The 72,089-nt window shown below is 40.4% G+C and overlaps 2 protein-coding genes across 2 annotated transcripts; both read right to left on the bottom strand.

Annotated features, from left to right (window-relative positions):
• Window positions 1-18,747: 18,747 nt before the first annotated feature.
• Window positions 18,748-19,962, bottom strand: RBMXL2 (RBMX like 2). The gene has a single exon (XM_036323923.1). It carries the CDS (start codon window positions 19,960-19,962, stop codon window positions 18,748-18,750), a length of 1,215 nt encoding a protein of 404 aa, XP_036179816.1.
• A 4,211-nt stretch (window positions 19,963-24,173) lies between these two features.
• Window positions 24,174-54,553, bottom strand: NLRP14 (NLR family pyrin domain containing 14). The gene is made up of 11 exons (XM_036323941.1): window positions 54,262-54,553; window positions 53,177-53,248; window positions 48,682-50,272; window positions 46,042-46,197; window positions 43,289-43,456; window positions 37,278-37,448; window positions 36,316-36,486; window positions 34,691-34,861; window positions 32,204-32,374; window positions 24,983-25,153; window positions 24,174-24,309 (listed from the first exon to the last, which is right to left on the bottom strand). The coding sequence occupies exons 1-11, from the start codon at window positions 54,551-54,553 to the stop codon at window positions 24,174-24,176; spliced, it is 3,270 nt and encodes a 1,089-aa protein (XP_036179834.1).
• Window positions 54,554-72,089: the final 17,536 nt, after the last annotated feature.

Below are 72,089 nucleotides of genomic sequence, written 5' to 3'. Positions count from 1 at the left end.
TGGATATTGAATTTTAATTAATGCTTCATTGGAAATTATGGAGGCAGTTGTGACCTCTTTTTCTTTTGGTCTATTGTAGAAAAATTATATTAATAGATTTTATAAAACCACATTCCTATTTGTCATGGTGTATTATTCTTTAAATGTTGTGTGGTTCAATTTACCATTATTGAGAATATGTTTTTATATACACTTACAGGTGAAAGGTGCTAACAATGTTCATATTTTTGTCTGGTTTTGGTAGCAAAGTTACATTGGCTTATAAAATGAACTTAGACATTGTCCACCTATAAAACGGTTCTCGAACCTTGGTTCTAGAACTCAATTTGTTTCAGAAGGCTGTTCAAGAAATGATTTGTTGAGAACCAAGATGGCGGCATAGGTTAACGCCGGAGTTTGCTGCCTTGAACAACTACTTCAAAAGTGAAACTAAAAAATGGAACGGACATCACCCAGATCCACAGGAACGCTGGCTGAGTGGAAGTCCTACAACTAGGAGGAAAGAGAAACGCATACGGACACTCAGAGGAGGCACAGTGCTGAAGTCAAATTCTGAGGTGCGGAGTGCGCGGAGCGGGCTGGCGTTTTCAATCGGGAGGGAGTCGCAGACTCTGAGCTCCAGATACGGGCGAGTCTTTAGGGACCCAGACTCAAACGGGAGAAGCGGGACTGTCTGGCTTCGGTCAGAGCGAGTGCAGCTTTCTCTCCGAGCTTTGCAGCGGGTGCTGGGACTCAGAGAGGCAGAGCCCCTGGGGACAGGACTGAGAGCCGCCATAACTGCTCTCTCCGGCCCACCCTGTTGATCCTGTGCGACCCGCCCTGCCCAAGCCCTGCACAGAGGCATTTGCCGGATAGCCTCAGGCAAAGGCTAGATTAGCACCTCCCTAGAGGACAGAAGTTCTCTCACTGCAGACACAGCTGGTTCTCATAGCCACTTGGCCTGGAGGTCAAACCCTCCCTGGTATTAGCTACAACAATCAAGGCTTAACTACGAGACTGCGCACAAAGACCACTAGGGGGTGCACCAAGGAAGCATAACAAAATGCGGAGACAAAGAAACAGGACAAAATTGTCAATGGAAGATATAGAGTTCAGAACCACACTTTTAAGGTCTCTCAAGAACTGTTTAGAAGCCGCCGATAAACTTAATGAGATCTACAAGAAAACTAATGAGACCCTCGATGTTATATTGGGGAACCAACTAGAAATTAAGCATACACGGACTGAAATAATGAATATTATACAGACTCCCGACAGCAGACCAGAGGAGCGCAAGAATCAAGTCAATGATCTGAAATGCGAGGAAGCAAAAAACACCCAACCGGAAAAGCAAAATGAAAAAAGAATCCAAAAAATGCGAGGATAGTGTAAGGAGCCTCTGGGACAGCTTCAAGCGTACCAACATCAGAATTATAGGGGTGCCAGAAGATGAGAGAGAGCAAGATATTGAAAACCTATTTGAAGAAATAATGACAGAAAACTTCCCCCACCTGGTGAAAGAAATGGACTTACAGGTCCAAGAAGCGCGGAGAACCCCAAACAAAAGGAATCCAAAGAGGACCACACCAAGACACATCATAATTAAAATGCCAAGAGCAAAAGATAAAGAGAGAATCTTAAAAACAGCAAGAGAAAGAAACTCAGTTACCTACAAGGGAATACCCATACGACTGTCAGCTGATTTCTCAACAGAAACTTTGCAGGCCAGAAGGGAGTGGCAAGAAATATTCAAAGTGATGAATACCAAGAACCTAAAACCAAGATTACTTTATCCAGCAAAGCTATCATTCAGAATTGAAGGTCAGATAAAGAGCTTCACAGATAAGGAAAAGCTAAAGGAGTTCACCACCACCAAACCAGGATTATATGAAATGCTGAAAGGTATCCTTTAAGAAGAGGAAGAGGAAGAAAAAGGTAAAGATACAAATTATGAACAACAAATATGCATCTATCAACAAGTGAATCTAAGAATCAAGTGAATAAATAATCTGATGAACAGAATGAACTGGTGATTATAATAGAACCAGGGACATAGAAAGGGAATGGACTGACTATTCTTGGGGGGGAAAGGGGTGTGGGAGATGCGGGAAGAGACTGGACAAAAATCGTGCACCTATGGATGAGGACAGTGGGTGGGGAGTGAGGGCGGAGGGTGGGGCGGGAACTGGGAGGAGGGGAGTTATGGGAGGGAAAAAAGAGGAACAAATGTAATAATCTGAACAATAAAGATTTAATTAAAAAAAAAAAAGAAATGATTTGTTCAAAAACCAAATCACTTTTTCCCATTAAAAGTAATGTAAATTGAATGAATCCATTCCAGACCCCCAAATGATTCATTTTAAGCTTTCTTATATTCAGTACATGTCTAATGTACTGTTTAATCTAGAAATAAACAAGTCTTTTCTTAAATTTATCAAACCACCCCCTACTAGCCTTAAACGAATCACTTTCAGCACTCGTTCCAGGGGTGTCTTTCAGATCAGCATGCAGCATCCTTGTTTGTTCTCATATCACTGCCTCTGAAATGGCTGTCACTGGCTCACTGCTTTTCGTTTATCCAAATCAACAACAGTTGGAAAATATTATGCTCAGTGAAATAAACCAGTCAGAGAAAGACAAGTATTACATGATCTCACTCATATGTAGAATCTAATGAATAAAATAAACTGATGAACAAAATAAATCCAGAGATACAGAAGTATGGAACAAACTGTAGAATCTCAGAGGGAAGGCAGGGGTAGGTGGGTGGGTGAGAAGAGATCAACCAAATAACTTGTATGCATATATGCATAACCCATGGGAACAGACAATAGGGTGGAGAAGGCCTGGGATAGGGGGCAGGTGCTGGGGGAAAACAGGGGAAACATATGTAATACTTCAAAACAGAAGAGGTCAATGGGGGAAAACAGGGGACATATGTAATACTTTCAACAATAAAGATGTTAAAATATGTATATATACTAGAGGCCCAGTGCATGAAATTCGTGCACAGGTACAGTTTCTAAGCCTGCTGGTGATCGAAGTGCAAGAATCTGGCGTGGAAGGGCAGGTCCAAGCTGACCTCTGGGTCCTAGGCAGCACCTGGGTCCCCAGGCCTTCATGTGCAGCCCTGGGCCTGAGTCATGGCGCCCAAGTCCCCACATGAAGATGTGATGCGGCCCCTAGTGGTCAGTGCACGTCATAGCGAGCAGTTGAACTCCCAGTCGAAGGACTGCCCAAGGAGACAATTTGCATATTAGGCTTTTATTATATAGGATACACACACACACACACACACACACACACACACACACTAAATTTCAAAAACCAACAAAACAAAACAACAATTTTTCTACCTCTTCAATTATTTGTGATCAGTTTCTTTCACACCCTTAGTAACATTAGCACTCTTGATGGCCTTTTTATGTTTTACAATTGTGCTAACTGTTGAGTTTGCCAGCAACAAAACCATTCTCTCCTTTGTTGCCTGAGAGATGTTTTTTGTCATGCTGAGGTATTAGCTTGAAAGGGTTGTCAGTTTGAAAACCGAAATTTGGTTCCACAACCAAGACATTTTTTCTGTGAACAACTTAATCAAGAACTAAACTGTTTGAGATGGGAGATGTTCGAGAAACGACATTTGACTATACTTTTTAATGATTTATATAGCATGGGAATTATTTCTTTAAAATAGGAACAAAACAAGAGTGCTTTGAGAGCTCATTCTTTCACAGATTTTAAATTGCTTCCATGGTTATTATCTTATTTATATATTCTATGTATTCTGAATCTATTTCTGTATATTTTTCTAGTAAGATACCTATTTTACTGAGAGCAGTGAGAGAGAATCCAGGCAGAGCCTGGCCTTAACTAAGAAGCCCTTAGTTGAGGGTACAGAGACAAGAGTCCAGAGGGGAAACAAGGCCGCTCCATATGCAGGGCAGAGCAGCAGAAGTGTGTGACACGGAGAAAGAACTCTGAGCACCTGCAAAGGATCCATCTGGAGCATCCAGCCAAGTACTAATCAGTGCCTGCGTGTAAAGAAACTATCTGAGGCTGGGGAAGCACCATCTGAAAGGATGAGGAAGGAAAACTGTACCCGCCCTCATGCCAGGCCAGGAATAGTGCCTGTGGACTAGCCCTCGGCTGATTAAGAAGCCCTGTTCTTCTTACTTTTGTAGTTATTGCTGTGGTTAACCACCAGTTACACCCTAAGGAGCTGAGTCCTGGTTAGTTCACCTCTCCTGGGTATCATTTTGGGTCTATGAACATGGTTGTTTAGAAACATGTATAAAATCAGATGTTTCAAAAAAGCATATTCCTCCCCGAAAGTTCAAAAATCTAGCTTTGTTACTAATCCTTCCCAGAACAAATGAAGCACAGAGGAGTTAGTCCACATATATTAGTCATATGTAGTGTTTTCTCTACTGGAAATGGTGAAAATAAAGCAGTGTTATTACTGAGGCCATAAAACCCATTTGGTGAGAACTAATCTTCTTACTTTGCTATTTTTGTATCACCAAAATGTTCATAATATTTATGACTTCCTTATATCAGAGAAATGGCATTTCTTCAAAGCAATTTTTAAATTCACGGTTATGATGTATTTTCGGAGTTCTGCTGTTAAAAATATTTCACTGGACCTAAAAGAGGAAACACATAATGGCTTTATCTAGACCCTACTTCACTTCAGCCTTTTATTTAGTTCATTTCTGGTCTTTAATTACCCTTCCGTTCAGAAGCAAAAAGCTTGTTTTCCACTGCTAGTGTAAAGTATTCTCATTTTGTACTCCACACGTGGACAGATTGCAATAGCTGCTTTATGTTTTTCTTCTCCACTGGACTGAGAAATAAATACTGAGAGACAGAGACCATGACCCGTGACACACAGTAACATTCCCACCTTTCAGAAACAAGCCTGGCCAGGAGTATGTGTTGAGTTAATCTGTACCAAATGAGTGACAGGAAGGCTGAAGACACCACAAGTCCATAGGGGCTCCCTTTCACAGGCCCCGTGCGCTTCATTCCTCTCCAGTGGGTTGGACATTTCCTTGGAAACCACTGAGCATCTGAAAAGTGGAATTGCATTTTCAGGCTGTCTCAATGCCCAGAATTATTACTATTCCAAGATTACCACCCTCCCTAATTAAATATAATACAAATGGTTCTTTTCCCCAAGTCACTAATTTTGGTGGGAATACCCATCATAACCCAACTATAGGAGATAGGCTCACCCAAACACAGAATGAGGTCTGGAGAAAAAAGCCTATGACAAATTTCCGGACAAAAAGGAAGGCTAACACCATACACTACTATCATCAATACCTCAATAAAAATAAAACACAAATGAAAACAAAAACGTGATGGAACAAATTCAAGACTGGAGAAAGAATCCTATTATCTATCTTGATGTCATTGCAAAAACAGAAGCAGAGAGTAATCATAATGCAATGGGGGAAATTAGGCCATCTGGGAGTTTACAATGAGCTGCCGCCTCTGAGGTAGTAGGGGGATTTGGGTGAGGGCATGCTTGAGGTAAGGAATCAAATGCCGAGAAGGATTTATCTCAAGTTACATCCAGATAATTGCCACCAAAAATATGAAGATAGTGTGTGCCCCAAGATTCTGACAAAGCTGCACTTGACTCTGGATTTGATACAAAAATAACTACAGGGTTTTTAAAAAACATACATTATCAATTCTAATTCAATATTCATTGTGAAATTTCTTAGTTCAAAATAGCTGTCATGATTGAGGGATGTTTCTAATTAGTGAAGACATTAATGATTAAAAGTAATTAAGAATAGAAAGTAGAGAGCAGAGTGCCACAGCAGCCAACCAAGATGTTTTCCTGTTCCATCCTTGTTTTCCATGAAGGAAGAGTGATGTATGAGTTACAAAATGATATTGATAACTGGGTTAAACTAGGGATTGAATGGGGCCATCTTTGTTAAGTAATCTACATACTAATTTTTAATATATTTCTTCTCATTAAAATAGTTTCTATCATTCTGAAATATGAATGCTTATTCAGAAGCAAAAGCTTGTTTTCCACAGATTTTAAATGGTTATTATCCTATTTATATATTTTATGTATTCTGAATCATAGACTATGTAACATTCCCCATTTAGTAATTTTTCCTAAAACTTCAAGGTGAGAACTGAGCCCCTTACATGGACATCATAGAGACTTGGGCTCTTATGCTATGGCATGCTTGGCACAGGTGACTTTTTTCAGGCAGTATAACCTAGTAAATAAAGGCAACTTAACTGGATTAAAACATTATTCCATCAGATTTCTATTTCTGTAACCTTTGGCAAATTACTTACCTACTCTAAGGCCTCACTTTCTTCATCTGTAATCCTATATAATAAAAGGGTTATATGCAAACCAACTGAACAGGGAATGATTGGTCACTATGATGCGCACTGACCAATGAGGGCAGACGCTCAACGCAGGAGCTGCCCCCTGGTGATCAGTGCGCTCCCACAGGGGAGCACCACTCAGCCAGAAGCCAGCCTCTGTGGCAGCGCTAAGGATGTCTGACTGACAGCCCCCCAGGGCTCCCGGACCACGAGAGGGTGCAGGCCGAATTGAGGGACCACCGGGCCTCTACTATGAATATAAAAAAGGAATCTACTACTTCATAGGGTCATTGTGAAGACTAAATAAGGTAAATTAATTCAATGCCTGCTCACAGGAATACCTTGAAAATATTAAATATTTCTGTTACTATCATTAGAACCAGGTAGAAAACTTAGAAAACATATAGATCAAATTATCTTACCTCTTCCAACCACTTATTTTTTAATTTGAAGACTATTAGGCTAAACAAACTAAATGTTTACATAATTTCTACTAATACAGTGGGGCCTTGACTTACGAGTGTCCCGACTAACGGGTTTTTTGAGATACCAGCTGTCTCTCCGCCGATTTTTTGCTTTGAGTTCACAGAGTAATTTGAGTTAACGAGCTCCTTAATGAGCTCCTTAACGAGCTCGGTCTCGGAACGAATTAAACTCGTAAGTCAATGTCCCATTGTACTATATTTTCCCTAAGTATATTAAAACCATTTTAACTGTATTGTTTCTTTTTAGCTGTAAGTTCCAAATAAATAAAATGCAATTATAGTCTAATATATTACTTAACAAAGCCCCACAAACCCCTATTCTCATCCAATTTTTACTATCTTCGTAAAATTCATATTTCACGTTTCCTCCACCTAATAAACATACATGGGGGGAAACCTTGATTTTGTTTCATTATGTGGCAAAGGTGACGGGATGTCCCCTCCATGATTACAAATATGCTACAGAGATGCTATGTAAGACTAATATTCTGTTCATTGGTTATAAGAGTCTGCTCAAGCAGACTGGAGAGACTCTCTTGCAGGCTTTGAAAAAATAAGCTGCCATGATATGATACGGCCTCTGAAAGGTCATATGGCAAGGAATTGGGGGGGGGGGGGGAGTCCCTGGCTGAGAGCCAGCAAGGAAACAGGGACCCCAGTGGAATAGTTCTCTAACCATATGAAGACGAATTCTTCCAAGAGAATAAATAGATGTGTATATAAATATATGTGATAAATAAGTAAACTTATTTACCTAAGTAGAAAGAAAGTTTTAGTCTTTATGCGATCAAACGAATCAATATATAACTTCTGATACGTTTGCTGCTGGGCGTAGAAAAATCTTAACAAACTCAAAATTATATAAACAAACATACTTATGTCTTCTTCTAAGCTATTTGCAGTTTCTAATTTTTACATTTAAAAAGTTAGGCCACCATTTAACAAGATGAAAAGAGTTCTGCAAATAGATGGTGATGATCGTAAGACAACAGTGTGAATGTACTTAATGCCACTGAACTGTACTTTTAAAAATGGGTAACATGGTAAATGTTAAAATTGTATTTACCACAATTTTTAAAAGTTTTTAAAAACCTTACCTAAAAATGGAATATATTTTGAAATGTAATGATAAGACTATATATGTGTGTGTGTATAGATACTAGATATCTATAATAATAAAAGCATAATATACCAATTAGACTGGATGCCCTTCAAACAATCTTCCGGAGGAAGCTGGGGCTGCGAGGGAAGCCGGGATCCCAGGTGTCAGAGGGAAGCCAGTGGCAGGCAGCCAGGTGAAGGAAGGCCTACTCTTACACGAATTCCGTGCATTGGGCCTCTAGTGTGTGTGTGTGTGTGTGTGTGTGTATATATATATATACACATACACACATATATATAAGGTATATATATATATATTCACAGCCTTGGCTTTGTCCGGAAGGTCGTCCAGAAGGACGTCCAGAAGGTCGTTCGGCTGTCCAGTCTAATTAGCATATTATGCTTTTATTATTATAGATATCCACATATAGATTTTTTCCTCAAAGTCCTTAGCCAATTGAATCAACATTACTTATTAAATTATCCATCTTTTTCTATCAATTTGAATACTTGTACACACTTGGATATACTTACAGTCTTTTTTTTTATTGCTTAAAGTATTACAAAGGGTATTACATATGTGTCCTTTTTTCTTCCCCCCGCCCCCCTCCCTTGACAATCCCCTGGCCTCCCTTACCCCCCCAGTGTCTTATGTCCATTGGTTATGCTTATATGCATGCATACAAGTCCTTCGGTTGATCTCTTACATCCCTCCCTCCTACCCCCCAACCCTCCCTGGCCTTCCCGCTGCAGTTTGACAATCTGTTTGAGGCAGCTCTGCCTCTGTATCTATTATTGTTCAAAAGTTTATAATGGTCTCTATTATCCATGAATGAGTGAGATCATGTGGTATTTTTCCTTCATTGACTGGCTTATTTCACTTAGCATAATGCTCTCCAGTTCCATCCATGCCGTTGCAAATGGTAAGAGTTCCTTCTTTTTTACAGCAGCATAGTATTCCATGTGTAGATGTACCACAGTTTTCTAATCCAGTCATCTACTGATGGGCACTTAGGCTGTTTCCAGATCTTAGCTATGGTGAATTGTGTTGCTATGAACATATGGGTGCATATATCCTTTCTGATTGGTGTTTCTGGTTTCTTGGGATATATTCCTAGAAGTGGGATCACAGGGTCAAATGGGAGTTCCATTTTTAGTTTTTTGAGGAAACTCCATACTGTCTTCCATAGTGGCTGCACCAGTCTGCATTCCCACCAGCAGTGCACGAGTGTTCCTTTTTCTCCACATCCTCTCCAGCACTTGTCGTTTGTTGATTTGTTGATGATAGCCAGTCTTACAGGTGTGAGATGGTACCTCATTGTTGTTTTGTATACTTATAGTCTTTCCAAATATACACAATCCTCAGTATCTGATTATGTGAAGATTTCCACTTTCCTCTATTTCGTTTTCATCATATGCTGAAGGAATGCACAAGCACCACCCAGCCTTAAAACTCTGGCCCTGGAGCTTAAGATGTAGGTAGCATCTTAAGCTACCTACATGGAACCATGGAACTACAATCCTTAAGCTTTTGGTGCCATCTAGTGGACATTTTCATGAGTTAACCGCCTCTGTTCAGAGTCAGGAGATACTTTCCTCCACCCAGATTCTTAACTCACTAGGGCAATTTTGAAGGTAAAAAATGTAAGCCCTATCATGTATAGGATGGCTCTCTACCTCCAATATTTCTCTGCAGTCCATATTTTAGATGCCAGGGATATAATAGTCAAGATCAGCTCAGATCACCACGCCTATCTTCAGAAGTTTCAATGGTTTCCAATGGAATATAGTACAGGTAAATTTAACAGAGAGGGAAATAAAATCAACCAAGATGAAGAGACAATCCTAAAACTAACTACAAATATAAACAAAGGACCTATCTGTATTAAGATGGGTAACATACACACACTAAAAAGGAGCTTCCTTGTCTCAGGAAAAACCTTGAAATTCACATCCTCTGGAAAGCCTTCCTCTAATCAGAATTCATTTGTTCCCTTAGCACACTGCCCATGCCTCTCTCAGAGTACTTATTTCTCCTTGTTTTGCATTCTAGTCTGATGCAGAACAATCTGTCACCCACACTAGGTTTTGAGTGCCTTGAGGATAAAGACAGCATCTGGTTAACTTCAGATTCAAATATCCTGGACACCTTTAAGAAGAGTGACTCTGAAACTTTAAAGGGAGTAAGAACATTAATCCAGACAATCCATGCCTGTTTCCCAGTTTCTAAATTTTACCCATTTCACTTTTTATTAGTTTTAACCCAAACTGATTTTGTATTTCCTGTCTTTCTTATTTATTTCACTGATTCACATTTTGTTGTTACTCATTATTGCTCTCCTGATAATCAATCTCAGGATATGTCTTCTTAAATTAATATATTGATGATTCATCTGTGTTCCTTCACCCTTTTCTATATAGCTTAAACTTCCAGCAAAAAAACTATCTTGATGTCAAAATAGAATAGCAATAAAAAACACAGCCTCTATTTACTGAGCTTACTATGTGCTACATGCTTTAATATATTGTCTCATTTAATTTTCACAGCAATCAGTTCTTACTCATCCTTCACATCTTAACTCAATCATCACTTCCTTAAAAATGCATTCTCTGACATCCTAAACTACACCAAACCTTTTAATAGTATCTCATAGCACTATGCAACTCTTTCATGTTTGTAATAGCTAAAATCTCACATTTTCAACCAAAATCTAGCGTCCCTTTTGAAAATTGATCCCTTTAAGGATTAACAATGTCTACTTTTGTGCATCACAGTGTCTCCAATGCTTAACTAAGAGATAAGAATTAACTTGTCCAATACCAATTCCCAGTGGAACAAGTTCCAAAGTTCAGTGGAAACTGGTTAGGCCCTGTTTTTAAAGCCATCAATTGTGGCCAGCTGCACAGCCTAGACCACAGCTGCCCCTACAGCTATGATGTTAGGGCCAGTGCATCCCCAATCATGAATGCACATGCAATAAATCCTGCGATTAATTGCTATGCCACAGGGCTTCAACTGTAAGACTTCGATCCCAGCCCTCACAACATCTTAAAAGATGTGTTATTCACAGAAGCATCTCCACCAGCCCCATTTATATGTTACTGTCTCTGCCTTCTCCAGTTCTTGACAGCTGGGCTGGCCAAAAACCTCCACCAAGGAGTCTCAATGTCCCATTTTTGACAAGTGTGAAGTAACACAGATTTCACTATCAATGCCTTAACTCCTTCAAATCCCAATCATGAGCACTGAGTCACAAGAGGGTTAGAGCTAAGATTCTGCCATGACATAGCACTATTATATCCTAATCCCTAATTACTCGAGGCTGGGGCAGGCACTTCCCTGTATCAAAAGTCTGAGCTCACCCAAGAAACCAGAAACACCAATCAGAAAGAAAGGATATATGCATCCCTATGTTCATAGCAGCACAATTTACCATAGCTAAGATTTGGAAACAGCCTAAGTGCCCATCAGCAGATGAGTGGATTAGAAAACTATGATACATCTACACAATGGAATATTACGCAGCTGTAAAAAAGAAAGAATTCTTACCATTTGCAACCGCATGGATGGAACTGGAGAGCATTATGCTAAGTGAAATAAGCCATTCAATGAACCATTATAAACTGATGAACAAAAATAGATACAGAGGCAGAGCAGCATAAAACAGACTGTCAAACTATAGCGGGAAGGCCGGGGAGGGTGGGGTGGGGGGGTAAGAGATCAACGGAAGGACTTGTATGCATGCATATAAGCATAACCAATGGACACAAGACACTGGGGGGTAGGGGAGGCCGGGGGAAGGTCAAGGGGGGAAAAAAAGGAGACATATGTAATACTCTTTGTAATACTTTAAGCAATAAAACAAAATTTAAAAATAAATAAAATAAAAATAAAATTCACCCATCAGATGTACACTTAAATGAGAGCATTTTGATACAATTAAAGAGGATCTGGGGGTGGGGGGGGAAGCCTGAGCTCAAATGTAGGAGCTCTCTCCCAAAGCTGATGCTCGATCCTGCATCTCTGTGTATCCCCCTGGAATGCATCTGGGCAGCCACCAAGCACTACTTCTCTGTCTCTAAATGTGTCTTAAAGAACATGAACACAGCAGCCAAGTGTATGTGCTACCCTGCTGTGTGCCTTGCTGGCATGGCATTAGCATAGTGCTTGACATATTGTGGGTAGTACATAAGTATCTGTTCAACATTGGCTCTAATTAATAAACAGATGGACAAATCACCCCACCAGATACACATCCTTGTCTCTATTTTATAAGTAAGGGGAACAAAGCAGAGTGATTAAGTAACATGATCAAGACCACAAAGTTAGTGAATTGGTGGACTAAGATTTGAATTCAGGTCTACCAGATCCCATACAGCTCATTCCAGATCACTACACTCTACTGTAACTCAGGGACTTCCCTAGGTGCACCAGGCCCTGGCTCAATTGTAAATAACAATAAAACAGTAATAGCCACATTTTTAAAAATCCAGGCGCTTTACTAGGTATTTTATTTTTGGGGTAAAGTGAAGTCTAAGCCAATTATGCCAGGGAGCAGTAATTCTAAATCCTACAAGATTTGAAGGACTCAAGGTCTTGATAACATCTATCTACCTCACTTCAGACTGGTTAGAAAAGGGGCTCTGAGCCTGCTGGTGGGAATTTTGGGTCCCCCTAGTTGTCCAGAAGTAGAAAAGGCAGCAACAGCAGAATATAAATGAGGGCTATAAAGAGTCAAATATATCTCTAAGATTTTAAGCTGGGTGACCATAGCTTAAATAAATGCAATAAAACTCTCAAGTCCAACTTTTCTGAAGACTTCCAGTACATAAGCAATTTTACTGGTAAGTGGGAAAGATAAATTCCAAAGGAAAGTCTGGGCTATTGCTGTGTGCAGCATGCTGGGGTACTATCATTTAACAAATCCCATTGCAGTTCAGGTACTATGTTTGCTTCAAATGCATTATCTTATTTTAAACTTTCAAAATTTTTTATGAGATGATTGTTATCACCATTTGCACATGAAAGAAAATGAAGGTCAAAATTTTTAAGAATATTGCCCTAGCCACATAATAACAGAATGAGGATTCAAACACACGACTGAAAGATTACCTTTCTACTATAATAAGCAGCCTCCAAATATTATGGGGAAGCCTCAATATTTTTTCCTAAAAATTTCATAATACTCACATTTTTTATTCTCTTGGAGCATTTTAATAAATGATAGTGAAATACATTCAATTGGGTCATCATTGCTTTGTAGTTCCTCTAGAATTAGTTTCTTCTTTGCCCTTGATACTCATGTTTGATGTCAATCATAAAATATTTAGACTCAGAATCATTTTTTGAAAGAGTTCTTCAATGTGCTGCACTACAAGAAAAATTACCTTCAGAAGAAATGTCACCGCAAACAGAACTTAGAGATTCGGAAAGAAATTCCCACTACCATTGGATTTCATTTGTGCACAGCAAAAGCAATCGTCTGATTCTGCTTGGTGAGTTCTTAAATATGCCCAAAAGAGGAGAATATAGCAACTGTCCCCCAAAGGGAAATTTTGTGGAGGAAGAAGAGGAAAATCACATCACCTTTAAGGTAAAGGCTAAAAGAGAGGCACATAGACCCCACATAATCTAAAGGCTGAGAAATTAGGCTCCAGGTAGGGGGAATGCAGGCAGAAAAGCCTCCCCATATTACCTGGCCTGATGCAAAGGAAAAGGGGGAGTTAGGAAGGGGGAAAGAAGTCTACCTCCAGCTCTCAAGAGAGCCCAGGACCCACAGTAGGATTCAGGTTGCAGTCAGAGATGGAAGATGCTCAGGCCTCACCTGGTGGGAAAATACTCAGTAATGCTGTCAGTTGCTCCATGGACAGTTTGGATGCTCCTGGAACCGTTTTGGACAGAAGGAATATGAAGATGGGGGTCTCAGGCGTAAGCTGAGTAGGCAAGCTCAAGTTAGAGAACATAAAGGTTTTGGTTATGAGATGTACATTTCTTAAATTATACCCAGTGGATAAATCCTGCAAAACACCTGACTTGTTCCCCACCCCTCTTGCTCGTTATGAAAGCAATTATAAACAAGAGTTCTCAACTGACTAGATCTTTCATATTTCCCTATAAAGATAGTTTTAATACATTAATATTCAGTAAAGAAATACTGGGGCATATATATATATATGAAACAGCCTTTTATGCCATGATTTTTTGAACTCATCTAAGCTCTTGGCAAGTCTTTATTTCCAAATGTTTACACTTCAGTTAAAAAAATTAAGAATTTCACATCTACACAGTGCAATACGACACTGTTGTAAAAAGGAAAGAACTCCTACCATTTGCAACAGCATGGATGGAGCTGGAGAGCATTATGCTAAGTGAAATAAGCCAGTCAGAGAAAGATAAATATCACATGATCTCACTCATTTGTGGATTATAATGAGCAACATAAACTGATGAACAAAAACAGATCCAGAGACAGAGAAGCATTGATCAGGTGCTCAAACCTCAGAGGGATGGTAGGGGAGGGTGGGGGGAAGGGGGAGAGATCAACCAAAGGACTTGTATGCATGCATATAAGCCTAACCAATGGACACAGACACGAGAGGGGTGAGGGCATGAGTGGGGGGTGGGGTGGGGGCCAATGGGGGAATGAGGACACACATGTAATACCTTAATCAATAAAGAAAAAAAAATTAAGTTTCAATATTTAGGAGATTACTCTCCAGAAATAACTATTGTATTAAATGGAAAAAGTTTTTTGTCACTATTATGCTTCAAAAGAATGTCAAAGAGAAAAAGTACATTTTCCTAAGATTTGTTTTTCAGATTTGCAATTTCTACCCTTGAGGTTATGCTGAGCTAGCTATAAGAACAGTCTGGGATAGAAAGGTTCTCTTTACTGAGTCAAATAGAATACAGCATCACCCATATTGATAAAAGAATAAAGCTGGGAGAATCACTGTCAAGAACAGTTTTGCAACTGAGACAATGTCTGAATAACATTTTTTAAGTAGTCATTATATGTTGGTGATGTGTTAAGCTCTTTTTTCATATTAAAATCTGTGTTATGAAGTATTTTAAAATTATAGAGTAACAGTGAGATACCAATGTATACACCACATAAATTTAAGGTGGTATGATACTGTCATTTTTGCTAAAAATCATCTTTTTTTAAAAAAGTATTTTTATTGTTGAGCATATTATAGATGTCCTCCATTTCCCCCCTTTGTGCCCCTCCACCTGGCTCTTACCCCACTCCAGGCCTCTGCCACACTATTTTCCGTGTCCATGGGTGATACATTTATGCATACAAGTTTATTTGGCTAATCTCTTCCCACTCACCCCCTTCCTTCTGAGATCTGTGAGTCTATTCCATGCTTCCATGGCTCTGGACTTATTTTGTTCATCAGTTTATTTTGTTCATTAGATTCCACATATAAGTGAGATCATGTAATATTTATCTTTCTCTGACTGGTTTATTCTGCTTAGTATAATCCATGCTGTCTCAAAAGATAAGGTATCCTTTTTTACAGCTGCATAGTATTCAATTGTGTAAATGTACTACAGCCTTTTTATCCATTCATCTACCATCAATAAATCAACAAACAAGTGCTGGTGAGGATGTGGAGAAAAGGGAACCCTAGTACACTGCTGGTAGGAATGCAGACTGGTACAGCCATTGTGGAACACAGTATTAAGATTTCTCAAAAAATTAAAATGGAACTGCCATTTGACCCAGTGATCCCACTTCTGGGAATATACCCTAAGATTCCCAAAGCACCAATCAGAAAGAATATATGCACCCCTATGTTCATAGCAGCATTATTTACAAAGGCTAAGATCTGAAAAAAGCACCCCTTTTTAAGAAATAAAACATTATAGGATTCAGTTGAAACCGACTATTCATCCCATCTTCCTTTCCTTCTCAACATAATATCCTGACTTTTTAATTAATTATACCTATATTTATGCAACTTGCCTTTTTCCCCCCAAACAAATTATTTTTTATACTTACCTGTGTTGATGCATGTGGGTGAAGTTGATTCACATTTGCTTCTACATTGACCTTCATTATAATAAACCTCAGTTGATCCTCTCCAGGTAAGCTGTTTCTACTTTTTAAACATTCAAAGAACGCTGTAAGACCCACTCTTGTGTATAACTCCTTGTGTACACGTGAAAATCTCTCTAGATCCTCTCCTTGAAGTGAAATTTCTGGATCATAGGGTATGCACCCTCCAACATTACTAGGCATTGCCAAAACATTTTTTCTTGCTTTGTTTCTTAAATCATTTCTAAGCATTCTTTTAGAAGTTATTTCAATTCAAATAAATTCTTTAAATCTATGGTTTTATATTTCTCTTTTACAGGTTTTTATCATAAAAAATACCTTAATAATGTGGAAAATCACGCCAACATTTTTCTTCTAAGTTTGTGCTTTTTGTGTCTTAAAAAGGAATTCTCTACCCCAGCGTCACACATTTCTTCTTCATTTTCTTCTAAGTATTTAAAAAATTTCCTCTTCACATTTACATCTTCAAACCATCTAGGATATATTTTTGTGTATGCTGTTAAGTTAGGAAATCTCATTTTATCTTTTTGCAAAGAAATAAGCATAAAAAATCCATCCTTTTTTTTAACGCTATCTCTGTCATATATCATGTTTTTATATACAAGTGGGCCTGTTTCTAGGCTATTTTGGTTCACTGGTCTACCTTTGTTGATAACACATGCTTAAATTACCAAAACTGTAATAAGTCATAGGGTATGCACACTCCAACATTACTAAGCATTGCTAAAATTATCTTTCCATTGTTTTTTTTTTTTTTTTTTTTTTTTATTAAATTGACTTCTAAGCATTCTTTTGGAAGAATGAATAAGCAGAGTGAGTCCTTTCTAATTGTTTTTCAGTATTGCTTTGGCTCTTCTTGCTCTTTCACCATAAAAGTTTTAGGATTACCTAAATTTCCCATAAGTGTCATTTTTAAAAAACCTGTTTCTTAATAATTTGTTGATAGTGAAATTAAGCTATTTTTTTTTTTCAGTTTTGTGCTTGGTTGGCCAAATCTTTTATTTAGTATTCCATCGTTGATCAATATTAATAAATGTTATCAGGGAAGAGGGGAGGGGAGCTGTGTGGAAAAAAAAATCATGTTGTAATTTCATTTGAAGTTGTATTGATTTTCCAATTTGGTGAGGCTGAGATAAAAAGTGTTACTGACCATTTCATGATATGACTCCATTTATTTATTCTTCTATGTCCTTTAATAAAGATTAATAATTTTTCCATAAATGTCTTACCCATTTTTACTAGATTAATTCCTGGATTTTTAAATTTTATTCTTTTTTAGCTATTTCTTATATTTGGTCTTCTGGGCCACTAACGCAGCTTTTCCCGAAATTCATCTACTTTATTATTTTGTCAAAAAATCCTGTTTTTAAGAGTTGTGTATGTCAATGTGTTGCATTCAGATCTCTTAAGTACTTTGTTGTTCAGGTGTTGCTCTGATTCCTCCAGAGATTATTACGTTGAATATGATCCTAATATTTTAACCTAATCCTTTCTCGCTAGAGTCCCTTGACTGTACAATTACTTTCTCTCAGATAAATAGGGAAATTCCACAGGTGTTGAGTGGAAAAGGTGTTTTTTGCCCTGAGCTTGAGGTAAAAAAGGAGACTGAGATGTCCCTCCTGAGTCACCTTGGAGGAAGCCTCTCTGAACTTTGTCTGCGTGGCCCCCCATGCCCCCACCTTGAGATATGGTGCACTCACCCCATCCCCTTGCCTTTACCGACAGGAAGACCCAAGTCTCTTACACCAGGTTGAGATCCTCAGATGTTGAATTGCCAAGCTCACTCAGGGATTCTGAGTTTCTGATGCTGCTCACATGTAATTCCTCCACCCTTAGGGGCATAAACCTAGCTCTTTCCACGGGAGCCAAAGGCAAGTAGCTTGGATATAGGAATGGAAGCCATTAAGATCCCCAAATCCACCACTGGTATATTTTCTACCTGTTTCTTAATAATTTGGTGGTGGTGAAAATGTTATTAACTGAAGTTTTCTGGTTTTAGTTTTGCAGCTTTATGGTTGGTTGGCCAAATCTTTAATTTAGCATTCCATCCTTGCCCAACACATATGAATGGTATTTTGGGGGCAAGGGGACAAGAGATTCCGTAGATGCCCAAAGAAAAGGCAAAGAGCAAAATATGGCCAGCATTATCCACTTGCTTTTTCTGATTCATGAACAGAACTTGCTTTACATTAGCATCTGATTTAAGTGGTTTTTGTTGTTGCTGTTCGTTTGCTTTTCAATACTGGGAACACTGAGATTCATTTTCAAAGACCCCCTGAAATCTTAAGCGTGGCATACACCCATCCCGCCCCCTCTCCCCCCAAAAATCTAGTTGATTTGAATGGACAGAACGATCCATTTTTTCCATTTTAAGTGGGCAGATGTTTGTAAAATAAAATAAAAAAATGGTATGCCTCATTTACCAGGAAAAAAAATGAGAAGCAAGCCTTTGGCTGAATTTCTACTTGGAAATACATAAGAAGACCAGTACGCAGATTCAAGTCATGCTTTAAAACTGAGCTTGTTGCAAGAAACGTTAACAATTCCAAAACGAAATTAAACGAGTTTTAACTTTTTCCTCTCAAAAGAACCAAAATTATGGGCGAGGAAGTGAACAGGGGAATTCTCAAGAGGTGAACACAACTCTTCCCGGTACGAGTCCTCGGTAGTGACCAGAGAACAACAGCATCTTCTCTTCGCTGGCCCCTTGGAAGGCGGGCTTCGGGTTCTGGTCCCGAGTCTGTTCCAACTCAGTATCGGCTCCGGCCTCCCCCTCTCTCCGAGCGGCCTCCTGGGCGGCCTCCCCCGCGGGGAGCGCGGCGGCCCGACCGGCTGTAAGAATCGCGCGGCGGAGGGCACCCCCTTTCCAGGGACGCGGGAAGCCCGCGGTCGGCGCGGTCGACCCGGTCACGGCCCCGGGAGTATCGGTCGCTTCGGCCGCCGCCGCCGCCGCCGCCGTAACTGTCGCGGCCGCTGTAGGCGTCGGGCGAGCAGCCTCGGTACTCGTCGTAGCGGCCTCGGCCGCCGTATGAGGGCGGGGGCCCCCGCGCGGGGTTGCCGCTGCGCGGGTCCCCGTAGCTCTCGAAGGGATCTCGGTAGGAGCCTCCGCTCGGGTGGTCGGCGTAATCACGGCTGCGGCCGCCGTAGCCGTCGCGGTCGCCGTAGCCTCTGGACGGGAAGTCGTCCCGGGCACTGGAGTGGCCGTAGTCGCGGTAGGTGTACTCGCGGGGCGACGGGGCGAAATCCCGGGAGTCGCGGGCGCTCGCGTAGTCTCGGCTCGAGTAGCTGTCGCGGGGCGAGTAGCCCTCCTCCCAGGGGCCCAGGTAGGGGTCCCGGCGCGGGGGCGGCTCTCGGCGCGGCGGCCCCGCGTAGCCATCTCGCCCACGCGCGGCCGGGGCCCGCCCGCGCATCCCACCGCCGCCGCCGCCACCGCCTCCGCCACTGCGGGGCAGGCCCGACGGCGCGGCCCGCTTTGGGGGCGGCCCGGCCCTGCGCGGCGGCGGCGGCGGGCCGCGCTTCATGGGCATCGGGGCCCTGGAGGAGCGGAGGTCGAAATCCCCCGAGTAGCCGCCGTCGTCGGCGGACCCGCCCCGGGACGGGGAGCGCCGCGGCCCGACACCGCCCCCGCGGGCCCCGCGCAGGCCCCTCGGGCGCCCGCGGCTGCGGGACGGCGGCAGCGGGCCCCGACGGCCGCTCTCGAACGCCGGCTTGGTGGCCTGGGCCACTTTGATGGCCTTACCATCCAGGGACTTGCCGTTCATGTCGCGGACGGCGGCCTTGGCGTCGGCGGGGCTTTCGAAGGTGACGAACGCGAAGCCCCGGGACTTGCTGGTTTCGCGGTCCTTCATCAGGAGCACCTCAATGACGCGGCCATACTTGCCGAACTCGGCCTCGAGGGTTTTCTCGTCGATGTCGGGGCTGAGCCCGCCGATGAAGAGCTTCCCGGGGCGGTCCGCTTCCACCATGGCTGCGGGGCGAGGGGCCGGGGGCGGCGGGCGGCGAAGGGGCGGCAGCCCTCGGGGCCTCAGAGCCGGCTGGCCGAGGGCGGCTCCTACCGGTCGGGCGGCGCGTCTCGGGAAGCCCCGAACGCAGCCGGCGACCCCGCTGCGCAGGCCGAACGTGCGTCTGGATTGTGCCGCTGGCGCAGGTTCCGCAGCCCGTCAGGCGCCGGCCGCGCTGATTGGCTGGCTGGTTATCCGGGGCCCAGCCCAGGTCCCGCCTTCGGGGAAGCTTGGCAGTTTGGCCATTTTCTTTCCGCCATCACTCCGCTCCCCTGTATTAACCTGGTCCCGGTTTAAGGTTTTAAGGCCTTCCCGTGAACTTCCGCTGTGAAATTAAAACTATTCGATTAAAAATAATGTCTTTCCCCATTATTCTTAATGAGAACTGGTAATGCATTACAAAGTTACCGAAACCATTTTTTTGAACAGAAAAAAGTTCCTTGAACAACGAAATAATAGCACTTTAAAAGTTTAAGGATGTAGTTTATACGCAGAAGGTATGTGATTTTTTGCGAAAGGGGACGAGATGACTTGGTCGGTTGTTGGGACAGGAAGGAGAGGGCATCGCTCTTTGGGCGCAGTTTTCTTCGTTTTCCCACCTCCAAAGGGCTCCGATATGTAGCCTTGAAACTGCCCTTTCACATGCAGGTTATTGGACAGAAAGTCACATCAGGACAAAATGAAGGCGAAACAGGAGGACGCTTGGCCACGCGTCCAAGTAGCAGTTGAGCAATCATAACAACGAAAGGTTTCACCTCTCCGTCTTCAGTGAGGAACTCCTCAGCGAGAAAAAAATTTATTTTGGGTTTACTCAAATAAATTACACAATTAAAATTTATTCCTTACAATGTTTTCCAAAGTGAATAATAACTTGGTGAATGTATCTTTAAGGCTTTAACATTTAAAAAAACTATATTCAGTTTTTCTTGGGGCTTTTTTTTTAAAACGTAGTGTTTTTCCAAGGTTGCTTTGGTGAAAAGTTAATAGACGTGAGAAGTCTTTATGTGTATGTGTGTACGTGTTACGTTAGTTTATTGCAGTAGCTCTCCAATGATGAGATAGTGAAAGTAGGCATTTTGGTTTTTTTACTTCAATGGGGAGGATTTTAAGGTTTCAATGTTTATCACGCATGAACGGCAATTAAAGCTAAGTGCATCACATCAGTTCATGTGATGAATTGCAGTAACAGATTTTTATTATGAAATCATTGTATTTCTAGGCTATTTGAGATGTTATTGATTTTTAAATATAGTAATTATTTTTGTTTGCTCATACTTAGAAATTTTACATTTCTGAGCATAAAGCATCTTGACCTATGTAGGATTTTCTCCCTCATATTGAGCTGGGGAGATTTTTGCCTAAATTTCTTTTAGTTTTAAGTCTTCCAATTTCTAAAATTTTCTCCTTGGATTTGATTTTTGTAGGATATACTTTTCTAAGAGTTATCTATTTTTAATTTGAAATTTCATTTTAATAGCTGTTTTGCTTTTCTCTCTTTTTTATGATCATCTTGTCAGAAGTTTATTTTTTCAAAGAACCAGCTTTATTATTTGCTGCTCCTCTGTTTTGACTTTATTTGCTGCTATTGCCTTCCTTCTTCCTACATCCTTTGGATGAACAATTTGTATATTTTGTTCTAAATTTTTAGGTAAGACACAGTGCAGAGTTTTTTAAAGGTTTTTTTTTCTAATTTTTGTATCTAAGTTTAAAATTTATTCTATATGGACTAGTTAACAGCATGGTCTGAGGTGGCAAACATAGTAGGTTTTTATTTTCTTCAGTTTTAACTAACTTTATTTAGTAAATAGACAAGGCTTTATTTTGAATTGGTTCCATTTTAAATCACAGTTTAGCTATACACAAATCCAGAAACTAATATGTAGCTTAGAAGAGAAGCAACTTAGTGTGTTCTATTCTAATTTTTTAAAATTAATATCTCAGTTTAAATTCCTAGTTGTAACAAGACTTTTCTTCAGTCCACCTAGTTCCAGGTGTACAGCATAGGGGTTAGACTTTTATATAATTTGTGAAGTGATGCTCCTGATAAGTCTAGTGCCCACCTGGCACCATACATCGTTATAAAAATATTACAAGCCAGGTTCCCTATGCTGTACTTTACATCCCCCTATTTTGTAACTGCCAATTTGTACTTCTAAATCCCTTCACCTTTTTCACCACCTGCAACCCTCCCTCCCTCTACCACCCATTAGTCTGTTCCCTGTATTGATAAGTCTATATCTGCTTTGTCTATATTATTCTTTAGAGTCCACATATAAGCGAATTCATAAGGCATTTGTCTTTCCCTAATTTATTTCACTTAGTATAATACCCTGTAGGCCCATCTACACTGTTGCAAATAGTAAGATTTCATTCTTTTTTATGGTCAAGTAATATTCCATCGTGTACATGTACCACAGCTTTTTTATTTAATCATCTACTGATGGGCACGTGGGTTGCTTCCATATCTTGGCTATTATAAATAACACCGCAATGAACATAGGGGTGCATACATCTTTTTAAATTAGTGTTTTGGATTTCTTTGGATAAATACTCAGAAGTGAAATTGTGGGTCATAAGGCAGTACCATCCTCCCCAAGACACTAAACATGTGACTAAGGCAGTGATGGCGAACCTATGACACACGTGTCAGAGATGACACACGAACTCTTTTTTTTTGGTTGATTTTTCTTTGTTAAATGGCATTTAAATATATAAAATAAATATCAAAAATATAAATCTTTGTTTTACTATGGTTGCAAATATCAAAAATTTCTGTATGTGACACAGCGCCAGAGTTAAGTTTGGGTTTTTCAAAATGCTGACACGCCGAGCTCAAAAGGTTCGCCGTCACTGGACTAAGGTCATCTTGGGGCTTCCAGGGCAACCTGGCTGTCAGGTGACTACCACCAAGGGATGTTCATGCAGAGCATGAGAAATGCTTAGCTGAGCCCTTTCTGAATTCTAATCCACTAACTCATGACATAATGAAGTGGTTGCCATTGGAAGCCATTAAGTTTTCTGGTTGTTTGTTACACATAGCAATAAATTACCCAAGCATTCTTTTACAGAAAATTTCACTGTGCTTCCTTTCTAGCAAGTGGAGGAACCTGTTTTTCACTCTAGCCCCAATATATCTTTGTCTCCTTTTATCTTCACAACAGGCTACAGACAATGTTCACTGCAGAAGTGGACTCACATTTCTATTGACTCTAGACAGGGGTGGGCAAACTTTTTGACTCGAGGGCCACAATGGGTTCTTAAACTGGACCGGAGGGCAGGAACAAAAGTGTTTGTGTGAACTAATATAAATTCAAAGTAAACATCATTACATAAAAGGGTACGATCTTTTTTTTTTTAGTTTTATTCATTTCAAACGGAGCCGTAGTTTGCCCACGGCTGCTAGTAGCTTCTCAAATATTAACGTCCCAAAGATTTTCCTGGGAAATATTTCAAAGGCCAGTTCCTAGGGCCCTCACCCAGATACTCTGGTTCAGTAAACATAGTATGGGACTCAGGAATCTAAATTTTAAGAAACACCCAAGTGATTCTGACACGAGTGGTCCCAAGAACATACGCAGGAAAACATTCAATAAATCACACCAGAAACGGCGAGGCTTTGAACTGAGCCACTGCAGTGGGCACGGAGAGAAAGGAAGCCATGGTGCTCTTCCCTGGCGCCACCCTCCAAGCTCATTTCTAGCTTCTCACATCTGGATTCTTAAGCTCTGCATCCAATGTAAAACAGCACGGTGCCTGGCCAGCGTTGCTCAGTGGTTGAGCATCAACCTATGAACCCGGAGTTCGCGGTTTGATTCCCAGTCAGGGCACATGCCTGGGTTGCAGGCTTCATCTCCAGGAGGCAGCCGATCAATGATTCTTTCTCATCATTGATGTTTCTCTCTCTATCTCCCTCTCTAAAAATCAATAAAAAGATATTTCTTTTAAAAAAACCATCATGGTACACTTTGCACAGAGCATTTATGTTTTTCTTTTTATTTGAGCCTCTCAAACTCCTATGTGAAGTAGAACAACATTTGACAGAGAAGTGATTAACTACATGTAACCAACATCGAATGCACTATGTCTGGGCATAGAGTACCTAAAGCTCAGAGCCCAAGGCCTTGTCACTCTGAGGTCTTTCTTTTACTTTTTCAAAGAATGTCAAGTTCTTCACATCAGAAACACTTCCACCAGGAACCATCTTCTTCGTTCTGATCACTGCAGTCCTGCTTAATGACTAGGTGTGGATTGCTAACTCCCACAGCTTCCAGCAGCTCCTGGGCTTCCTCATCAAATGCCTCTGTGCACAACCTGAGAAAACAAGGGAACATCTCTTCTTGCACTCAATTTTCCCACAGCCCTTTACTTCCTCATGAAATTGTATTTCAATGGGGTGGGGGACTATTAAAGTAGAGAGAGAATATTAACATGGCTGGGGAATAGAAAAAGAAACTGAGGGACATGCTGAAGGAGATATTGCAGCTGAAGGAAAATGGAATATAGGAGAGAATAGATGAAACTTTAAAAGAATCCTTCAAGAGCCCTTGTTTTTTGTTGAGCAAAATAGTAATACTAATGATGATGAAAACAGCTAACATGTACGTTGTTTATTACATGTTAGGCACTGTTTTAAAGACCACCTATATTGACTCAGATGAATAAGCCTATACGTAGATATTATCATTTCATATTATCATGTTACAGATAAGGTAACTGAAACACAGAGAGACTGGGGACTAGAACAAGTTCAAATATCTATTAAGTGGCAATAAATTCAGGTAGTTTGGCTCTAGAGTTCGTGGCTCTAACCACTACGCAGCATTGTCTCTCAAAATTCAGTGTTCTATGGGAGGAAAAACAAATAAGGGCCTAGAAAATGCCCAGGGATCCACAATCAGGTTGATCTCAGGGCCTGCAATAATGAGTGGCTCCCCTGTCCCTCATTCCAGAAAACTTTCTTCCTAAGAAGCCAATGAAGACTTACCCTAGAACTTGTAGTTTACATTCAGGAGACCTCAAGACTTCACATAACTTCTTAATTCCTTCACAACCGAAGGTATTCTGTACCAGGTTCATTTTTATCAGTCTTTGGTTGCTGCTAAGAGTAGAGGAGAGATCCTGACAACAGAGAGAAGTCAAACCACAGTATTCCAGCCTGCAGGGAAGAGAGACTACAGATAAAATGAACTTTATCCCATGAAAGTCAGCAAGCACGAGAGATCTGGGAGTGTAGGATAACTCTCAAAGCATAAAAAAATGAGTACGATTAGGGGAAATTCAAAGACTATAAGTACTTGTAATATTCATTATTCTAAAGATTTGTAGGCTGAATATATCCCTTTCAATATGAATTGGAAATTCATAATTATAATCCAGGGCATAAATAAAATATAGAAACACACTAAGGAAAACTATAATGCAGTTGAATCCTTAAATGGCATTAAAAATATAACAACGTAAGTAGATTTCAGAAATAAGGTATTGTTAAAAAAGCAAGGTATCTCTAGCACTGTGCCATTTATGCAAATACAAATGCATGCACCGAAAAACAGTATCTTTTACAAGGATACACACAATTCTATGGCAAATTTTAAACACATTAGGTCAGGTGCCGATAGGTGGAAAGGACAGTGGTTAGTGGAGATAAATTAACCAACTATCCAATCAACGACCAATGGGTCCTTGCACAAACCACTGATAATACAATAGCATGAACTAGGGAAATACGTTAAACTCAATCTTCAATACCTGATGATTCCTCCCAAACCAACAATTATATTTAATGTTCACCTTAATATTTACCTACTCATTCAACAATTGAGTGCCTATATAGACACCGAGTATACAAAATGTTTTTCTTAAGTTGCTGCCCACATGGAACACACATTAACGTAGTGGAGCAATAGTCACACCACTAAACATGACAAAGTACACAAATATCACACAAAATAAACCTTATGGTAAAAGACATAAAAGATTATCAGGAGTTCATCAGGCAACAATCATTGTAAATCTGTAGTCACTAATAACAATAAAAAAAAGCTGTGGTACATTTACCCAATGGAATACTATGCAACCATAAAAAAGGAGATCGTGTCTTTGCGACAGCATGAATGTACGTGGAGATTATTATGCTAAGCAAAATAAGCCAGCCATGGAAAGACAAATACCATATGATCTCACTTATATGTGGAATCTAATGAACAAAATAAACTAATGAACAAAACAGAAACAGAGACTTGGATACATGAAACACAGATTGACAGCTGTCAGAGGGGAAGGGGGTTGGAGGACTGGATGAAAGAAGATGAAGGGATTGGCCAAAAGATATAAATGCATACCACACAGACAACAATATGGTGATGGCTAGAGGGAAAGTGGGCAAGGCGCAGGTGGGCAAAGGTTGGGGGGAATGGGGACAGAAAGAGACTTTGCTTGGGGCAATGGGTGCACGGTGCAGGTGCAGATAACATTTTGTTGAGTTGTACACTGGAAACCTGTATGGATTTGTGAACCAAAGTCACTCCAATAAATCCAATAAAAAATGCAGAAAACAAAAACTAACAACTATAAAATGAAAAACATGTCTATAATTATAAAGGAGATTTGTAACGTTTTCATAGTAATTGAATTATCTTGAAAAAAATCACTAAAAACTTAGATTTGAACAACAGGATTAACGATCTTAACTGATATGAAATATTGCAACTAACCAACAGCTCTTCATATTCTTTTCAAGTGTGCTATGGAGCATATATAAAAACTGATTATATACTAGGCCATGAAGCAAATGGCATCATACTTCAAAGAACTGAAACCATGTATGTTCTCAGACTACAACGCTTGAGAGTAAATATAAAAAGATAACAAAAAACTTCTCCTATGTTTGAAAAGCAAGGAATACACTTCAAAATAATTCATGGTTGAAGAAAAAAAATCGTAAGGGAATTTAAATGTTTTAGACTAAAAAATAGCAACATTCACATAATATCAAAACTTGTAGGATGAAGTTAATGCAATGATTTAAAGGAAAATCATAACTTTGAGTCTGTTGGAAAAGAAGAAACATTCATAAGCTAAGCATCCAACTCAAGAATTTAGAAAAAAGAATAGTAAAATAAACTCAACCAAAGTAGAAGAAATAAGATAGAAACAATTAATGAAACATCACTAGATATCTAAATCACTAGACATGATTCAGAAATTAGGCAAATAATAATATTAGATACTTGCCAATAAGTTTTAAAATTTAGATGAATAGGTAAAAGCATAAGAATACTATTACCTACCACGACTATTCAATAAGAAAAACTTATATAAATGTATATGTTTTAAAAATTGAAAAATAAAAAAGTAAAACAGAGGAAGCTTCACATCATATAGCTTCACAAGAGAGTTCTACAAAGCTCAAAAAAAGAAATAGTTCCAATCTTGCATAACCATATGCCAAAATGCACACCTAACTGGCTAAAATTTTAAAAAAATAAGTCTTGACAAAACTGGCAAGAATAGAGAGCAATAGGAACTCTTCTTACACACTGGCAATGGTAGAGTAAATTGGTACAATACTTTTGAGAATGTCTGATAAATCTGGAGACATATATTCCCCCATGATATAACAAATCCACTCCTAAATATTTACCCTAAATAAATGCTTATGCATGTGCCTCAGAATTTATGTATTAAAGTATTTATAGCATCACTAAGTCATGAAAGAAATAAAAATAACCTCCCCTACAATAGAATGGTTATTACAGTTTTTGGTGTCATCATTCATTGAAATCTTTTACAGAATAAAAATGAATTAACTATAGCTACATGAAGCAACTGAACGACTCTTACAATCATAATATTAAGCAAAAAATTCATTGACACTGAAGAATATATGAAATATGATTCCATATATATAAAGTACAAAATCAGGCATAATTCAACCATATTAATGGTTTAAAATTACATATACTCATGGTTCACTTACAGGAAAACAAATGACTGCCATAAAGTCAGGACAATGGCTGCTTATTGGGAAGAAGGCAAGAAGTTGTGATTTCTAAGGGAAGACTGAGGAGAATTTAGTTTGCTGGGGAAATTCAATTTCCTGACCTGGGTGTGATTACATACATTTATTATTTTTTTTAATGTTAGTTTTACTCACTTTTCTGTATTTATCTTATATTTCATCATGAAAATGTTTAAAATATAATTTGGCAGAGCTTAAACATAACAAAATAAAAATAAAAATATAGAATGAAAGTCACAATAGAAGTGGACAAGTGTATTTTCACAACTGCTGTATGACTTGAATGACTGCTTGGCTGTGTTCATAGCATTTTCATCATCCTTCGTCTGGGAGTTTTCCAGAGAGTCCACTGCCTGCTGGCATTGAAATTAGTTGCAGAGAAGTCTGAAACCAGTGGATTCTTCACCTTCAGTTCCCTTATTTGTTAAAGATGCTTTATCTTTCGACCTGTATGCCAATAACTTGTCCTGTGTGGACTTGTCTTTATTAGTATTTTTCTGGGGAAATGGTGTGCCTGTTTAATCTATAGATTGTGCTCCTTTGGGGGGTAAGGTTTCCTATCTTTAATTTTTGCTTATCTATTTGTCAAAAAATGTTTTTAAGGATCACTAATATGTTGGATTTCTTCTGTTGGTTTTCCTTATAATTTTCCTTAATCTTTTGAAACTTATTCTGAAAATGCTAAAAATCATTTTTAACAAATAAGGACACTGAAGGGGAAGAATCTGCTGGTTTTAGACTTTTCTACAACTAGTTTTAATGCTAGCCGGCAGTGAGCTCTCTGGAAAACTCTCAGAGGAAGGATGACCAATGAACACAGCCATCCAGTCATTCTAGTTCACAGACATTGAAGACATTTTCAGATATGCAGATCAAGGAGTATAGCACCCATGTCCTCTATTTCGAGGAATCAATGGGTCAATAGTCAAGGTATTCAATGAACATTCCACAGTCTCTGTCAGCCATACACATCTGGTATTGCTAAGCTCTAGAAAGGCCTCACAAAATTAAGTAAGATTTTTTATTCTACCTCTCTTGCCAACCCCAGGGCAGTTTGATCACTAAATGCAGCTATCTCCTGAAATGGTTCACCTCTTTTTGGCCCCTCCTGGGTAATGATTAGGTTGCAAGTGACATACTTGCATCCTAGGTTATCCAGAACAACTGTGGAATTTCAGGATTGCATCCTGACCATTCCTAGGCATGGCGCTTTTTTTCCCCTGACAGTAACTCCAGGCCAACCTGGTTGGTACATCCTCCAGGTGGCAGGCCAGCAAGAAGGGACCTGTGATGTTCAAACTTACTCAGTTCAGACAGCTGGATTCTCATTTGGATTGATTAGGCCCCAGGTCATGAGGATAATGATCCTTTGGTTGAGTACAGTGCTAGACAAGAGCCAAGGTGTGGGGTATAATGGCTTTCAGTAAATACTATAAAACTGCTTTTGTCCTTCCACCTGATCCCTCTGGACTGAAGGTACAAGTGGGGGAATACTGAAGGGACACACTGACTTCATTGCTGGGAGGAAGAGTAGCAACACCAATACCTGGGAAGGAACACCTTAGAACAGTGGTTCTCAACCTTCTGGCCCTTTAAATACAGTTCCTCATGTTGTAACCCAACCATAAAATTATTTTCGTTGCTACTTCATAACTGTAATGTTGCTACTGTTATGCATCATAATGTAAATATCTGATATGCAGGATGGTCTTAGGCGACCCCTGTGAAAGGGTCCTTCAACCGCCAAAGGGGTCGCGACCCACAGGTTGAGAACCGCTGCCTTAGAACCTGAGAGGTACAGGGACTGGGGAGAACAATGAAGACTCTCTTTTTCCAACAATGGAACCAACAATGCCCCCTGGCAAAATAGTTACATGGTCTGCTTTAGTCAACAACAGTTGTGGCTGGCAAACTGACCCAGTTGTCATGCTGGTCACACATGCTATGAGAAGAGAAAATCTCATGTAGACATGGCAGGACTTACTATTCTGCTGTGCCTGAGACCATCAATGGCAGCCCCTGAATATGGACCCCTCTCATATGTTTACAAATACAACCACAGGTACAACCTCTTTTCAGTCTGACTGATACAAATTCAGAAGCTTCCTGATGCCAGAAAAGCCTGGGTTAGGCCATATATGGCAAATGAAGGAACTGTAACTATTCAGTGACACTGCCCATATGACAAACCAAATCAATAAAATGATGACCCAAGTCAAATACCACACTGCAGTGACTGGTGCTATATGTTATATGTTTGCAATTGGGGAAGTGTGGCCCAATGAATGTCTCTTTACTGGGGATGGGAATGCTTGTAACCCATCTTTTTCCCCCATTTATTTATTGCCAATGACACTAAGATTGGCAGGCCATTCTCAACTTCCCTTTATGAGTTGTAATGGATAATAAGACCTATTGTTCCTCCCTGCGTCTAACTCAGTTGGCTGAGTCCAGGACCCTGGCACATTCAGTTGAAACTGATACTGAAATGTGGCCTCTTCCTGTGCTTGGATACCTGTTGATAGTGGTGTTAATGAAGTGGTGTATGAGACAAACTGAACAAATTCGGTCCCAGCCTCTGTTGGTCAGATTAATTAGAATGCCCAATGGAGTGGCAATTCCTTGTGAAAATACACCAGAAGTCAAGGCTGTACTGTGTAGAGAAAAGATAGATATTGTTGGGAGACATTCTTCTATGGGTCTTTTGTCCTCCTACATTTTTTTAAAATATATTTTATTGATTTTCCACAGAGAGGAAGGGAGAGAGATAGCCAGAAACATTGATGAGAGAGAAACACCGATCAGCCGCCTCCTGCACACCCCCCAGTGGGGATGTGCCCGCAACCCAGGTACATGCCCCTGACCGGAATCGAACCCGGGACCCTTCAGTCCGCAGGCCGACGCTCCATCCACCGAGCCAAACCAGTTTTGGCCCTCCTACATTTTTTAAAAAATATATTTTATTGATTTTTTACAGAGAGGAAGGGATAGGGATAGAGAGTTAGAAACATCGATCAGCTGCCTCCTGCACACTCCCCACTGGGTATGTGCCCACAACTAAGGTACATGCCCTTGACTGGAATCGAACCTGGGACCCTTGAGTCTGCAGGCCGATGCTCTATCCACTGAGCCAAACCAGGTAGGGCCTACATTTTTGCTGATAACTCTTTATCTAGGCCATTTCCTAGGATGCACGTGTAATGAGCAACCTTGTTGGATGAGGTAATAATGTGTCGCTCTCCAGGACAAAGAGCAGGCTTACTCCCTGCATGCTATAAAATGGCTGAGTCCCCAAACTCAATGTTCCTCTCTTGGGATGTAACCTAATGCATGTGAAGGCATCCACTGGGCTCCTCCACAACAATCCTAGGAGACTATGGCTCAAGGGAAACTGACAGAAACATTCCTAAGGCTTGTGTGGTTATGCATAAAGTCCTCTGTCTCTGATAGGATTCTATGTCTCCTGTCAGCATCCATGAGACAGCAGTAGGCTATCTTATTAGGTGATAAAATTAAATTTCAGACCCAACAGTTACAACATCATCATTGCTGTGATAAAAACATATACACAGTCCATAGAATATGAAAAAGCAACACTGTCTTGTAAGATTCAGAGAGATATATCATAATGCCTGGGCTTCCCACATGTAAAGCAAAATTTTTTTCCCAGAAGTCAATAATTCATGCTGCATGAGTGAAAATGTACTCTCCAATCTTAGTTCAAAATTTTAAAAAGAAAATAAAAATCTAAACAATATCTGAACATAAGTATTCAGAACACAGGATAAGATTTTGTTAGGTTGCAAGCTCCTTGAGAGTATCAATAGCATTTTTCAAGATAGAAGATGATTAGTAAAATCTACAACTTAAAAAAATAATTAATACAAGGCCAGATGGGATATCTGAAGGACGACAGAATGTGGAAGATCTAAATGAAATCCCATTTACTTAATGCATACCCTGTCCAAGCTGCTGAGGAGGATGTAAAGAAATGTGAAATATAGCTTCTATACTAACAACATACAGTATACACTGACCAATATATTTGAAATTCAGATTCTCACTTCTGAGAGTAACTTACCTTGTAACTCCACCCATTTTCCATCCTCTCTCCATATACTAAATTTATCCTATCTATACCAGCCCCAAATAGCTTTCATTCTCCTAATGGAAAATTGAACTCACCCGAGCCTCTGAATATTACAGTTTGGATGTCTCAAAGCTTCACACAGAATTTTGACTCCATCATCCTGCAAGTCATTGTTCCCAAGGTCCAGGCTCCGCAGGTTTGGGTTGTTCAGAATAGCAGAAGCCAGGTCCAGACAACAGGCACTAGTGAGAACACAACCCATCAGCCTGTAAGAAATACAAAAGAAAAGTGAGACCTTTAGCTGTGAGGCTTAATTAGTTTACTCCTGGAAGAGATTCCCAGATAGTTGCACCTTTTTTTTGATCCTTTTCTATCTATAATCCAGGATGCACACAAAAAGGTCTAACATTACCAGTACAAACAGATGGATTTCTTAATAAGCAGAAAATAAAGCTGCTTTCTCCTACAAACAGGTCATTATCTATCAAGCTTGCCAAATAAAGGTGTAAACACTTATTCCTATCAATACTAAAAAAGATAAGCTTTCCCAAGAACCCACTGATGTCTATACTTTGTTTCTAATATCTTTTTTATATAAAAATGCTTTCTAGGAATCTATCTCAGAGTGTTATCTCCAAAGAATCAAGAAGCTACGTATAAAAAGATATTTTCTGTCTTTGCAGGATATACAAGAGCATTTAAAATATAGCCTCAAATGTTCTCTTTCCCTCTTTGGTGCCCATCCTATTCCCCAACCATACAATCTATTGTTTTCCAAATATACCACATCTGTCCTCATTCCCTTTCTTGTCTCTCTTCTTTCCTTCTGCCTGGAATATCAACACATAACAAAATCCTCTTCATCTTTCAAGCCTAAAGTGACTCATGTCTCCTCTGTCCCATTCCTTGCTCCTTGGAAACTTTTGTCATATCTTTATAATAAAACATGAAATAGATTAGAGTTGGCATGTACTTTCCCTACGATCAGCATTTTGTGAGTTACTTGGGCATAAGAGCATCACCTTAATAATAACCTTTAGTCCCCTCATCATCTAGCTCATATTTGTTGTAAATGTTGGTTGAGAGAACTGGCATGGTCTACAGAGACTATAAAGGCAGCTGAGAAAGCACCAGCAATGCAAAGGAGAGAAACTGGGCTAAGGAAATATCTTGTGGGTTTAGGTCACTTAGCAATTATATCTCCATAGCTGAAATGAAGGCATTGGATTTAATGATAATTTCCACTGTGTAAAATTTTATTTTCCAACTGAATAATAATCGAGGAAATTTCAGAGAATCACATTGTAACCCATATCATATTGTATTTTCCTAAAGGAAGTACAGGCGCTTATTAGACCCAAGAGTTCAGTCATTTTAGTGTTTACAGATGTGACGACCAACTTTTAAACTCATTTGGAAATTTGGTTGTCATGAGTCAGTCAAGTCAAGACAAACACCTCTAGGCATACCAACAATCTTAAATTTATAGTTCTAAAAAAACATTGACTCATCCAGGCTAAGGGTCAGTCCCATGGGAGTCCCTAGTGGGAAAATGAGCTGAGACTGCTAAGTGACATCTATATCTTGCTTCACTCTAGCTACAACATTTATATAATGCAATGTTAAGTATTGTGCAGTCATCAAAAAATCAGTAAGATAATCCTATATACTAAAAGGCTAATATGCAAATCGACCAAACAGCAGAATGACCGGTAGCTATGATGCGCACTGACCACCAGGGGGTAGATGCTCAAGACAGGAGCTGCCCCCTGGTGGTCAGTGCGCTCCCGCAGGGGGAGCACCACTCAGCCAGAAGCCTTGAGCCAGGCTCACAACTGGCAAGTGCAACAGCAGTGGCGGGAGCCTCTTCTACCTCTGCGGCAGCACTAAGGATGTCCGACTGACTGCTTAGGCCCGCTCCCTGAGGGCTCCTGGACTATGAGAGGGCACAGGCCAGGCTGAGGGATGCCCCCCTCCGAGTGTGCGAATGTCGTGCATCGGGCCTCTAGTTGTATATAAGTATTTAAATGTGTTTATGAAATACTCTTGTGTGAAAAAGAAACTCAAAGTCACATCTATACAGTTATCACAATTACACATATTACAATTGTATCATGCAAAGATATGTTATGCCTCTTCACAAAGAGAGAACATAAGAATAAACACAATTATTGTTAAAGAATGATTGGATTATTGGATAGTTTTTAAAATTCCTTCCCAGTTTCTTTAAAAGTGTTGCCAATTATAAGAAAGAAAAACCGGTAGAGCACAATTTCAGCTTCATGGATGTAAGGTGAAGGACACAGTAGAGTCACTGGGGCACAACCAAGGGAAAAATAAAGTGACTATTGTTCAGCCTTATGGCCCTGGTCCTCCTTACCAGAGGAAAGTTGACTGTAATTACTGTATTAATTGGTTTAAAAAAGAAAAAAAGGCCAGTGAACAGACTTTCTCAGGAAAAAAGAGAAAGAGGGAATATATTCTTTCCTCCAACAGATGCTCAGCTCTCAGTCTTTCTTTCCATACCTCCCCTGTGCTCACAGTAGTTAAAGCTACACAAAACCAACGCCAAAGAAACCTACTCCAGGTCCTGAAGACTGCAGCCTGGATGCCGAAAGACATCACACAGAAGCTTGACTCCATCGTCTTGTAGCTGGTTTGATGCCAGATCCAGATGTGTCAGACTCTTGTTGCTTCGGAGAGAAGATGACAGGTGCTCACAGCTACCTGAAGTGAAATGGCAACGTCGCAGCCTATAGAAGGACAATGTGAGGAAAATGGAATCATTGCTCCAGAGCCAGAGATTTTATCCTTGAAAAGATTTCATGTTACGATCTCTAGCTACGTCTCATCAAACAGCCTCTTCCCTCATTGCCTCTTTGGCTGACTCACTTGGGAAATATAGGTTTGCACCAAATTGGGCTACAAACTGGATTCATGTTCTTCAGAATTTTTATTATTATAAATAACACTGGTTAGAAATATAGTATCCTGTTGCAGAAGTAGCTACATGGAGCCAAGAAGCAGTCCTATGGAGTAGAATGGGATTAATCACAATAAAATAAGTACTTTTTGTACATAATAAAGTGGCATTTCCAGTCAGTAGGGAAAAGATATATTGCACTATAAATCATTTCAGGACAACAGACCTGACATGGGGGAAAATAAGTTTAAGCCTTATAACAAATTTAATTTGGAGTACTTTAACATTTAAATGTTAAAAATTAATTCATAAAGAGTATGAAAAAGATGACATAAGTGGATTTTTTTAAAGAAAGGTATTTCCCACTATGAAAAACCTTCTGGAAGTCATGAAGGGGAAGAAAACTAGACTTCAGAAAAAATTTTAAGCTTCTATATTCTAAAAATGACCATGAAGAAAACTAGAAATACAGCAACATGCTAGCTAAATTATTTGTAATACATAAAATATAATAGTAATAGAGTATTTGTTATATCAGTAAACATAATATATAACATAGATACAGAAAACACCCAGAAGAAAACAGCCTATGAAGAGATAATCCCTAGAATATTAAAGGCCAAAAAACATTAGAAAAGATGCTCAACATCAAACCCTTTTTAACATTATTTTCAATGAAGTAATTAACATTGATAAAAAAGACTGTAGATCCTCAGTGAGGATATCAAAATATAGGCCCCTAGACTTCTGAGGGAATAGAAACAATCTATTTGGAGCCAATTTAACCATATCTGACAAAATTAAAATTTTGGCTCATCAATTGCATGTCTAGGAAATTACCTAATAACAGAATAACGTGGTGTGATCCAGCCATACCAAAGAATGCTGTATTTCTGTTTAATGGCATTCCTACATATTTACCTATTCTGAGCCCAGAATATGGAACTGAACAAGTGGACTCTAGTCCTGAATCTGTCATTTTGTTGTGAGCATTAGGCAAGTTGCATAATCTTTCTAAGCCTCAGATTCCTCACCTGTACAATGAGGCACTTGCCAATTTGACACAAACAGGAACTTCTGTGCAGGTTAAAATTTAGCACAAAGGCCAGCACACAGTAAGAACACAATAAATGGCAATTATTAATATCATCATCTTCATCATTATCACTAAGGCCAACAGTAGGGAGAAAGCAAGGGACAGAATGTGTTCATATTATTTTCTCATTTTAAATATATTTCAAAATGTTTATTATATTGGAAGGCTGAAAGCTAGCAGCCACTTACACAAGGCTCTGTAGAGTGCACTGTGGATGCTTCAAGACATCACTCATAAGCTCTACTCCACCATCTCCCAAGATGTTGTCTGCCAAGCACAAATGTGTCAGCCCTTTGTTGTTGATGAGAGCCAAAGAGAGGTCCTCGCAACCAGCTACTGTGAGGCCACAGCTTTCTAAGCTGAAGGAGAAACACAAATGGGAAGGGATCGGTCAAATCCCAAAGTTTGTGCTTCTCTTCTCCTTCACAGGGAAGTTAGCTGGTACTTACAACCCCTACACCTCAACTATAGACTCAACTTCATCAAAGCTACTTAAATTATGGGTTCCATTTCAGCTATGCACAGGGTGAATTGAAACAAAAAATAGGAGAGAAGAGGAGAAGCCTAGAAAAATGAAAAATAACAAGTCAATTATGTGTGTAAAAGTAAAAGAAGAAGGGCAATTATGCTAAGTGAAATAAGCCAGTCAATGAAAGAAAAATACCACATGATCTCACTCATTTATGGATAATAAAGACCTTTATAAACTGATGAACAAAAATAGATACAGAGGCAGAGTAGCATCAAACAGACTGTCAAACTACAGCGGGAAGCCTGGGGAGGGTTGGGGTGGCATGGTAAGAGATCAACTGAAGGACTTGTATGCATGCATATAAGCATAACCAATGGACACAAGCCACTGGGGGGTAGGGGAGGCCGGGGGAATGTCAATGGGGGTAGGGGGGATGGAGACATATGTAATACTCTTTGTAATACTTTAAGCAATAAAAAAAATTAATAAATAAAATGCAGGATAGTAAAGAAAAAAAAAAGAGAAAGGGCAGTAGAGGGAGAAAAGGAGGAGCTCATCCACAATTAACAAGTGAACCAACTGGTGTCAAGACCCAGGCAGATTGCCTGTTCAGTTCATAACTAATCTATCCAAGGCTGAACAAAATGACTCTACAGAAAACAAAGCAAAAAGACTCACGACAGTCTCTCTAGATGACAGTTTGGATGTCTTAAGGCCTCACACAAGAGCTCCACTCCGTCATCCAATATATTATTGGTTGACAGATTCAGAAATATCAGGCTGTGGCTTCTGATGAGAATCTTGGAGATATTCAGACAACAAAGTGTAGTTAGGCTGCAGGATTCCAGGCTGAAAAAAAAAAACACAGAAACATTGAAATGACCCCTCCTTGGAGAATTATAACCAATGCTCACCCAGCCAGAGCATTTGGTCACTGGACCTATCTGGGTCTTTGGGACCTTTTCTGAAAACCCAGCTTAACTCTAGAGTAAGAGTGATTTAATTCCATCACAAGGCTCTGATAGAGAGTTAGAAGGGGAGGGTCTTTTCCATCCCCACATCCCCAATTCCCTATGAAAATATGCTATGAAAACATTAAAAATATTTAAAAAAATATTTTTATTGATTTCAGAGAGGAAGGGAGAGGGAGAGAGAGAAACATCAATGATGTGAGAGAATCATCGATCAGCTGCCTCCTGCATGCCCTGATCGAGCTGCAACCCTGGCATGTATCCTGATGGGGAATCAAACCGTGACCTCCTGGTTCATAGGTCAACACTCAACCACTGGGCTACAACAGTAGGGCTAAAAATATTTTTAAATGATCACATTTTAATCTGGGAGGAATGTCCTCTACATGGATGGAGGTGGACTGGAGAAGAGCTGCATCCTTTCACTCCGATTTATGAAACAGATGGACAGGAAGTCAGGAGCAAAAGCTGCCACTCCCACTACTGCCTGCCAAGAACTTACTTACAATTGGGAGTCAACCTACGCTTTCTGAGGAACCTAGTCCTTACCAGTGAAAACAAGAAGTAAATCAGAAGTAACATGTTTCTAAAAATAAAGTTTAAAAAGGGCAGCAGAAGAAAAGAAGTGTCTGTAGAGCCCCTATTTTTAGACTCATATTTAGAGACCACCTGTGCTTTGGGCGTGGCTGGACCTGATACCAGCAGCTATTTATAAAGAGAGTTCAGCAGCAGCAATGTTTTTGGAATGTGGAGTTGTTTTGATTATTTCTTTTACTCAAGGACTTATTAACTTGAGTCCCCAAGAATTGATTCTCTTCATCAAAATCAGGACATACAGAGGTAGGAACAGGATTAGACCCAATTGATGACCCAGAACATGGCCTAAGGTTGAAAACTCAACTTGCCCTGAAAAGGTGTTATGGACTGAATAGTGCTCCCCCAATTCGTATGTTAAAGCCCTAATTCCCAATGTGACTGCACCTGGAGACAGGGCTTTTAAAGAGGTAATTAAGTCAAATAAGGTCACAAGAGTGAACCCCTAACCCCGTGGTCAGCAAACTGCGGCTCGTGCGCCACATGCAGTTCTTTGGCCCCTTGAGTGTGGCTCTTCCTAAGCCTTAGGAGTACCCTAATTAACAACAATGTACCTACCTATATAGTTTAAGTTTAAAAAATTTGGCTCTCAAAAGAAATTTCAATCGTTGTACTGTTGATATTTGGCTCTGTTGACTAATGAGTTTGCCGACCACTGCAACCCAATAGGACTGGACAAGATACCAGCAATGTACAAACACAAAAAAGGCCATGTGAGGGCACCATGAGAAGGCAGCTGTCTGCAAGCCAAGGAAAGAAGCCTCATCAGAAACCAACCCTGCCAGCCCCCAGATTTAGAACTTCCAGCCTCCACAACTGAGAAATAACTTTCTGTTGTTTAAGCTACCTAGTCTGTGGTATTTTGTTATGGCAACAGGAGTAGACTAATACTAAAGGGCGTTATATCAGCAGCCAAGCAGGCAGTTAGGGAAATGAAGGAAATCTCATACATTATGTTTGGAGAGAGGTCTTCTAGACAGAAAAAGAGTAGTATGGATTAATTCTTAAAGATTTAACAGAAAGAAAACATCTAAAGGGACAGGAAATAAGCACATGTAGAACATGGCCAGCCAACTGTCCAAAGCTCTTACAACAGGAGGTCTAAAACAAGAAGACTAGAAACTTTCCCACATGAAATGACAATAGGAGATCTACAGGACTCTTAATTACTCCTCAGTGGCCACCCACAATGGGATAACATCCAATCCTACATAATGTAGTATTTTATCATTACAAAGCTCTCATGACTTCTGCCACGAAACACTATTCACTGGTGTAAGGAGCCCTACTAGTTGACCCAGTGAAATGGTTTCCTGTCTAAAAGCCTAGTAACCAGGCCTACATCAAGGCTTGTCAAACCTCAACTGCTGAAAGAGATCTTATCAAGTCCTGCTGCTCTGTTAGGTGTCAAGGAATTTTGTCTTGGATCCACAGCTCCCACCGTAAGAAAATATCTTCCCCTCCACTTAATAGCTTTCTGCCACTAACATGTTTTACTTTTAGAAAGAGACTCCAATGACCTACTTCTCATTTGAGTTCCAGAACCAGAGGCTACAGGTTATATAAATTTCTTCAAAATGTACTAGAACTACTTCCTAGATGGTAAAACCAATACCCTAACCCCGTGGTCGGCAAACTGCGGCTCGCGAGCCACATGCGGCTCTTTGGCCCCTTGAGTGTGGCTCTTCCACAAAATACCACGTGAGGGCGCGCACGTACAGTGCGATTGAAACTTCGTGGCCCATGCACAGAAGTCGGTATTTTGTGAAAGTAAAACTGTCCTTATTTGCAGACGACATGATATTATACATACAAAACCCTAGAGACTCCATCAAAAAGCTACTAGACTTAATACATGAATTTGGCAATGTAGCAGGATACAAAATTAACCCCAAGAAATCTGAGGCATTTCTATACACCAATAGTGAACTTTCAGAAAGAGAGATTATAAAAACAATCCCATTTACCAACGCACCAAAAAAATTAAGCTACCTAGGAATAAACTTAACTAAAGAGGTAAAAGACCTCTACTCAGAAAACTACAGGACGTTGAAAAAAGATATAGAGGAAGACATAAACAGATGGAAGAACATACCGTGTTCATGGATTGGTAGAATCAACATCATTAAAATGTCCATACTACCCAAAGCAATCTATAAATTCAACGCACTTCCCATTAAAATACCAACGGCATACTTCAGAGATCTAGAACGAACTCTCCAAAAATTCATCTGGAATAAAAAAAGACCCCGAATAGCTGCAGCAATCCTGAAAAAGAACAAAGTAGGTGGGATCTCAATACCAGATATCAAGTTGTATTACAAAGCCACTGTTCTCAAAACTGCCTGGTACTGGCACAAGAATAGGCATATAGATCAATGGAATAGAATAGAGAGCCCAGCAATCGGCCCGAAACAATATGCTCAATTAATATTTGACAAAGGAGGCAAGAACATACAATGGAGCCAAGATAGTCTCTTCAATAAATGGTGTTGGGAAAATTGGACGGATATATGCAAGAAAATGAAACTAGACCACCAACTTACACCATACACAAAAATAAACTCAAAATGGATAAAGGACTTAAATGTATGACAGGAAACCATAAAAATTCTAGAAGAATCCAAAGGCAACAAAATCTCAGACATATGCCGAAGCAATTTCTTCACTGATACAGCTTCTAGGGCACTTGAAACTAAAGAGAAAATGAACAAATGGGACTACATCAAAATAAAAAGCTTCTGCACAGCAAAAGAAACCATCAACAAAACAACGAGAAAACCCACTGTGTGGGAAAACATATTTGCCAATGTCATATCTGATAAGGGCCTAATCTCCAAAATTTATAGGGAACTTATACAACTTAACAAAAGGAAGATAAACAATCCAATCAAAAAATGGGCAAAGGACCTAAATAGACACCTTTCAAAAGAGGACTTTCAGAAAGCCAAGAGACATATGAAAACATGCTCAAAGTCACTAATCATCCGAGAGATGCAAATCAAAACAACAATGAGGTACCATCTCACACCTGTCAGACTGGCTATCATCAACAAATCAATAAACGACAAGTGCTGGAGAGGATGTGGAGAAAAAGGAACACTTGTGCACTACTAGTGGGAATGCAGACTGGTGCAGCCACTATGGAAGACAGTATGGAGTTTCCTTAAAAAACTGAAAATGGAACTCCCATTTGACCCTGTGATCCCACTTCTAGGAATATATCCCAAGAAACCAGAAACACCAATCAGAAAGGATATATGCACCCCTATGTTCATAGCAGCACAATTCACCATAGCTAAGATCTGGAAACAGCCTAAGTGCCCATCAGTAGATGAATGGATTAGAAAACTGTGGTACATCTACACGATGGAATACTATGCTGCTCTAAAAAGGAAGGAACTCTTACCATTTGCAACGGCATGTATGGAACTGGAGAGCATTATGCTAAGTGAAATAAGCCAGTCAATGAAGGAAAAATACCACATGATCTCACTCATTCATGGATAATAGAGACCATTATAAACTTTTGAACAATAATAGATACAGAGGCAGAGCTGCCTCGAACAGATTGTCAAACTGCAGCGGGAAGGCCGGGGAGGGTTGGGGGGCAGGAGGTAGGAGGGTAAGAGATCAACTAAAGGACTTGTATACATGCATATAAGCATAACCAATGGACATAAGACACTGGGGGATAGGGGAGGCTAGGGGACTGTCTAGGGCGGGGGGATAAAATGGACACATATGTAATACCCTTTGTAATATTTTAAGCAATAAAAAAAAAAGAAGTCGGTATTTTGTGGAAGAGCCACACTCAAGGGGCCAAAGAGCCGCATGTGGCTCGTGAGCCGCAGTTTGCTGACCACTGCACCTGTCCTGCTGACAACTAAACTCAACACGTTCAATAATTATGCAACAATTTTTCAGACATGCTATGAAAGAATTTCATCCTGTGAAACCTAGTGAAACCTAAAAATAAATTCCCAATGGTAACAGAATTCATATGCTTGTTGTCAAAAAGAAGGTCTTGTGGCAGATTTTACTTGTTTTCTACACACAAGTTATTATTTGTTTCCCACAAATACAGACCTATCTTGGCCTTTCATGTACCAAGGTTCATTCTTACCCCCCAACCCCAAATGAATCCAGGAATTATAAAAACCTCTAAGGTAAAACTTAATACAATGATTTTTTATTTTGTTTCTGTTGGGTTTTTGTTTTGTTTTGTTTTATTTGCCATAAACTGAATTAAATATCTTTCAGTGGAAAATGAGATCTTTCTTGAAACCTGCCACACAATGTACAGACCATGACTGCTAGACCCTTCACTTTCTTTTTTTTTTTCTTTCAAATTTTTTTAAAATATATTTTATTGCTTTTTTACAGAGAGGAAGGGAGAGGGATAGAGAGTTAGAAACATCGATGAGAGAGAAACATCGATCAGCTGCCTCCTGCACACTCCCTACTGGGGATGTGCCCGCAACCAAGGTACATGCCCTTGACTGGAATCGAACCTGGGACCCTTGAGTCCGCAGGCTGACGCTCTATCCACTGAGCAAACCGGTTAGGGCAGACCCCTCACTTTCATGGAGAAAGAAAATCAGGCCCGCCACTAGGATCAATAGTGTTCGACAGTGAGAGAGCAGTTGCTACACTGTTCTTCCTCAATTTTCTATATTGATCACTGAGTTGCAATTATAAGGTGAGGGCAATTCACTATCAAAAATTAAGTAAAACTGAGCCTTCCCCAGCACTGTCCCCAGCTACCATTAGTGCATTCTTTTCTGAGCATTCAAAAATACAAGGAATAAACACATGCTTTCTTTTCAATATGAAAAAAAATTAAATCTTATGTATTCTGGATCTGCTTTTTTTTTTCTTTTGCTTATTTTTTAGATTTAGGTGACTGAACAATGAGGGGTCTTCAGTGGAGGGTTGGGAGGAGTTAGAAGTCCTACCTGGAGGAAATCAGCCTAAATCTACTGATTCCCCCCTTTCCATATCATGAAAGTAGATATAACCTAGTCTCTAGTCCCTAGTCCCTAGTTCCAGCAATTCCAGGCTAGAAGGCTCTATCTGGATGGGTAAAATTCTCAATTGTAATACCAAAAAATCACGACTTACCTCAGGTTCTGCAGTTTGCAGTCTGGGTGTCTCAAGGCTTCACATAATGACTTCACTCCACCGTCCCCTATATCGCTTCCTTTCAGGTCGAGATGCAGCAGATTCTGGTTGTGAATCAAACAACTGGCGAAATTCTGACAACCATCAGTGAAAGTAAAAAATCTCAACCTTCAAAAGATAAATATGCAAGAGGGATTACAAAATCGCCTCTTTTGTCTTTTCAAGCCCAAATCTTGAATATTATCTAATATTCCTGCCACCTCTTATCCTACTCTGGGTTTCTCATGTTCCAGGTCAAGTCGTAAATTCAAGTTTCAGTTGCTGCTTAGAAAAACAATTGGGTTACAACTTAGATGTCCACGATATCCTGACAACTGATACTCTCAACTTTGTTTGACCTTGGAAAGGAAGGCAATATCAGGAAGAAGAAAGAGGAGTTTTTGAACCCTTAACCTCAGGAATGGCTATCAAAAATTATTGGGACTACTCCAAATACTGCCATTACAGTATTAATTTATAATATTTAATCCTTTAAATAACCTGAGGTGAGTTCACTGTCAGTATCAACTTTTTAATGTATATCATTAGCAAAACATCATTGCAAAATATGCCCTACCATCTCATGGACAGCCCAAAGCAAAATATGAAGGAAGCTAAATCGCCTATTTTTCTTCCGATTTCCAATCTCCTAACTCAGTCACTGTAGCTGAATCTAATTCTTTGGTAGTGCCTCTGCGGGCCCCACATGCCCAGCAGGTTCACACTGCTGACTGTTCAAAACCTCTCTTCCTAATACTACCTGCCCTCCCTTCTGCCCTCTACTTACCCGTTACTTTCACATCCCTTCCAGCCAAGCACAAGAAAATAAAGCTTTTACCCATCTGGAGCACAACCATCATCACCTAATAAAAGTGCCTAATGCACTCACTAAACATAAATTGGAAAGTACAGCCTCACTTGTCAGGGAAATGGGACTTAAGCCACACCAGGGTAGGAAAGACTAAGAGCTGCCTTCATGGTGTCACTCCCCTCCACCTTCTACCCTAGGGACCTTAGAATTCTAAAAGAGGAAGATATCGAACCCAAAAGATGGCATTAAAAATTGTTAGGATTTAGGTTAGTGACAGTCAGTGAAGGGACAAACTGGAAAGATATCTGGGGGTGAGGAAAAGGGACTTCTAAGAACCCCTTTATCATAACATATATGCAGTTTCCTGCCACATCTATATGCAAGTCCAGACCTAATCTAGTTATTTGAAATCTAAGGTCAGATCTCACTAAAACCACCAAGGTTCTAAGGAAAATATTTAAGGGGAAGCCTGTCTCTCACCCCTCCCCCCACAAAATAATAATCATCAGTGCTAATGGAAACAAAATCTATCATTTCAACATTCAGTACATATTACTGAGCACAAATTAGGCCTTGAGTGCACTGATGGGCATTGAATACAGAAGACAACAGGATCAGTTCCAGCTCCCAGAAGAGCCCATGGAAAAGAGGGAGACATTAAACAAGCAAACATTAAAAAAAAAAAAAATGACTCTAGCTGGTTGGCTCAGTGGATAGAGCGTCGGCCTGCAGACTGAAGGGTCCCAGGTTCAATTCCAGTCAAGGGCACATGCCTGGGTTGCTAGCTCGATCCCCAGTGTGGGGTGTGCAGGAGGCAGCAATCAGTGATTCTCTCTCATCATTGATGTTTCTATCTCTCTCTCCCTCTCCCTTCCTCTCTGCAACCAATAAAACATATTTTTAAAAAATGATAGGGTATCTAGAATCAAATTATGAGATAAACTAAAAACTGAAATAGCAAATGTTGGCAAGGATGAGGAGCAGCTGGGAATTTCACATGTTGCTGGTGGGACTGTGAAATGGTACAATGACTCTGAAGAACTGGCTGGCAATTTCTTAAAAAGCCAAACATCCTCCAATGAACTAGCAATTCCATTCCTGGGTATCAGCCCAAGAGATAAAAATATATGTCACAAAAATAAAAGGTGTACAAAGATATTCATAGCAGCAGCCTTATTCATAATGGCCAAAAAATTGGAAACAACCTCAGGTTCTATTCACAAAAGAATGAATAAGCAAGTTGTATTCTGTCATACAATGGAATGCTAATCAGCGATAAAAAGAAACTACTGAAACATGCAGCAACATGGAAACACATTTTGTTGAGCAAAAGATAAACACAAAACATTTATACTCTATAAATCTTCCTAAGTGATTTGCAAGAACAGAAATTCAGATCTATAGTGATAGAGATTAGAAAGTGGACTGAAGGGGATGAGAAGACTGACAGAAAGTGGTACAAGAAAGGTCTCTGAAGTGAGGGAATAATTTTATCTTATTTTTAATATTGGTTGCATAGGTGTATGCAATTGTCCAAACTCAATGCACTGAATGAACACTTAATATATGTGCACTACACTGAACATAAATTATTCCTCAATAAAAAAAATTTAAAAAGAAAAAATAGTATGTTCCAGAACTTGGCTTTGGTGACCTGCCTAGAATGCCTTACCTTTGTGTTGTTCCTCATATAGAAAATCCTAATCAAGTCCCCAAAACCCACATCAACCTGTGCAATCGTTCCTAGAACAGGTTAGTTATGCCTCCATGTTCCCAGAGGTTTCCACTGTTGACGTTTTAAGAGTATTTTACACTGTTGGTCTCCCCTGATAAGTAGGAGTGGGAGGTGGGGCACAGAAAGAAACTAGAACAACTCTATTAAGTTTTCTCATGTCAGACTTACAATAGCTTTTGTAGTTTACATTGTGGGTGCCTTAGTTCTTTATAAAAAATCTTCTTGGCCAGTTCATTAAGGTTGCTATGACATAGCTCCAATTCTCTCAAGTGTTCATTTGTATGAAGCACAGAACAAAGATCTTGCCAGCAGTAATAGGTATCCCTATTAACAAGAGAAAAGCATACAAATTTTATTTGCATAAAAGATACACAAGGGAGAAATTCAATTATAGGTAAGTCAAAGGGGTGGCTAGAATTTGGGGTCTACATACCTATGTTAGTAGGGGAAAGGCAAACGGAGAAAGGGTACTTATGGAAAAATAAATGACTTTTTGGAAAGATAAATGAGCCCTTAGGAAACTAGATGGAGACATGATAGTTTATGACAAGTTCTGTCCAGTTGTAGGGCCAACTTCTGTCTCCAAGAGATAAATGTTGCTCCTGGGGGGAGTTTATGACACTTAAGTCTGTTTGGGAAGCTCTGCTTTTAGGCAGATAAGGGATTTCAGGGATTCAAACACCTTCAGCTCAAAACATTCTTATGCAAAAACTGCACCTGTTACAGTGGCACATCCTGATCCCCTTCACTATTCAATAAACATTGGTTCCCCCAATACCTTACTTAAACTGGAATGAGTGACATTGCAGAGTGGTGGCCTCTACCTCACCTGAAGTCTTAAATCTGTGAAAACTAGGCAATAAATTCATTCAAACATTCATGTGCTTACTATGTACAAATATTATGGATAAAATGGTGAGCAAGATAGGAATCCTGTTCTTAAGTTTACAGTGTAGTTAGGTTGTAGCAGAGACTGAAGTCACCCATAATGTCCCTTTTAAAACACTGGGTTCTCAGACTCCTTTATTATTTTAGTAACATGCCAACTCCAGAATTCGATAACACTACAACGGAGGGGAGGGGAGTGGAGCATGAAGACTGGCTATACAGTGGCCAGAATGCCTTCCTAATATTTATTACTTGAGGCCCAGAGCACAAAATTCATGCGGGGGGGGGGGGGGCAGGTGTTCCTCAGCCTGGCCTGTGCCCTCTCGCAGTCCAGGAGCCCTCAGGGGATGTCCAGGTGGGCCTAAGCCGTCAGTCAGACATCCTTAGCGCTACTGCGGAGGTAGGAGAGGCTCCTGCCACCACCGCTGTGTTCGCCAGTCATGAGCCCAGTGCAGGGCTTCTGGCTGAGTGGCACTCCCCCTGTGGGAGCGCACTGACCACCAGGGGGAGCTCCTGCATTGAGCGTCTGTCCCCTGGTGGTCAGTGCACGTCATAGCAACCAGTTGTTCAGCTGTCCGGTCAATTTGCATATTAGCCTTTATTATATAGGATTAGGCCTAATATACATATTCTAATGCCCAATCATGTCTTTTGTAAAAAGAACTATGAAATGAGGATCAAGAAAACTGACTGAAGGAGATTTACAACTTCCCAAGGACAGTAAAGTGAGGGTCATAGCATTCCAGCCTTCAATTCCTACTCCCACAGTTCAGAGAGAAACGAAATGTATTCTTATAAGAGGGATGCTGCAACTGTATGTTACAGCAATGAGACAGCTTGGGTAAAATTGGAAAACCAAGGATTTATCATCAGATGTGACCTCTTTCCAGTTATACACCCACTTGGTGTTTTTTTTAATACATTTTTTAATAAGTAAAAAGGAAATTGGATTTTTAGGAGACTATATGATTTGGGACTTAGAAGACTATCAGGTATGTGTGAAGCAAATGTTAGCTATTATTTGATGGTTAAATCAATGATTATACACTTACTTTTTAGGTGAACTTCCCTGAATCTCAGTTTTATAATCTTAAAAAATAAACTGCAATGTGGTGTTGACCAGCCTTCAATTGGATATGTTCAAAATCCTGTACACTCTATATACCACATAGTAAACCCTCAATTAATTTTAGTTAAATCTAAAACTAATCCCACAGTTCAACTCTTCCCTCAGACTTAGATGGGTAGAGTCAGAAAAGGCAACTTGAGGAAGGAGAGAGGGTATAATAATAATAAGCATAAAATGCTGAAGGTTCATTTAGTCTTTCAAAACACTCATTCAGCACCTACTATTAACCTGCATCTGACTCCATCCAGTTAGGTGTTAAAGAGCTTAGACCTTTCATACAAAGGCCCATCTGTGTCTAGGCAATGAGGAAGGTGAGCTAGGTCAGTAGAGTACAGTGGAGCATAGCCCAGAGAGATGCCCTACGTACACCCGGTCCAGGAAGAAATCCCTGGTCCCTCTTCTTCTGGAGGGCATTGCTTTTACAAGTTAATAGAAGTAGGATGGTGCGTGTAAGTTTGTGCTGTGCCACATCCTTCCTTCAGGACTGAGGCACTCATTCCCTAGTTGTTGGGAGTGTTCACAGTTGACAGCTCTCAGCCAAGTCCCTCTCTTGGGATTACCCTCAAGCGAAGAGAGCCACTTCCGGCAAGTTTTCGCCTATTCTTTACCAAGAGCCATGGCTGGTCAATAGGGGCTTCAGTGCCTGGTCTCCATTTCTCAAGGTGGGACAACTCTGGATATTTATCCAGCTCTGAGACCTCAGCTAAACAACTCCTCCCCAAACCCTGACATTACCTACTTCCTTCACTCCCCCACAGGGCACTTCCAGGGAACTGACCTAAGACACTTACCAAGTTTCAACTGGGAAGCTTGATTTTAACATCTTCTCAAATACCACAGTTACAGACAGTTTAATGGTCCGTAAGCACTGGCAATGCTTAAGGCAGAATGAAGACACAAGCAAATGGAATTTCTCGCAAATATTAATGACAACCTTTTGGAAATATCTCATTGCCTGGATTATAAATGCTTCATCTTGCGTCTCATACAGACAGTGAAACAACTCCAGACATCCCAGCTGGATGAAAGAGTCACTCTTTCCTAATATCTCCATCCCCTGAAGTATCTTCCCTTTTAAATCCAACGATAGGTTACAGTTAAGAGTTTCCTCCAGTTGTTTTGCTCGGTCTTCATTCAAAAGGCCAAACAGAAAGCATTTCATCTGTGTCAAATGGGGGTGTTCACAACTGGTGCTTTCAAGTAAGAGCTTCAAGTCTGCAAAAGACTGAGAGGCATGGTCCTCGAGTTTCGAGCTGTCTTCCAACATATAGAACATAGCGGCAAAAAACTCCTGAATGTGTAGGTGGGTGAACTCATAGCAGTTTTCATAATCGGTGTCCTGCTGAAGAATATTCATGTCCAGGAAACTAGAGATATCAGACTTCATTAACTCATGCTTTCGGAAATTTGCCCTGTAAAACACGTGTGTCATAGTCCATACTCCTTTGGCAGCCAATTGGCACAGATTCCTCAGCTGGGCTTGTTCAGGCAAACTAGGACTTCTTCCATTGACCTGTGTGAACAAGCTGGAGACATAGCAGGTAAACAGAGCCGTGGTGGATTTGCAGGTCAATGTGATGTCACCGCCCTTCTCCATTTGCTGTTCCAGACAATTACAAACGACCCAGCACACTAGGGGGACATTGCACATGCTAAAAAGCATCTCATTGTTTCTCAGTAAACTCAATACTAGCAAGGCCCACTTCTTGTCTTCAAAAAACCCATAAACATATTCCTCTCTTGCATCTTCTGACATACCGAGTAGCTCTATGGAACGCTGATTCTTCAGCAAGAGCTTTAGCTTCTCACAAGTTGTGAGCCTCGTCGTCACCAATAAGAAAGACTCAGGGAGCATCACTTTCCTCAGCAAACTACTCATGAGGAAGGACACGGGGTGCACCTGGGTCCAGTCCTCGCACAGCACAAACTCGGGTTCCTCGAAGGCAAAGTTCAGCTCATCAAAACTGTCAATAATAAAAAGGAGACTACTTGGCTGGGACATAATCTTTTCAATGGGGCCTTCAGTGCTGGGCCAGTCCGTTGATATCATTTCAACAAAGCTTCTTTCTTTCCACTGGTTAATTTCTCTCGCATTGAGATAAAAAATATAGGTAAATTTCTCCTGATAGAGAGTGCCCTGAGCCCAGTCTAACATGGCCTTTCTCACCAGGGTGGTTTTCCCGACTCCAGCAGCCCCTTGCAGCACCACTGTCTGTGGCTGCTCACCGGTGTTGACATCCACATCAAACAAATGTTCCAGCAGTTCTCTACCTTCCTCAGCAATCTCATGACGGAAATCTTTAGGTTCTCCAAGCCAACACTTCTCATCCGGCTCGAGGGAAAACTTTTCCTGTATTTGAATTCTATATTTTGTTCCATCACCTGAGTCAGAATGGAGCAAGAGCAAAACAAAGATATACATGATCAAAATAAATTCTATGATCTGTAACGTTAAGAATACTGGACCTGGACTTTAGAACAGGAAGAGATATAGGCTGAAATAAAAAAGCAGCTGGTTTAGCTAAGAAAAAAATATAAACAAAACAAAGAATATTCCTATAGATTTAAAACATACATTAGAAACTGAAAAAATAGAACTGGCAATGCATAAAAATAAATTTGTAATGGAAAATAAAAATTAAATTTGTTCTAGAAATATTTTTTTGCTTTTCCTCCACAGAGAAAAAAAAGATGATATATGTGTAGAACAGTTACATCCGGATTAAAAAGGAACGCAGGTGCCTTGGCAGGTGTGGTTCAGTTGGCTAGGTATTGTCCCATGCACAGAAAGGTTGCTGGTTCAATTCCTGGTCAGGGTACATGCCCAGGTTGCAGGCTGGATCCCCAGTAGGGGGCATGCAGAAGGCAACCCATTGATGTTTCACTCTCATCTCTCTCTCTCTCCCCCTTCCTCTTTCTCTGAGAAGTCAATTTAAAAAAAAAAAAAAGGAAACTAGGCAACAATTAACAATAATAGCCAGAGAGGAACTGAAGCTACAGATCTGAAGCTACAGATCAAAATAATCCACTTTATACAGGTAAAACATTAATAGAAATGAAGACTGAAACATACCCTAAAGAGTATTTTTTCTTTTCATTTCATTTCATTTATTTATTTATTTATTTATTTATGAATTTATTGGGGTGACACTGGTTAACAAAATTATACAGACAAAAGAAAAAAATTTCCAAGTGTCCAAGTAGAATGAAAATATAGTTTCATCTTTACCTAGCTTGGCCCGATTCCATCTTTAGATCTCAATTAAATGTCACTCTCCATCTGTCACCCCATTGATCGCCAGGGTTGATTCAGCTGATCTGGCTGGCTAGGCGGGTGTCCCCCTCCTCCCTCACCGATCCATGTGCGTCCCTCCCAAAGCTGCGCGGTCCGTCGAAGAGGACGACCTTCCTTCCCCCCAGAGGAGAGGACCGGTCTTCGGTCAAGGGTATACGAGTAGCTGCGCTCCCCTGCTAGAACCTCCAAACAAGCTCTCAATTAAATGTCACTCTCTCAGGAGGAAAGCCTGCTCGAACTCTAATGCTAGGATAGTTCTCTCTTTCACACATTTTCAAAACATAGTATATTTTTCATTCATAGCACATATCACAAGCTGGAATTATTTAATTTTTTAAAGTAAATATGGCTGACCATTGAACAACAGAGGTCTGAACTGCATGGGTCCACTTATACATGGATTTTTTTCAACAAATACACAGTTGGCCCTCCAAATCCCTGGGTTTTGTATCCAGAGAGTCAACCAACCACAGATTGAAGGGTCCCAGGTTTGACTCTGGTCAAGAGCACATGCCTGGGTTGCAGGCTCAATCCCTAGTAGGGGGCATGCAGAAGGCAGCTAATCAATGACTCTGTCACCACTGATGTTTCTATCTCTCTCTCCCTTCCTCTTTGAAATCAATAAAAAAAAAAACAAACCCACAAATATCTAACATACTTAATATCACACTAAATTATGCTTAATTCTCCTCCAAGAAAAGTTATGGTATTAGAATATAGGTACAGTGGGACCTTGACTTACGAGTGTCCCGACTAACGAGTTTTTTTTTGAGATACGAGCCGTCTCTCGGCCGATTTTTTGCTTTGAGTTGCAAGCTCAAAAAAATTCGGGTTAGGAGCCAGCTTCAGATACCCCACCGCTAGTTGGTGCAGCAAACGTCACAGTGATTTGATATACGAGTAATTTGAGTTATAAGCTCCATCATGGAACAAATTAAACTCGTAAGTCAAGGCCCCACTGTATTCTTTCTGGTATAATAGCTAGTACAGTGCAGTAGTTAAAAAGGAAATTGAGATTATAAGGATGATTTTTAATTTCTTTGTTTACTTTTATCTGTCTTCCAAATTTTCTGACAGTAAATTTCTATGGAAATAAAAACTTGGTTTCTTAAATTTATACCATAAAAACAGATGTCCTTATATTGAATCAGAAATTATGGTCAAAGCAGGAAGTTATCTTCAAGATCATTTAATGAAATAAGCAATTTTTATTTATTAGTCCTTGAAATGAAGTAGGTTCTCAATTATTTCTTTCTCTTTTTTTTTTAGGGAGACAGAGATAGGGGGAGAGAGAAAGAGAAACATTGATTTGTTATTCCACTTACTCATGCTTTCATTGGTTGCATCTTGTATGAACCCACAGCCCTGGCATATTGGGATGACACTCTAACCACTTATATACCTGACCAGGGCCTCAATTACTTCTTGAATGGAAGAGCGTGGCCTCTTAGAAACCAGCATGGCTGAGTTATAAATAAAAAGCTTTCTCACCTGCTCCAGTTTTCTTTGTACTGTAATTCCATTTACATAAACTGGAATTCAATGAAACAGAATTCAAAACAAAGTAGGGAAAATGGAAATGGGATTGAACTAGAAGTTACACTTTATGTGGACTAGTCAACAATACCGTGGGAACTCAATTACAGCATCACTTCTAAAGGAAGGGAATAGACATGACAGGCTAAATAGTCCCTGCCAACTCAGAGACTCTTAGTCCATAACACACGAACATGAACATACCTTTGTTTATTAGACTTTCAGCTTGGATTGGGCATTCCCAAATACCATTCTCTTGAGGCCCTGAATCAACATGGCCCTGACTCTGACTTTGGCCAGAGAGCCAGTTTTGTTGACTCTTTGAATGATAATCAGTGAACAGGTAGGAGTTAGAAGTTAGCAAGAGTTGAACAAAAGTGCCCTCGCAGAGAGACCCCATCAATGCTTTAAAAGCTCAACCTCCTCCCAAATCTAACAAAAACCTATCTACTTACCCAGAACTGCCTCCTGCTCACCTTGCGCCTCTCCAGCCATGCTGTCCTCTGGTTCCATGGTCTGGGATGTCCCTGCAACAGGTTTCAACATGATCACAAGATTACCAAAAACAAGGAGAGCTTTGGGAATGGCCAGAACAGGGGCCAGAATTTTCCTCAGAGTTCCAATTCTATGACCATCTGGGTTTAAGAAACTAGAGCCAACAGAGCCCCAGACTGCACCAGTTTACGGGAGGGAAGAGTGATGGGATGTAACCAACACTGAAATAGGAGACCTCTTGCCATGCCTGTAACAGGGCAAGGGTCTAGCCCAGGGGTGGGCAAACTTTTTGACTCGAGGGCCACAATGGGTTCTTAAACTGGACCGGAGGGCCGGAACAAAAGCATGGATGGAGTGTTTGTGTGAACTAATATAAATTCAAAGTAAACATCATTACATAAAAGGGTACGGGTTTTTTTTTTTAGTTTTATTCATTTCAAACAGGCCGGATCTGGCCCGCAGGCCGTAGTTTGCCCACGGCTGGTCTAGCCTAAGCCTAAGTGTCCTTGTCTGTACTGACCTCACACAGATAGGGTGAGGCTCAAAGGAAATCTGAGTAAGGAATTTCAGATGTCTACAATATATCATACTTGGGAAGGACTAAAAATACTGGCTTGGCTTATGTCCCTTAATATTTTTTTTTTTGGCCATTCCTCATATTTCAGCAAAGATTTTAAGCCATATTTGAGATTCCTCAAAATTTAGTCTAATATATGAGCTTATCTGTAGTTTAGGCAAAGGTATACTAGATGGGATAATTCTCATCACTCAGTTGCTTTAATCATGCTAACTGCTACCAAGTAGATTAATTACCCCTAATTAATGGGCCAGGCTGTAACAGTTCTCAAAACTTTCCTGCCTCTTTGTTGCTTCTCAAATGAGCCAACAAGCTCCCAATGTATGTGGCCTCCAAGGAGTTTGTGAACCACTGAATGGCTTAATCTCTAAATCCCTTTCAAAGAATCGTCCCAGTAGCTTCCAAGAAGCACTTCCTTCTCCCCCCGCCCCCCCCCCCCCCCCCAGATATGTCCCTAGCATCACTCACAACTCATCTCAGCTTTTGCTCTCTCACACAGATCCTTCAGGTTCATCTTGCCAAAGATTTTCAGAGCCACATCCCAGGCTTGCTCTCCAGGATAATGCTTGCGCATCAAGTTAGCCAGACCCTCCCGATTGGCCTTCTTCACTTCAGTCCAGGGTAACAGGCAGTTCCCTGTTCCCATGGTCTCATTCTTTAGGAATGACTTGAATTTACTTAATTCATCTTTGTTTAACTCCTCCAAGTACAGTAGCAGCCCAAAATCAGAAAAGAAGGAAGACGACGAAGAATCTGTCATCTTGTCTGTGGGTCAATATTCAGTAGGGAAAAATAAATTGAAATAAATGGGACCTATGGAAGAGATTAGAAAATAAAATACCTATACAATATATAGTAATTCAACAAAAACGTGTTGGATTTTCTATCATGAAAACATTCCCCTAATAAAGATCATTATATATTTCTTTCACCTTCCTAAGGGTTACTCCCAATCCCACCACGTATAAGCAGTAAAAAATAAAGACAATTCATCTCTCTGAGCCTCTTTTAACTACTCTGCGAAGTGTTGATATCAGAGGCAACCTCAGAGGTATGTGGTATAAATTAAATCAGATAGAGTGCATTTATCACCTGGCACAGAACAGGATCCTACTAAGTATTTGCAACTTTCCTCATCCCTTCTCTCCCTCACCAACACCCACTGAGTATCTCAGCCTATAAAGCATTGTTATTGTACCCCAACCAAAGACATCATTACTGCTGAAGCACATGCAACTGGAATATGCCACCATCTACTCCTTCTTGTCCTTTCAAATCTGGTCATGAACCAATATGCACTGAGGGTCTGTGCTCCTAGCTCACAAGCTCCTTTCCCTTCTACTCCCCATCACAATTATTCTGGATGAGTTCAAAGTTAAAACCCATCCAAAACATTAGTGTTTCACATCATTAACCTTAACTCCCATGACCTTATTTCACTCCAGCATTTCACTCTGAGGCTATCACTCCAGACTTTATCAGCAAAAATTACTCAAATTATTAAACTCCAAAGTCCCATAGCCCATTCTCTACAATATCTTCCAGTTTACTGAGCAGTTTCATGCCCTCACTTCCACTGTGACAGTTCCTCTCTTCAAACACTATCAAATCTTAGTATTTTAAGCCCTGTGTTTTCCTCTTACTTATCAGCCATCTTAAGAACCTTATTTAATTTTGTATTCAGCATGGGTACTCCAGTTAATCACTTAAGCCAGATCTTCAAGTTCCTCATCTCCTTTTTAGTGATTGCCTAAAGAGACAGAGCTAGTAAGTGGTTCTGCCAGAACATCACATAGATCCTTCTCTAAACCGCCTCCCTTGCCAGTCTTGATAATACCTCCCTCTATGCTTGCCAATGACATTGGAAGAGTTGGGTGGGGAAATAAAATATGTAGCAAAGGGAGGCTTTACTTCTTAAACAGAAGGTGAATTACCTCAAAAGTATATAGTAAGTTAGGATTATATCCTACAGTAATTGTTGAATTATCAGCTGGGATTTTTTGGGGGTGGTGGTGGTGGTAGTGATGGTTTGGTTTGGTTTTTGTTTTAACTTCACTGCAGAAATATTCTGGATTACAGACTAGGAACTAATCAAACCAGGTTTCATAGCAATTTTTTTAAAAAGAAACAAAAGAAATAAATATGAGCACACTTCAAAAGAACACTGAAATTTCTCTAAGACATACAGACTATGGTAAGTGTGAGGGAAAATGAGGCATAGAACAGAATACCCTCAACTTCCTGCCTAGAATTTACAGATATCACTGTGTGGGGGCCTTTTTCTTCTTCTTTCCTGTAACAAAGGGAGGGGACTCCCTCCCCTCTTATATAGCTGATCCCTCCACCTGTGATCTGAATCTCATTAGGATCCAATTATTAAGTGACTTAATCCATTAATGATCTCTCTTCTCTGTCTTCAACTTCTCCCTGTCCTGTAAAGCCTCATTAACATTTAAATTTCCCAAGTCTATTTTATTTTAGTCTTTTACAAGTGTTCCATTTACTATACATCCCCTTCATCTTCACAAACTTCTTCAGAGTTTTCTATACTTTACCAATTATACCGCCTCAACCCACTGCAATCTAACTTTCAGGACCAAATTTTCACTGAGATAACTCATACGGATTACCACCCTGTTGCAAAACACAATAGGCATTCTTGGATTCAATTTTCATATCTGTAAGAAGGGGAAAAAAATCCTCTGTAAGGATTAGAAGCTAATGCACGCACTTAATTTACAAGGTTCCATAATACTATTTTAGCTGTAATTCTTGATATTCTCTCTCTCCTTGACTCTCAAAATCCCCTTCTTTCTTCATTTGCCTCCTGCCTTTCAGGGTGTCTCTGAGCCAATAGCTCTATATGGTTCTGAATCCTATTGCGTTAATGCTACATGATATTTACAATTCTGATAGTACAATAGACTCTGGCCTCCTTCTCAAAGGTTTTATGTTATACTTGAGAGAATTTGGGGGGGGGGGGTGTCTTTGTTTTGTGGCTTTCCTTTGTTTATATTTTTGGGAAGAGACTAACAAATGTCTAGCATTGCTCCACTTCTGTGAAGATATTCATAAATGCCAGAATGTCCTAAACTAAAATGAGAACCCATCATCTAAAAGAATGAATTTCAATTTGCAGGTTTATTGATGTGATTTTTTTTTTAAAATATATTTTATTGATTTTTTACAGAGAAGAAGGGAGAGAGATAGAGAGTCAGAAACATCGATGAGAGAGAAACATCGATCAGCCGCCTCCTGCACATCCCCCCACTGGGGATGTGCCCGCAACCCAGGTACATGCCCTTGACCGGAATCGAACCTGGGACCCTTCAGTCCGCAGGCCGACGCTCTATCCACTGAGCCAAACCGGTTTCGGCTGATGTGAATTTTTATCACCTATAATAATTAAAGCATATTTATTCAAAATAAATTATTCATCTGGCACATGTTAATAATCCTATATAATAAAAGCCTAATAGGCAAATTGACCAAACATCAGAATGATGGATCGCTATGACACACACTGACCACCAGGAGTAGACGCTCAACGCAGGAGCTGCCCCCAGCCCACAGGCCCTAGGCCAGCCAAGGTGGGTGCCAGCAGGGGCCCCCCCTGATCACCCCATCAATCACCCCACAGATTAGCCCTGATCGCCGGCCAGGCCTAGGGACCCTACCCGTGCAAGAATTTCATGCACCGGGCCTCTAAGTGAAATGTTAACATCTTTTCTTTTGAAATAATGGAACTTAGGGATAAAAACCACAATATCTATATATATATAAAAGGCTAATTTGCAAAGTGTCTCCACAGGAGTTCAACTGGAGATTGGGAGTTCTGCTGCTCACTATGATGTGTGCTAAGCACCAAAGGGTGGCACAGAACAAAGGGAGACCCCGGCTGGTGGCCGGCAGCCGGGAAAGGGAGGCCCTTACTAACAGCTGGAAGGAAGGCCCCAGCCTGCAGCTGGAAGGCACTGATTGGCCCTGATCCCCAGCCAGTCCTAGGGACCCTACCCATGCATGAATTTTGTGCACTGGGCCTCTAGTCTGCTGTGAAAACAACAGAAAGTAGAGGAGAAAGAAAGGATAAATGTTTTCCAGTTAACAGATGTTTGAATAAAATGCCTTATCATCATGGTCAGTGACAAGCCCTAGTTCAGGGGTGGGCAAACTTTTTTACTCGAGGGCCACAATGGGTTCTTAAACTGGACCGGAGGGCCGGAACAAAAGCATGGATGGAGTGTTTGTGTGAACTAATATAAATTCAAAGTAAACATCATTACATAAAAGGGTACGGTCTTTTTTTTTTTTCTTTTTTTTTTTTGAGTTTTATTCATTTCAAACAGGCCAGATCCGGCCCATGGGCCATAGTTTGCCCACGGCTGCCCTAGTTCCAATTAATTGCTTTTCAGTCTTTCTGTATGTTACAGTGACCTAGAAGTTCTCTTTGATTTTTGATAAAACTTAAGGAAGGCAGAAATCTACATTAAAAGTTAATAGAAGGGGCTATTTTCATATTTATGTAGCTTTATTTTTATACTACGTTTCGTAACATTCTATCCATCACTGTCATCATCAAATAAAAGTATTTCCAAAGTGCAGACTTCAGAACATGGGTTTGAGTAGCAATTTTGAATTTATAAGATGAGTAGTTGCAAATATTAACTCAACATTGGAAGTGCTAATAACTAGCTGATAGTGTTTTTTACTTAACATGTAGAAAAGTTTAAAAATAAGGCTTCTTTTAATGGCAAAATAAGTAAACTAACTTTTACTATACAAAATAGGTTGTATTAAAATACATCACTTTGTCAAAAACTCATATGCATTTGCAACCTACAGTTTTGGGATTTATGGACAATTAAAATACAATGTATAAATGAAGAAGTGATTTCATAATAAACTGGTGTAAGGAAAAGAAAGGAACCACTGCTAAGAAATATATATGATAAAATGTCACAATGAGTATATTTTGGCCTTAGATAAAATTAAATATCTATGAGCCCATACTAGCATAGATAATGACTAAATAAATAAGTTGGGGGAGGGGAGACAAATCTCTCTTACAGAAGAATTACAAATACTTTAGGTAGCTAGTTCCTCCTCCAGGAGGTAAACCATAACCCCCACCCACCAGTGCATACAGTGCTTAATGATTCCCTAAGTGGAGAAACTTGATAAACATTGCCTGGGACTGATGACCAGGTTGGTATCAGTCAGTAGTTATTGTTGACAATATGCACTATTGATACCTATTGATACGATGTGCTTCGAATGCATGTCACCACTGTGAAATTCCTCTCTGAAATCCACAATCCCAGTCTAACTATGAGGAAAGCATCAAACAAACCCAAAATGAAAACCTGACTAGTACTTCTCAAAGTTATCAAGATCATCATAAACAATGAAGGGGAAACTGTCACAGACCAGAGGAAGGAGAAGACTAAATGTAATACGTATCCTAGAAAGGACCCAAGCACAGGCATACCTCAGAGATACTGAGGCTCTGGTTCCAGACCACCACAATCAAGTGAGTTGTAATCTTTTTGCTGGTGGAATCTTGCCTTCAATTTAAAAAATAATAATAATAATAAGCAGCATTTGTGAAGAGCAATAAAGTGAGATTTGCCTGTACAGAAAATGAACCAGGATAAAACTAGTGAAAACTGAATTCTGATTTAATTGTTCTTAAATGCTTTAGCTGTTACAAATATAACTATAGTAACACAGATGTTAAAAATTAAGAAAATTTGGGGAAGGTTTTATACTAACTCTTCCTATAAATTAAAACTATTTAAAAAAGAAATGGTTATTTTTTTTAAACTGAAGATCTGCATACCTTATGGCCTAGCAATTACACGTTTTATATACGCAACAGAAGTGTATGTGTGCAGGCACACCACGAGACAGACGAGAATAGTCACAGCAGCATTGTTGGTCATGTCTAAGCACTGGAAGAGATCCAAGAATTCACCTAGCAGAACCCACATATAAACTGTGGTAAATTCATACAACGAAGTCCCACACAGCAATGTAAATAATGATCTGCCGCTGCACGTCACTAGAAAGTATCTCAAAAACACCAGTGAAAGATGTCAATCCCAAAAGGAAGATATACCGTTTATAAAAAGACCAAAACTGAAAATCAGAAAACTAAACTGTTCTGTTTATAGATGCATGTACAATTGTCAAAGCCATATTTTTTTAACTGGGCTAAGGGTAAGGCAGTAACTACTGTGAACGATGGTTTAATGTTACCTCTGCAGGGATGGAGGCATTGGACGCTGGCAATGTTCTGTTCCTTGACCTGGTGATGGTTTACATGGATGATCAGTTGGTAATAGCCCCTAAGCTGCACATTCGTGTTCAATGCACTCTTCTATGTGAATCATAATCACACTAAAATATGGTTTTAAAGTTTAAATCTCCAAAAAGACATAACCCACAGATAAGGGAAGCACTAAAAGCAAATCCTTGCAAATAACCTATTCTAGAAAAAAAAAGGTAAATGGCTAACAAGTATTTCAGAAAAAGTTCAAACTTGAGCAGATATTAAAAACTAATAAAACCAGGCGATACCACTTCACAAGAATCAAAATGACAAAAATAAGCTTTAAAAAATAATTCCATATGAGGATGAGAATGGTATGGAGCAGATACTGTTAGTATGAAGATTAACTGCTACACCTTCGGAAAGCTGCATGTCCACTGCTATGGAGAGTTCTAACTATGCATGACTTGCAACCAGTAACCTCTTCTTTGGTAAATTATCCAATGGAATGTAATACAGAAAAAATACAGAAAAAAAGTTTTGTGCATTGGGGTGTTTATTTAGAATAGTAAATAATTATCAAGGAATTAAAATTCAATTATGATTAATGAAATATATGCATAAAAATATAGCACACTTGAATTTTTCGTCATTAAAATGACCTCTCCATGCAACAATATGCAACACGTGCAGGGAAGAGCACATGGTAGGACTATGAGGATTACAACCACGGAATTAAAACCAAACTTCTCCATAAAAAAACCGGCACAAAAAATATTTCAGAATATTAACCATGGCTGTGTTTGGGGTCTAGAACAATTTGCGACAACTTTCTTTAATGGCAATACATTCCTTAAATAAGTGGAACAATATAAAGGTGAAAGGATGGCACTATCAATTTAAATTTGTCAAATCCCAAAGCGACGTAGAAATAAATGCCTGCCAACTGCACTCGAATTTGGCGGGTGGGAGCTCATTGGTAATCTCTGCAGAGAAAACCGTGTTTAGGCCACTGCTAGGGGAGAGGCTGAGGGTGATAAAGCCTCACTATTACGAGTAAAGGGTGACTCCATGCAGGGAGCAAGCAAGAGCTATTCTTTCTACAACTTTGCTAGGAAGGAGGGAAACTGGTGACCTGGAGCACAACGCTGTCAAGTTTTAGGCTGCTTTGTTTTCAATGAGAGGAGCCTGGGGGAGGCACAGCAAGGAGGAGGAATCGCCTCGGAGCACAGGTGGAGGGAATATTCTCGGACTGAAGGACCAACACCTGCTTTGGGGCCAAGCGAGGCGTTCCTGAGTTTATCAGGACCCGTGAAAGCGGGAATAATCATAACACTGAACTCAAAATCAGGCCACACTAGGTCTCCACCCGAAGTGGACTCCTTGTACTCGTCCTCACCCCAGTCCCGGGCTCCCCGCTTCAACAGGTGACCTCGGCATCGATCGCAGCGGAAGGTGTCTTCCCCCTCCGGTCTCCGCCCGCGCCCACACCCGCAAGCCACCGGCGTTCTCCACTTCCGTTCTCCACTTCGGGGGTCCTGGCAGCTCCTCTAGGGCCTTGGGCCCGGGGTCCGCATCCCCTTCCTTGTCCCCCACACGTGATGCGCGCGCTCAAAGCTCTCCCGGAATGTAACTTCCCATCTGGGAGCCGGCAAAACTCACCCGGAGAAGAGGAGAGTCATTCCATACCTGGGGTCCCAATGGGCGTCGGCAACGGAGGTTAAATCCCAGCACTGAACGCCAGGAACCAAAAAGGGAAAGAAAAAAGTTAAAGGCACTGCTCAGCTGGCCCCTGCGGGTGATGCCAAAGGAGTAACTCGCTCTTTGGCCCTTTCCACCGGGTCTCCCTCCTGCGCCGCGCGCTGATTAAAGGCGCACAGAGCTGTGCGTGGGCCGCGGGTGCGGTGGGCCCTCCTGGGCAGAGGCTCTCTTCCCATTGGCTGGCCGGGCGGGGGGGCTGCTCCAGTCCCATGTCCGGCCTGCGGGGCGGACTGATCTACCAGGCGCTGCTTCTGGAAGAAGATACATTGTTCAATATAGGACCCTAGGAGTGCAACACAGCCGGGGGCGCACAGCCTTCTTCATTTCCAATAACATGTGGGGAAGAGATAGGAGGTGGACCCTAGCTTCGGATGGCCTTTCTCAGACCGGCCGATTCGCAAAAAGCAGCATTCCTTTATTCATTCATCCAATAATCTGTATAATTATTGAACACCTACTTCGTGCCTGGCAGTTTTCTGGGCCCCCTCTTGCAATGATCAAAACATCCAAAGTTTCGCTTTCCGCCTCCCCCATCCACCTCCCATGGAGCTTACATTGTATTGAATGACCTCAGGTAATGAACAATGGACGGTAGTATACTAGATGATCATCTCTGTGCAGAAAAACAGAGTGGGCTAAGGGACTTGGTGGGGGGCTGGGGGCCAGGAAGTGAACCCTACTTCTCTTTGGGTGGAAAGGGAACACAATAAGGCTTAAAGCTCTCTATGAAGACTCCAGCTTGAGAAATGCTAACTTTATAAGCAATAAAATGGAAAATGCAAGTCTTTTAAATTCAGTTACTAGCCAAACGGTATCAGAAAAAAAATTTAAAGAGGTCTCTTCATGAAATGAATCAGGTACAAAGTTAATAGGGGCAATTAAAATCACATTCATCAGATGAGGATTGGGACCATGCCCAACCAACTGAGCAACACCGGCCGGGGCCATAATTGTACTTTATATCAAGTTCTCAAATTTATACATTTTTGCTCTATGTAATTAGCAGGTTTTATGCTATTATGCTTCCTCATAAATTTTCTTTTATCGATTTATAGTCCATCTCTTTTTTTTTTTAAAATATATTTTATTGATTTTTTACAGAGAGGAAGGGAGAGAGATAGAGAGTTAGAAACATCGATGAGAGAGAAACACCGATCAGCTGCCTCCTGCGCACTCCCCACTGGGGATGCCCCCGACCGGAATCGAACCTGGGACCCCTCAGTCCGCAAGCCGACGCTCTATCCACTGAGCCAAACCGGTTTCGGCTCCATCTCTTTCTTGACTCTTAAATTAACTTCCAATTTATTTTCTGCAATATTGAAATTTCTGCTGTTTTTGTTTGCCTGGTAGCTTTTAGACCAGCCTCACAGGTGTTTCTTGTGAACAGCATAGGGCTGGATTTTATTTCTTGGCCCTGTCTCTGCCTTTAAATAAGAAAATTCACACTATTCACCTTTAGCACAATGACTGAGAATTTCTTTCATTCTTTATATGTTACTTCGTTTTTTATTTACTTTACATCATGGATTCCTCTGTTTCCTTTTCCATGATTTTCCTCAGTAATTTCTGTTTTTAGTTTATTTGCTGTTTGTTTAGAGTCCTTTCTTGAATTGTTTCTTCAGATGGGGGAGACCTAACTGATGCCTACTGAATTCTTGCAAATCCTCAAATATTTATTTGCCCAGGACAGGTGACTACATTTTGGCTGATGGTTTAAGCCTCTTTATTTTACTAGTCTATAGATGTTATTTAACTGTTTTCTAGCTTCCAACATTACAAATGAAAAGTCTAATGTTATTTATTTTTTTAGTTTTCTTGTCCTTTCTGCTTGTAAGTTTATGAGTTTTCTCTTCATCCTTAATATGTAGGAATTACATTTGTATATGCTCACTGTCTTTACTCACGAATCTACACTGAAATGTTATGAATTCTTTAGATCTTTAGATTCAAGCCTTTTAAAAAATTTTCAACATTACCCTGGCTATTGTGACTCAGTTGGTTGAGTGTTGTCCTGTGCACTGAAGGGTTCCCTGTTTGCTGGCTCAATTCCCAGTGGGGTGCATGTAGGGGGTAGTCCATCAATGTGCAGGAGACAGGAGGCAGCAGATAATGTTTCAATGTTTCTTTCTCTCTTTCTCCCTTCCTCTCTCTAAAAATCAGTTTTAAAATCTTTAAAAAATGTTTTTAAACCTAGAGAAAGTTCTATCATTTTGTTTTTCATTTATTTCTTCACTCCTTTCTTTTTTTTCCTTCTGGAACTTTGTGTTTGTATATTGTAGTCTTATAGATCCATCCTTTAAGTCTATTATCTTTTTTCTTTATGATTTCTATCTCCATCTTTTTCTCTCTGTGCTTTGGGGTATTTCTTTAAGCCATCTAGTTCTTGAGTCTCAAAAGTGACCATCTTCAATTCACTTGCTAAACTGATTAAATAGAAGATACATATAGATGTAAATATAGATAACTTTAATTTTATTTTTAATATATCTTTAAATTCCAAAAAGTCTGTATGCTATACTAGATTATTTTTTGTCATTAATACTATAATCCGCTGTTCTAGCAGTTACATTTCCCTAGATGCACATTCTGTCTGTTTTTACTCATTGTTTTCCATCTGGCAACTGAATCCCTTAGTTGTCTTGTTTTTGTCAGTTCATTGAGGTTCAGGTCTGCTTAATAAGATATTTTAAATAGCAGCAGTCCCACAGTTAGAGGAAGACAAAGAGGCAAAGGGTCGTTACTGCTGATCACTATTGGGTAGAAGCATGAAGTCTGCCACTTTCCAAATGAGGCACCTGGATTAAACCCTTTTACTCCCTAGTCTCATAATATCTGTCTCAGCACAGGGAACAGTCAGCCCACATGTGCATCATCTTCTTGGTCTCTTGAGAGTCAAAGACCCCAGTAAATTAACAGGTCTCCTAAGGGGTCCACAGAGCAGAGATCCAGGGTCTTTTTAAGAAGGTATTTCTTGAAGTGGCAACTTTCAAGTCTTCACATCAAGGTTCTGATGCTGTTCTCTGCGTTCTTATCCAGCCCAAAAGGATGGAAAGAGGTCCAACATCAGGTCTCTAGACCAGTGCTCTAAGCTCAAGTTTTCTCTCCATAAGCCCGAGTTGTCTCCTTATGAAAAGCAGACAGAGCAGGAAATAGAAGAGAGCTACTGTCCTGTTCTGTGAATGACCTTAGGAAATGGTAGGTAGACCCATTTACTTTCTTTTACATGCAAAAGCCCCAATTTTCCCCAGTATATCCCAACCTTAGCATGAAGACATTATCAGTGTGTCTGGGGTGAAAGTCCATAAGGATTAGTGTTCTTAATCAATTAATTAATTAGAAAATAATCAGTTATTTGAAACAAAACGCTGGGTTCCACACCATCTCAAAATAAGTTCACAAGAACTCAAAGTCCAGGTGACTCAGTTTACTTCTGAGATCCTCTGATACACAATAGTTCAGTCTCAAAGCACACTTTAAAAAATGAGACTATAAGGTAAATAATAACATCAACAGCTAACATTTGATGTTTTTATTTTCCAGGAAACTGTAAAAGCAAATACATGAATTATCTCACTTTCTCTTTAACAATCAGAACTGATGTTCTACAGGTTGGAACCAGCATGGCAGAGCAGTTGACCTCCAGTTCTTGTTCTTACCGGTCAAAGCCTGTGCTTACAGAATTTTCTCAACTGTAACTATTTAACTACATTAACATCTTCATCTTACAGATGAGAAAACGGAGGGGAAAAGATTAAATAACTTACCCAACATCACTAAATGGATAACAATGACAGGTTTAAAGTGAATTCTGTTTGACAGCAAAGCCCAAGCTCTTAAATGCTATGCTATGCTGCCTTGGAATATTTAAGCCAGGGACCAGGGATGCTCACACAGTGATTATCAAATAGTAGTCTTGGGAATCATAAGAAATTCAGGGGCTCATTTCGTGGTGAGACGAGAGGGGTAGGCCCAGGACTACCGACTCCTGCTAAACACTGAAATGTAAATACATAGCTAACATTTATAGGGTACTTCCTATGTGCCAGGGAGTAGGTTACCATTTTGACTACATTAAGTTGATTCTAACAGCAAGCCTGTGAAATGGTTACTGTTGTTATTCCCCTTTTAAAGGTGGGGTCACTGACGCCAAAAGGCTGTCATTCAGCCAAAGTCACATCACCAGTAAGTGGCATAGTCACATTAGAATCCAAGGAGTCCCTTGCTTTTAAAGACTCCCCTAATAAAGGTTCCTTGCCTACTAACTCTTGAATAGAACGAATCCTGCCCAAGTTTGAGGGAAAGTGCTCAAGGATATGAAAACATGTCCCTAAGATAACACACTCAACTAGATAACAGATGAGCAGATGCTTGGTTCTCTCTCTCCTGTTCTCAGTGAAAGGAGTTTTTAGGGGTAAAATAGGTTTTAGGAAATTTTAGGAATTAAGAGGTCCATAGAAAAAGCACAGGGCTACAGAGCAGCAGAAGGTACATTTCCATAGAATAAGGGATCTGGGAGCTGCAGAAGATATACATTTACAGAATAAAGGGAAGGAAGCCCCTCATTCAGAGAGGGGAGAGGAAAGCCCAAAGGGAATAGGAAAACAATAAGGGAGAAGAAGAGGAGAACCTCAGGTACCTCACGTGCGGTATGAGCCCTGAGGTTGCTATAGTGACCAAATTAGAGGGGATAGTTGACCAGAGGGGATGTCAAGGCACAAAGAACTGCAGCCTTTATAAACCATGGAAAAAAGGGACCCAGTAGGACTCTCTCCCCCTCCCCACGTGGAAGTCTGTGCTTGTTCCTCAATAAATTTCCATCTTTTATTATACCACCTTTTGTCCATGATTTCATTCTTCGACTCCACTAGGCAAGGACCTGGGAACCATCCTGCCCAGAGGAACACCACGCGCTCTAATCCAACTTTCTCTTTCATCAAGACATGGAGAAGGTCCTTCCCAAGACTCCACTTCGCTCCCACCTCGCCTTTCCTGTCTCTGCCTACAGTCCCCAGGGGAGCCCAGGAATTGGCAGGAAGAGGGGAGGGAGGAAAGCCCCATCCACCCTGGAGCGAAGCGGGTGTCCCGCAACCTGAACTGGAACCTGAAAGGTCCTCTTCCTGGCTGCTTGACTCCAACCCCGAGTTTAGGGATGATGCTAGCGCAGACCTAACACCAAGGGCGCGAGCCAGCGGGAGCTACCGCTCCTCGCCCCCAAAGGCAACCTGACAACGAGGGTTCCCCCAGGTTTCTGATGGGGATTCCGCACTCGCGGGACATGAGGGTCTCCCTTTTCCCAGAACTCCTGGCCCTGTCCCCCTTCCCAGGGGCTCGGAAAGCGCCTAAAATATCTCCATGTTTTTAGTATCTGGGATGTTTGGCCGCATCCTCCTCTCAAAGCGCCCAACTGCATCCCGATCTTTCTGGCCAATCAGGAGCCACATCCTCCGCGCTCGCCTTTCCCGCCCGCCCCCTCCTGTCTCCATGGAAACGCCCGGGCGTCTACGCCCAGGCCTGCGGCTTCGGTCCCCTCTAGCAGGGCTGCGGCCAAAGTGTGTGCAGCGGGAGTGACTTGGGCAGTCGCCGTCCTCCTCGGAGGCTTCGTGAGTGACTCCCGGGAGCTCTGAGCCAGAGCGGACGAGGGCGGGGCGGGCTGTGGCTGGAGAGCCAGCGGCAGAAAAGGGAGGGGCGGGGCGGATTTAGAAATCCTGGAGACATCTGGTAGGTGGGTTCTTTGCAGCCGCCCGCCCCAGGTTAAAACGGAATGAGGGGAAGGGGAGCGGAGGGCACAGGCAGCTCGGGCCCTGGGCCCGGGGTGGGGGTGCTCGGGGTCGGGCCGTGTCGGGGGTCTGGACGCGGATCGGAGACCGCGCCCGCCTTCGCTGCGGGAGCAGAGGCCGCGCAGGTCGTGGCCCCGAGACGGGCAGAGCCTGCTCCTCTAGAACCATTCGTACCTCCGAATCCAGACACTCCGGCAGCCCGTGGTGCGCTGGGGAGCCCAAACCTGTCCGGCTCTTGGGACACTCATGAGTCGTTTTTCTCACCAAAGAAAGAGGGCTCTTAACTGTTGATCTTCTTCCTCTGGGACCTGTGATCAGATCAGCAAGGCAGGACTCCTGGCGAAGGCTCGTTCATGCCTCCATTTTTCAGCTGAGGAAAGTGAGCCCCAGGTGGTCTACAAGTTTGGTCCTTTCCAAAGTTCCACAAAGTGGTGGGTGACAAGAGTTGAGACTGTGATCAGGAGCTGGGGTCCTTTTCTAAGACTCTGGGTGCTCTGCTAGTAAAGTTGGTATGTCTGATGTAACAAGTGGGGGAGAGCAATGGAATTATATATTTAACTGATGAACAAAATAAGAAAAAAAATATAAGCTATTTAACTACCCTGTTGTTGTATCTATTATTTTTTATTGTTCTTGTTAATAATAAACTAAGAAAGCCTTGAAGCTCAAGAGGTTAAATTACATGGAGAGCATATGCCTCCCTGGAGGGACTCAGCAATGAGATAAAATTCTGTGTTTTCATGTTCAAACTAGAATTGTACCTCTGAAGTTTTTAGAGGGTCAGAAACAAGGTCTTGGGTGCTAGCCCTCAGAGCTCTCCTGGCCCTTGAAAAGGGACAGAAACATTCCTGGGTTCTTTCTGACCTCTTTGTAGGGGATTTGGGGATAATACCCCATTAGTATGTGGGATTGTCGTGGGTTTGGGAATTTCATGCCTAGTCTTTTCATTTCTCCCTCTCCTCAGCTCAGCCTTCTCACCACTCCATCCACCCTTACCCAAAAGAGGAGCAGAAAGTAGGAAGGAATGTTCACTCTTTTCCTCATTGTCTGACCCCAGGTGAGTAGGATTGTCTTTTCTCCTTTATAAAATGTCCCTGAACAGTGCGAGTAGTGGTGATGGGAATGGATGGATAGACAAAACAGAATGCTCTGTGTTGCTTGCTTGCCTGGGAAGCCTCCTATGCAGTAAGCCCCTGTGTCTTTCCTTCCCAGTGTCTTTTCCCAACATTTACTTAGTCATTAAAGTCTACTGTATAATTCATATTGTTCCCGTGCTCTGAGATAGTGTCTTTCCTTAACATTGGGGAAATAAGCCATATGAAGTTAATATTTCTAAAGTCGTTGCATATTAAACAGTGCCAGAATGAGTGGCACTTAAGTCAGGACCAGCAACTCAGATTTGGATAATCATTATGTATAGGAAGGTCTCATTCCAAACAGGAAGATCATCATCTAATCTCAGGTAGAATTTGAAGGGAAAAATATGGAAAATGGGCTAGTTGCAGTAGAGGGTAAGTATGAATGGATAAGGTGAGGCCATTTTGTTCACAAGCTATTAATATTTAATTGGTTACTTATTCTTGTACACCACTCAGAGAGTCCCCTGCATATCAGCTAGAGGCAGCCATTATTGACTTATAGTCCTTTATCTAATACTTAATAATACATTATACTCACGAATCTCTACAAACACTTATATGTATGCATATGTATACATACATATATTTACAAAATATACACACATGGGTTTATCTAAGATATAGGTCTATAGAGAAATGAATATATATATAAGTTTTTGAAATTTAAAAAATTTGCATAAAGTGAAATCTTATTTCTTTTTATTTATATAGATTTGCTTTGAAATCTCTTCTTCATCCCCAGATCTAAGATATAATCACTTTCATTTTTTCAATTTTTTTATAGTTTCAAGTATTATAAAACTTTAACTCTCAAACTTAGCATTCTTTTTTCTTCCCATGTATTTTTCTCATAACATTTCCTTTCTCCATTGATTGTGGTGCTATCTTTTCATATCCAAATTACTAAATTCTTTACACACTCACATAACACAGATCACTTTTAGGACTGTCCTATTACATGGACCTATTTCTCAATTCTTATTCTTGTTTCAGAATGTATTTAATCATATTCCTGTATATTAGTGCATTAAATGTGTACAGACAGACCTTGGGTTACATCAGACTCGACGTACATCGTTTTGTGGTTACGTTGCCATCTCCCATTTATTTATATAAAAAAAAAAGTTCCGTCATTTCGATGTATGTACATGTGTGCTTTATGTTTTTTATTATTTATTTACCACAAGTAAAGGTCAGGAATTTTTATCTTTCTTTTAAATTTTTTTTACTGTTTCACTTCATTACTGCTGTGTGTGTGCTCCATGTGAGTGACGTAGGTGCTTGTGTAGGTGGGTTCCGACACGGCGAAAATCGCTTTACGTTGCAAAGTAGGATCAGATCTCCGACGTAACTTGAGGACCTACTGTAATGAGTAATTTAGCTTTTGTTTTTCACTCAGTGAAGATAAGGAAAAGGAAAGAAGATAGCTTACACATTGGGAATATTCCACAGAATAACATTATGATAATTTTTATTTTGAAAAAAAGGAAGTAAAAGTTAATAACTTTTAGATATTGAATATATTAACCTTTCAGTATTTTTTTATTAATATACGATATTAGTCAAAATACAGGTGCTAGACTCATTACCTAAACTTGTTTTATGCCCCTACATAACTTGTTTTATGAAACTAGATTCGGTTACTTAAACAGATTCTCATCTTAAATGGAAAAACAGAACCTATTATATAGAGTTGTTAAGAACATTAAATGAGATCATACATGTAACAACTTAGTACAGTGCTTGACAAATAGAACCAACAGCTGCTATGTTATTATTTAAAATATAATGCATATCTTATATAACTTTCTGGTCACTAAAACATCAGAATTGAGGCAGCTTAATTTTTAATTAAGCTAATTAAGAACTTAGCTTAATTTTTTTTTTTTTGCCAAATGACTAGTCAGTTCGTTTTGTGGTTACGTCAATAGAGCATCATTAATTAAATAAGCCATCAAATTTGATATTACCTATATCATGTTTATAATTCATTGCTATATTAATAGGTATTTGTAATTGTTCTTATTTATTGGGCTGCACTTAACGCACAGATCTTCACATACTACAATTAATATGTGTGGTCCTAAATTTGTTCTCATTTCATACTATTTGTATAAGTTAGCTTTTGCCTATATAACAAACTACCCCAAACTTACTGACTTAAAAAGAGTTATTTTTTATTATTCTAATTGATTAGATGAACCTCCTATCATGGAGTGACTTGGTTAAGGATGAATGGTGTAAGTTTAGGTTAGATAGCCTGATTCACATATCTGGCAGTAGGTCAGCATCAGTGGGGATAATGGGAATGGGTGGAATATATATCTCTCTTCAAGCAGGCTGGCCCAGGCTCCTTTACACAGTGGTAGTCACAGTATTTTCAAAACCAGCAAGAGAGTGGTAAGAGGCAATGCACAAGCACTTTTCAAGTCTCTGTTTATATCACTTTTGTTATTGTCCTAGTGACCAAAGAGCCAAGCCTAAAGTCAGTGTGGAAAGGGAACACAAAGCTGTAGATAAAGTAGAGAGTTAGTGCAGCCATTTTTTTAAACATAATTTGTGATACTATTCGAGAACAGAAAAGTAGAAACAGTATTTTTTTTCTTAAAATAATGCCCCAAATAGAGTAATCTAATTAAATCTCATCTTGAAGACTATTTCTATGAAGCAGTCAGCCTTACTCTTTTATTTCTAAGAGTACCTGATTAATAGTAGATGCTCAAGATAGATTTGTGGAATGAATAAGTGAGTGAATGAATATATATGTGAATGAACAAATTAATTTCAAACCCAAATATGGAGCAGCCTAAGCCATAATCCTTCTTTCCCACTCCCACCCACACATATATTCCTATAATTCTGAAGGTCATTGACTGAGATACTTACAAATTTTAAACAAAGCCTTCATCTCACCACTGGATTATCTGTTTATTCTTCTAGGAAACTGGAGAGCTACAAACCCCAAAAAGAAAGATTCAGATTTTTAGAGCATGAAAAGCTTTCCCGCCAGCAAAGTTGGAAGAATGCTAGCCCTCAGACATATGAGAACCGAAACTATGTGGAAACTATTCAAGGGATAGATTCCAAAGACCTAAAGCAGCGAGATCTTTCCCACCATCAAGAATGGTTAATAGTCTCTACACAAGTACCAGGTTATAGGAACTATGAACTGACTTTGAAGGCAAAAGTCCCAGAAACTTAAAATATACAAAGTTTATACCTTGGCAATCCTTAGAAACAAAACAAACTCAAGGCAGTGGTAGAGAAATCTATGTGAGAGATTCACATGGTTTTCAGGGAAGCAGATACCATCATATTAGCATATGCAGGAAAAATCTCTCCAATGAA

The sequence above is a fragment of the Myotis myotis genome, unplaced genomic scaffold (genome assembly GCF_014108235.1).
Source record: "Myotis myotis isolate mMyoMyo1 unplaced genomic scaffold, mMyoMyo1.p scaffold_m19_p_10, whole genome shotgun sequence".
Classification (NCBI taxonomy): domain Eukaryota; kingdom Metazoa; phylum Chordata; class Mammalia; order Chiroptera; family Vespertilionidae; genus Myotis; species Myotis myotis.
Note: the sequence above shows the minus strand (reverse complement) of the source record. Positions and strands in the feature narration are given on the sequence as shown.

Bases quoted from the DNA above. Each gene is read 5' to 3' on its own strand.
- NLRP14 (XM_036323941.1), bottom strand. From the start codon at position 54,553: ATGACAGATTCTTCGTCGTCTTCCTTCTTTTCTGATTTTGGGCTGCTA. The intron at 46,198-48,681 runs GTAAGTGTCTTA...TCTTGTTAATAG, and splicing joins AGCTTCCCAGTTGAAACTTG to GGATACCTATTACTGCTGGC. The intron at 36,487-37,277 runs GTGAGTCTTTTT...TTTCTCCTTCAG, and splicing joins TGTCATCTAGAGAGACTGTC to CTTAGAAAGCTGTGGCCTCA.
- RBMXL2 (XM_036323923.1), bottom strand. From the start codon at position 19,962: ATGGTGGAAGCGGACCGCCCCGGGAAGCTCTTCATCGGCGGGCTCAGC.